The sequence below is a fragment of the Pholcus phalangioides genome, unplaced genomic scaffold (assembly GCF_987345545.1).
Source record: "Pholcus phalangioides strain wild (caught in Gottingen) unplaced genomic scaffold, Ppha-v1.0 ptg000028l_1, whole genome shotgun sequence".
Classification (NCBI taxonomy): Eukaryota; Metazoa; Arthropoda; class Arachnida; order Araneae; family Pholcidae; genus Pholcus; species Pholcus phalangioides.
In genome coordinates this window covers 6,640,496-6,712,584 of record NW_028301618.1, presented here as the reverse complement: position 1 = coordinate 6,712,584, position 72,089 = coordinate 6,640,496, and the positions used below count along the sequence as shown (strand labels likewise).

The window sequence follows — 72,089 nt, the reverse complement described above, 5'->3', positions numbered from 1 at the left end:
TTTTAAAATATCTTAACCCACATGAATTTAGGCAGTTGAATATTAAAAGTCAATACGGAGACATTAATTCTCATGTTTGAGAAGATATAAATAAAAAGTTGAAATCAATGTTATTACACGGATATCCAATTCAAAAGTATATATAGGTCCGGATAATTACTTCATATTTAATCTCCTGGGCTTCGTATATACCTCTAAGCGAACTCAATATTTGAAAAATCGAGAATTCTATACAATTTTTTAAATTATTGATGTGACAGGAAACCCCTACTAAATTTCCGCATTTCTACAGTAAAATCGGCAATTTTAACACCGATTTCTATGAGGATCACCCTTTTCCTGACCCTGAAAGCGATGCTGATGATGATTATGGCGTCATTCAAAAAGCCTCATTACTGAGAGTATATTGAAAATGTGGCAAACCATTATAAAGGCATAAACTATTATACATATACTGACAGCGTTGAAGAAATGGCAAACCATTGTAAAGGCATTATACACGTCTGAAACGCATTGCTAGGGAACCACGGTAACCAAAGTAAACGTTAGGAAAGTGATTGTTGAGGCTCAAAAATCATTGTTGCCCAACCGTTTGGGGCATTTGCCCTGCTCTGACGAAATTTTAAAGTAGCCTATCGTTCAAGCGGGTCCCATTTGTATATATGCAAAATTTGGTGACGATCGATCTAAAATTGTAGATTTGTATAGAGAACATACACACAGACAATCAATTATATATATATATAGATTGAAGTCAAAGATTGAAATTATTTTTCAACTCATAAATTATTTTATGATAATTACAACTATATATGAGAATATTATTATCCCACATTTGCCTTGGAGAACTTTTTTTTTTTCGTGGAGTACATTTTAATCCACTGCAATTTGCAGTAATGCATCATTTCCCACCATTGTGATTTTTTCGTAATTTCAACAATATTTGGCAACTTTGTTTGGTTTTGGCGTCGTTTTTGGCAATAATTGGCGATGCCCCGTATTTGGAATCCAGTTGTCCCGTATTTCTCTCAAGGAAATATGGTCAGCCTATTCGAAACAATTTCGAAGGGAGAGAGTGTGTGGATAAATAAGTGCAGGTTAAGTGTGGAGAAAAAGTCCGTACAAACTTTAAAAACACATAAAAATCGGGAAAATAACCGCAAAATAAAAAAAAAACGGTTTGCAGGGTTAGCATCCCTAGGTCACGGAAATTTTTTTGAGACAGGAAAAAAAAACTCAACAAACAGCCGATAGGTGGCACTGGTACGAGCGACTTCGCTCGTACCTGAGCGACCTGCTGCACTCTGCCGTTGCTGGATTTGTGACTCGCCTGCAATGTGTTATCCCCCCCCTGGAACACATAGTGCTGTAATAAGCGATTTAGAGGCATTCTGTTCGTACGGTTTTTTGTTGTTGTTGTATATGAATACACACACAGTCAAACCTCGTTAACGAGTCACTCTTGGGAGAGCAAAAATATGACTTAGTAAGCGGAGTGACTCGTTAAAGGTAGTAAGCCATAGCTGTGCCAATTCCTACCTGAGGACAATTGGGACTTCCAAAACGTGACCCGGTAAGAAGGAGTGACGTGTTAACCGGGTGACGCACTAACGAGGTTTGACTGTACATGACTAGGGGTCATCTAGATCTCGTTGGAGGAAGGGGTCATGGTGGTGATGTCAATATCAGTCAGCACAATCTTTAACGCTGGGGGGGGGGCAATGCTCCGATGCCTCTCCGCCCATGAGTTTGTCACATAAGCGACAGAGCCTGGTTGTGCTCGGTCCGTTCAGCAATGTCAAAGCAGTGGATTAAATGTTTTCTCTCCCCCCCCCCCCCTCCAAGGACCCTCGAGTGTGTGGAAGATTCACCTTCAAACAATTTACCTAAAGGAAAATTCCCATTTCACCGCCACTTTCAAGTTCACCGACAAACTATTCATCTATAAAGTGATATTAACCCATAGGATCCTATGTTATACCCATAGCTTCTACCGCCCTCCCCGGAACTTTTTATCGCCCCCTTGGGGGCGTTAACGCCCACGTTTGGAATCACTGGTCTAAACCAAACCCTTATCACAATTCCTAATAGAAGTGTTATATGGGTATAGTCCCCACATAGGGCCCAATTGGAAGAGGGGAGCCCCAAAACGGGCCTAAATACACATTTTTGCACAGGCCACAGGAATGGCTAGTTACGGCACTGCTGAGAACGATTGGGGGGGGGGGGCGGTGAGGTCAGCGTGTACATAAATTTTTTCTGAGAACTGCTTACGCACCGAAGCAACAAAATGATCATGTGCGGCCCTTTTTCCAAAATATCACGGTATATACATACACACACAGGGCCGCAACTAGATGCTTGGTCAGCCGGCAAGCACACATTTAAGCTTCCGCTTTCCCCAATATGTTGAAAGATAGAGGTTAAAGGGTGAAATTCGCGCCCCCTGTGGTCCAGTGCCCATTGCACCAGGCCGCCTGCTTTCACTAGTTGCGGCCCTGAACACACACGCACGCACCCACGATCATGGCACACACACAATGATAAACAAAAGTATAACTATTGTTTCAAAAAAACAAATATTTATAAAACAATACGAACATAAATGATAAATGCGTAGCACCGCACAGAAACGAGCACCGAATGACGCGATCGCAGACGACGAATGACAGCAGACGACAGCCACAACGATCAGAAACACACTGACGGCCTTGACCGACGCGTCTTCTGCGCGGGAAAACAACTAGAAACTACTCGGTTGGAAAAACATATAATGCTGTTGGAAATGAGTGTAATACATCTCCTTAGAAGGCAGCACCATGGAACACATGGGGCACGTATAAATGGCGTCTTCGGGTTCCTCCTCGATCTCGATCTTGCACTGGCTCAGGATGTCGAAATGCGACTCCGGAGGACGCGGGGCCCTCCTCGACGTCTGGTGCGACCTGGCGCGTGCGGCTCGGGGCCTCCTGGGACGACCTCCGCCGCGGGCAGCGGAGGCGTTGTTGTTGTTGGCATCTCGTAACGCGACCCGCTCCCCGGTGCACCTCGGGCGGTCGGCGTTGCCGCCCCCGCGGCTCTTCTTGGTGTGGACGGGCATGTGCCGCTCCAGCATGGACTCGCTGCCGAAGAGGCCGCCGCAGATGTCGCACTTGAACGCCTCGCGGGCGTGGTGCTGCCTCGTGTGGCTCTGCAGCTCCAGCGGGTCGTAGAAGGGCCTGCAGCAGAGGTTGCAGTGCTGGGGCCCCTGCTCGAGGTGGGTCGTCTCGTGCTCGGAGGCGTGCTGCTTGCTGCCGAACGTCATCGAGCAGTATCCGCACTTGTGTCGTCTGTTCGCGTCCATGACTTCGGACGCGGTTCTCGCTCGGTATCAGCTACGCCACTGGAACGTTGGCATCGGTTCGCACTATCCTGCAATTAGAGAGAGCAACGTTGTAATCGCATTTCGACCAACTTACCGCAAATACATGCCCGAAAGGGCCGTGAACACACCTCGGGTGATGTAATTTTTAAGAAAGACCAACATCCGAGGCCTGGAGGTTATTCAAGCACAAAAACTACGCATGGGGGGGGGGCAACCAGGAAGCCTCAGTGGCGCGGGGATGATGCGTCACACCTTAATTTTGGACGCTCTCTGCACCCCCTTCCCCACATTCAATTCATAAACATACAAAATTTACCGCTCACTCCCATTCTTTCCTCTCAGTATACACACAGGGGTCTGTTTCTCGCATGGGCAAACAGGGCACTTACCTGAGGGGCCCCACAAAGTTCCGAGGGCTCATGCGGATGCCAAAATTGGCATAGTCGTTCGATATTTCAATTTTTTTTTCACAAAAATATCTACAAATATTTTCTTAATTTTTGATTTTGTTATTGGGGGGGGGGGGGCCTTGGCCCTTCCTGCTTCCCTCCCCCCATCCCTTGCGAACGCGTTTCAAAGAATGCTATACATATAGCATTTGAGCCCCCCCCCCCAAAAAAAAAGGGTGTTTGTACAGGGTCGGCTGGAACTTAGCAGGAACAGGCCCTGGGCACGCTGGAATCCTTGAACGAGCCCCCCCCCCCCACTATGTTTCGTTCATGAATATCCGGTGGCCCTGGGACGAACCTGGAGGAGGGCACGATTTCCCCCCCCCCCCTTGCCCAGCCGGGGCAATGCCTAAAATTGGCGGTTGTTGTTGATACAGCCTGGACGGTGTACGGTTTAAAGCAGTGATTCCCAACATAGGATCCTATGGGTTAGATTGCGTTGGGGGGCGGTGGGAGAAAAAATTTCTGAAGAAGGGGGCGGTGGGACAAAAAAGGTTGGGAAACTATGGTTTAAAGGGAGGAGGGGGGCGACACAGTCATCACCGACGTTAATCAATTTCTCCAGGACCGTCTGAAATTGTTGGACCCAATCGGGCACGGCCTGGGAGCCTCACGTAAACCAGACCGAATGTCCAAAACAACGCTACAAAATTCTAATTGGGGCGGGAGAGGGGGCTCCCAGTCCTGGAGGGGTTGGGGGAGCGAAGTGCTTACGTTGCTTCTTGCGACAGTGCCAGTGTGTCTTGAGTGCCGCCGCCGCCCCCGGAAAAAGTTGAAATGACGGCCCTGAGATCAGCAGTAGCTGTGGGCAGCCTACCCAGGAGCGGATTCACACCCGTGAGGGGGGGGGACGCGTTAATCTTCCTGAATTCGGGTCACCCGAACACCAGACATGACTCCCGCTCTGTGAGCAGGTCACCTTACGGCTGGGCCATGCTGTAAAAACACCTCCAATATCCAGGCCAGGCCAGCCAACCCCGACCTGAGATCCACAGGGCCCATCCATCCCGCGGGGCCTCAGCGCCATTCTGATACACCAACGCCAGACACGATCCACCCTCGGAAACACCTTTAGTGGTTACCCTTTTCTCAGATTTATGAATATCTGAATCTAATCAGCTTAGTTAACTCCCCATCCGCCCTCCCCCCCCAAGCCCGAGGCGTCCACCCCTACCTTGACAAATATTACGTGACAATCCACGTCCCAAATCCACGAATGACTTTTTTTTTTTTCAATGTCCGGTCCTCTTCCCATGGCCGCCACAAGGGTGGGACTAACAAGGTTCCAGCCCGGGGGGCCCCGGAACGATTCTGATCTCTTTTTTTTTTCACACTATAAATTAACTATTAAGGGGACCGTGAAGACCCAGCCTAGGGGGTAACCAGAAATTTCGTTCTGGGGGACCAAAGTGGTAGACAAATAGATTTGGCCATCTTTTTTCCCCCCTTTTCTCACATTTCGGGGGTGACCAGACCCCGACGACCCCCCCCCCCTTCACCCGCTACGCCCCTGCTAGGGCCTCCCCCCCAGAGGCGGATTTATGGTGTTCTCGCCTGAAGACTATACAAAATTTGCCACTCACATGTTTGCACTTTTTTGTTTTGGTCACTCTAGTGGACACTCACTGACACTGTCCCTCAGTCTCTAGGTCACTCTCATGGTCATTCACCGCGACATGGTCCCTCGCTCTGTACATCACGTTGTGGTTGCAAACTCTCCGGGTCACTCGCTGACCCGGGTTTCTCGCTCTTTAAGCCACACTTTCTTTTATTCACATGCTCGCTGGCAGTTTTGACCACTCACATGCTTGCACACGTTCTAGGTGATTCTTTTAGTCACTCACGTGATCACAAACTCTGGTGATTATTTTCTGGTGGTTATTCACATACCTGGTTCCTCGCTCTCTCTCTAGGTCACTCTTTTGATCGCTCACAGGACTGGTCCTTCGCTCTCTGCGCCGCTCTTTGGATTGCTCAACAACCTGGTCCCCCCCCTCTCTCTCTCTGGGTCACTCACTGACGTAGTCCCTCGTTTCATGGTTTAACCGCCCCCCCCACTTCTCCCATTCTAATAATTTCCTTGGTCACTCATTGCTCAAATTTGCCGTCATGGGCCGCTGAGCCCCCCCCCCCCATAAATACACTCCTAGGGGCCCCTGCTGCAGCTTATGGGGGGGGGCATGCCTCTTCCTAGCTGGCATGTCTTGGACCACCTGGAACCAAATATCGTGCGGTGGGGGGAGGAGGCCGGGCACGACGAAGATGCTCGGAAAGGGGGGGGGCAGCTCTTTAACCAAACTAGAAATGACCACGTCAATTTAAGAGGGTTTCCCAAAGTGGGCAATATCGAACCCAGGAGGGTCGTAGCTGGGTCGTAGTATAGCCATGGGTATAGCCAGGACCGGAACTAAAGGGGGGGGGGGCAGTGGAGGGACCAACTGACCCGGGCGGCAAAGTTTAGGGGGGACACGACAGTTTTAAGGTGGGAACCAATAACAATTAACAAAATTATCGAATTTTAAAGTTGTGGGGGCGGCAAAAAACAATCCTAGTTACGGCCCTAGGTATAGCATAGGATCCTAAGATACGTTGCGGGCGATGAAAACAAAAAAAATTTCTGAAGGGGGCAGTAGAAAAGAAAGTTTGGGAACCCCTCCGAATTAGAACCTGGTGAACGTTCGTTCTATGTTTAGACCCATTAACATTGGAGGGGAGTGGGGGGCGAACCATAACGCGGCCGTGAAATTACCCCATCTTTCGCTTCACTGCATACCATTGAGAGAAAGAGAAACTACCCGGCCATGCTTCTTTTCTTATCTAGGATTATCTTAACAATATCCCTACGATCTAGGATGAATCAAGTAGGCCCTCCTAAGCATGACCACAGACAGTGGCGTAACCAGCGGACGATTCCTCACCCGAAAGCTTTATATAAGTGAGCATTTTTCGAACCACCCGTTATCTCGCCCCCAACTCTTCCACCGATCAGAAAAATAAACGTACACTTCGGATCAAAATTTGCGTGATTTTATTTAGATCAATGGGGGCGAAGAGAATCGTTCACTTACCGCTTGTTTTTCTGCTAAAAAAAATAAAGATAAGCTCAATCACACACGACGCGCGAACTCTGGTTCGATGAGGACATTCAAAATCACCACACACATGCGCGTGCGGCTGCGATTCCGCAAGGGCAGAACTTTACGATCCAAATCGCTCATTTACGATCATCGCGTGGGTGTTCTAATCCTACGAACTTCGAACTTGCGATCTCGGTCGCAGTGAATACGATAAAAAAAAATTACAATTCTTTCTTTATTTTTCGAAAGAGCAGACGACATTCATTCTGTACTACTTCGTTTGACCATATTTCGGTGAAAAAATACGGAAAATTGAAAACATATCCAGATACGGGACGGGATATTGCTAATTCTCGCCAAAATAATTGCAAAGCGTGAGCAAACGTTCCTGATTCCTCACGTTAACAATTAAACGCTAATATAAATAAAAATAAATTTCAAATGGGATGGAAATTTCACGCTACTGCAAATCAGAAATACACAAGATGGTGTTGTTTCGAGTTCTCGAACCCCAGGGCCGTCATTTCAACTTTTCCCCGGGGGGGGGGGCGGGCAAAGAATATGTATTCAATGTATTTATAATTATATATAGGCCTATTTGTATATATATATACCATTTTTAGTGTATTTTCAAAAGCCGGGGGGCAGCAACTTCCCCCCCCCCCCAAATTTCGGGCCTTTCTCGAACACCGAAGGAATGTTGAGAAGGGACAGACAAATAGTTCGGCTATTGTCCAACACTGTTTGGCAACTTTCATATAATTTTGATTTTAAAAAATTCAGATTTTTGTTTTCGAAAATGCAACACATAATTCCAAACTGAATTTTCTCGATGGATACTTCATCAGAACATGCCAGGATTTCCTCGTTACCAGACCAGACTCAAAATTTTACGGTGGTGACTGGCCCTTAAGGCGGGCCATTAGCCAGCAAACAGGCTGGGGCCCCTTGGGGACCCCCGGGAAGGGACAGACAAGCGAGTTATGTGTGTGTTATACGTGAGTGAATGTAAGTGAGAGGAAATTTTTGGCAAAATGCTCTTTTTTTTTCTTTTTTTTTTTTAAATTTTCTCTTATAAAAATATAAGAGTGGTCATTGGTCAATGGCAAAATTTTAACAAATTTCGTATTTTTTATGCGACAATGCGACAGGTAAGATGGTGGCACAACCTCACGTGTTAGTTGTTAAAAGCAACCAATACCAATACCATAAGTAGTGGGTGCGGGGTGCCAATTGTCACTGCGGTAGTGACACATACCCCCTTCATTTAACTCCGCCGTCTGCTAGCGTTTTGATGCGTATAGCCATGTTAGTTGTTGTGCAGACTGAATTATAGATTACGCTTCTCTTTCTTGAAGCTATTGCCCTTTCGGGCTTGGCACGGTTCAGATGTTTGATTCTCGATCGCTAGGGAAGCCATTTAGCGTCACTGCGACGTTGTTAAAAGCAAAATGAGAAGGATAGCGAAAAAGAAGCTGTGAAGAAAACATCATTCGTGATGGAGTACAATGCGATTGGTAGAAACCTGGGATTGGTCGATGGTGAAGAGAGATTTCCTCGTTAATGATGGAAGGAACACGCCACCTGTTTCGTCAGCCCGAACAGGCTTTATTAACCTCAGCCGAGACAGAATTTTCGACACTTTGCAACAGATGGCGCCCCGATTCGCATCCAATGACCACTCGGCCTCAGCAAATACAAAGGCGAACTCTCCGTACGACCAAACATAAACATTGCTCCTCCACGACGTCTTGATGACGGCTCCCCCATTGTAGAGCCGAAACGCGTTGACCAATTAAAATTTTATTTGTGTTAAAAACGTGCCAATTTTTTTGTATAAATTAAAACCAGGCAAAGCTCTAATTTTTGTGATAATTATTTTATATTTAATTTTCTGGGCTCCGTATCTCTAAGTGAACTCAATATTTCGAAAATCAAGAATTCAATTTTTAACATTATTGATGTGGCAGAAAAACCCTACGAAATTTCCGCATTTCTACGATTTAAAATCGGCAATTTTAATGGGGGATCATCCTGTGCTTGTCCTTCAGAGTGATGATGATGTCTATTCGAAAAGCCTCGTTATTGTATCTTCACTGAATCGGTCAAAGCCGTTCGTATCAAGAATTTGAATCGCCAGGCCGTCCTCCCGATCAAAAGAGCGAACGTTCACGTTTTCGTGGAAACGCGTGATAACGCTATACTTTATGATGAGCGACTCTGAAAACGTCATCGCGACCATTGATGCCATTAAATCTGAACCAGGTGAGTTGCATACATATTTATTAATCATGAATTTCCCATATTATTATTATGTTATATTGCCACCATGGCTCCCGCAAGAGTAGGGCGGCTGGCAGGGATCCACCTCGGGACGATTTATATCTTTTTTCTTTCCGCACCATATAATCACTACTGATGGCCCCCTTCGTTGATCTCAACCTGGGGGCCCTGCTGCAGGATCCGCCTTTATCCAGAGCCTGGGCACTTCGTGAACTGGAAAATGAGCAAGACCGTCTCGAGAACATCATGTGGGGGGAGGGCCGTTTATAGAGCATCATGGGCTCCCGGGCCAAGTGATTTTTCTGAGATCCACCAGGCAAATTCTCGAAAATTTCAACCGGTTTTCATTTTTGTGAGGCTCCGGGCCGAAGTACCCAGACTTTGAACATTAACCGCAATATAGAGTATGTTATCAAAATTATTAACGTGTTACTCTGCCCAGAGCCCCGGGTTTAGGATTTTTATCAGATCTTTCAGTAATGAATTTTCTGGCAAACTTTCCTACATCAAAAATTAAAAGAATAATGAAGTTTAAACACTAGAAATCAATTGAAAAATTCAACGTTTATTTTCAATTTGGGGCCATTCAAGTATTACGTCGGCATCGAGGGGGGGGGGGGGCTTCGGATTTGCTGACGGGGGGGGGGGGGGGTTGAAGGTTGCTTACGTCATCAACCGACCTTTTTGAAGATATGAAATATTCTAAGCTGATGAAGAAATTTTTGCTGACAAGGGGGGTGGGTGGGGGGGGGGGGGTCAAAAATGGCTAAAAATCTGCTTACGTAATACTTGAATGGCTCCTTTATAATTTTTAGCTGTGGTGCCGGTCGGTTGGTGCGGTTTTGTTATAACGCCCAGTTTCTTTTTAATTTTTGTATTGATATATTCGGATACAGAGACGTAATTACAGGAAGGACGACTGAGCGGGGCTACAGCCCAAGAGACAGCCCCCCCCCCTCCTCACAAGGAAGAGGGGGGGGGGCTGACAGGGTCGGATACATATCTCATCGATTTTTGCTTTTTAAGCTATAAAGTGAATATAGAAGGGCCCCCCGCAAAAGATCCCAGAACAAGGCCCTGCTCCAGGATTTGGTGGCCATGCCAAGAGGTTTCGCATTATGGGAAAACTACAAAATGTTTCATTGGTGCTTAGAATAAAAATACCTGTGACAAAAATGCAGGGTATAGACCAAAAGTGCTTTCAGAAACTCGCAAGAGCCTAAAACGGTGAGAATGTGCGCAAAAATTCATGTCCTGAATTCAAATTTTATTTGCAACAAACAAATTGGATCGAAATTTTGGAAATGAGGGCAAAGCCACGACTGAATGCTCTGTCAAGCTGGGTTCCACCCAGTGATTTTGAATGAGTGGTTAATTTGGCACCCTGCTAGGCAACCACAGAAAATCAACTCTTCAACCGTAGCCACAGTTGGTTTTCTGTGGTTCCCGAGTTCAAGCCGATCGCCCCCGTTGAAAAGTCAGAGTAAGTAGAGAGTAAGAGTGCGAACACACTCCACACTGATTCTGCAAGTCTGCGCCGTTACGGATTGGTTAAAAAAAACCTGAAATTCAAGTTTTTAACCAATCCGTAACGATGCGGATTTGCAGAATCGGAAACCAGCGTGCACTATGTTCGAACCCTAACAGACCTACGATGCTACAAATGTTCTATCATTAAACTTCACTCACAATTCGACATGTAGATGGCAGCAGTAATGTGAATTCTAATTCTTTCAATATGTCTCTAAGACACTCTTTTTGGTTGCTTATATGCTTTCATACGCGCTAGGTCACTCCCATGCTTGCTTTCTAGGTCACTCAATCCAATGTGATGTTTCCTCGTTTTTCAGATCACTCCCCATGCTGGCATATCCCCTTGGTAGCTCTTTCGGTTACTCCCATACTCAACTCTCGAGATCAGTCTTTTAGATGTTCACATGCTTGTGCACTCTTCTGATCACACACACTGGCCTAGTCACTCGTTCTTTAGGTCACACTTTTGATTGCTCCCTGACCTGGTCCCTCACTCTGTCACTCTCTTGGTCACTCCCGTATTTGAATACTCTTTTGGTAGCACACTGGCCTAATCACTTGCTCTATACTTCTCTATTTTGGTCACTTGCTTGCATACAAGAACATGCTTGCATACTCTCTAGGTCACTCTTTTGGTCGCATACTAGAGTAGTCCCTCTTTCTCTGGATCGCTCACGTTTGCAGACTCTCGGTCATTTATTGTAAGGGGCCGTTCAAGTATTAAATCATCATCGATGGGGGTTTCTGATTTGCTGACTTTTGATGACAAGGGGGGAGGGAGGTTTGGATAATGCTTACGTCATCAACCACCCTTTATGAAAATATGAACTATTTCTTAATGGTATCTCTTACTCGGTGCGCCAAAAACGAGAAAAACCTTTCGATAGTTTGTGGGCACTTGAAGTTACATACCCCCCCCCCACTATTGATAAGTGCCCTACCGAGTCACTTTAGTGATCTCTCAATGTTTCGCGGATCCGAGTGATCTGGAAATGTGTCCGGGCCGATTAAATGCTTTGGAACTGTGCCACGCATAACCGAAGTGATCCGTAATTATATGCCGCGCATCACTTAAGTAATCTAAGAATGCGCCGCGGTTAACTTGAGTGATGTAGAACCGCACTGGGGGCCACTTAAGTGCTCTAAAACTACGGCACATGCCACTCAAGGGAATCTCTAAATGTGTCACGGATCGCTTAAGTGTTCTGGAACTGTGTCCCGGGTCATTTGAGTGATCTGAAAATGTGCCACGGGCCGCTTAAATGTTCTGGAATTGTACCACGGGACACCTAAACGATCTGTAAATGTGCCGCCTAGTTCCTTTTTACAAAATTAGGTTTGAGGAGGGCAGGCCGCATCAGATAACCCCCAGGGCCATATTTGGTCAAGGGCCTTTATGCGATTTGGCCTTATCCGTATGGCTTAGGGCGGGGGTCGCAATGAATTTATTAAATATAAATTTTGCGTTAACATAGCCTTCAAATAACATTGAAATTAACAGAAATTGATTATAATAACATATAAAGGTGTTTTCTTCCGAAATTTCAATTAAACAAATACATTTTTTTTGCAATAAAAGTACATAAGCAGAGCTGATGACGAAATTTTGCTGACAAGGGGGGCAGTGCCGTCTTAACGCATGGGCCCACCCGGGCACGGCCCGGGGGCCTCAGGAGAAGAGGGGCCTCACAAAAATGAGAATTAGTTCAAATTTTGGAGAATTTGCCTGATAGGGCCTCAGCAAAATCACTTGGCCCGGGGGCCCATGATGCTCTTAAGACGGCCCTGAAGGAGGGGGGTCAAAAATGGCTAAAGATTTGCTTACGTAATACTTGAACGGCCCTTAAGATATTTCGTGGAGAGAGAAAATTTGACATTACTTTTCTCACTTAAAATAGCGTATCCTTATTTTTTATGTGTTTACAAACAACGTGTACTGTATTTGCTGACGTACCAAAGCTCTTCGACCACAGTCGCGGGGGCTCCCCAATACCTCTTTTCGTCCCATCAATTCAATGTCGGGACCTGATGGTAATGTTGCACTGCATTTCAATGTAAGGTAAATTACGAAAATTGATAGATCTTATTATATCTTGTGCGTTGATTGATGATTCGGAAGGAATGAGCCTGTGATTGAAAAGAGTAGACAACCAGAGTCTTTTTGAGCAGCAAAAGGTAAACTCCGATATCCAGGAGAAATTTACACATTATTCATTGGTATGATAATTATGATTGTGTAGTTCTGATATTTATTTCTTGCACTTTATTTTACCTTTGCAGGGACCGATTTTCATGGAGTTACATTCCAAAGCAAGGTGGAAGTCATTGACACCGATTTCTGCGATTACGGTGTACTCGCTGCATCTTTGAAGAGGGACCCGGAATCGATTAAACGAGATTACTTTCAGACAAATAAAGACAAGATAAGACTATCCAAATACAAGCAGGAGACTCCTTTGGCGGATCGTATTTGCCTCGGAACGGCTTGTGTCAAAACCGAAAAAGACTCTAGTGAGAACTTTCCGTCGTATGGCAAAGCTCCGGAAAGTTTCCAAGTCTCGCCACCAGCAGAAACGAAGCGCTTCAAGTGTGACAAATGCCCGATGAGTTTCCGCATGAAGAGTTACCTAACCAAGCACTACAGGGTTCACAGCGTCGAGAAACCCTACGAATGTAAAATCTGCGACAAGTCGTTCTCGAATGCCGGGAACAGAAACAAACACAGGCTGGTTCACACTGGCGAGAGACCTTTCGAATGCTCGGTCTGCTACAGGCTATTCCGCAACAGATCGGCTTTGGAACAGCACGAGAGAATACACACCGGAGAAAGGCCCTACAGATGCGGCACCTGCAAGGCAACATTCAGGGCTAAATTCTCGCTCACGGTACACGAGAGACTGCACACCGGCGACAGACCTTACAAGTGCTCGTCGTGCACGAAGTCTTACTGCGACCGCAGTACACTGAATAAGCACGAGAGCGTGCATTTCCAAGAAAAACCACACAAGTGTGAATTCTGCGAGGCCACTTTCAGGATCAGTTCCTTTTTGGCAAAGCACATAAAATCGATTCACGAATTCAGGAGCAAGACCTATCAGTGCGGAAGCTGCCAGAAATCTTTCAAGAGCAAGGCCGGCCTGCGGAAACACGAGGAAACGCACGACAACTCTAAAAAAACGCGCGAGTGCGAGTACTGCCACAAGCTTTTCCACAATATGGGTAACTTGCAGATACACTTGACGACGCACAGTACAGAAAAGCCGTTCAGATGCGAAATTTGTCCGAAAACTTTCGCAAATAACGCGTATCTGGCGAAGCATCGGGCAGTGCACACCATGGAGAAGCCCCACCAGTGCGAAACGTGTCGGAAATCGTTCAGTAGGAAGAGCCATTTGACACAGCACCAGCGATCGCACACCGGTGAGAAACCGTTCAAGTGTCTCAAGTGCTCGAAATCTTTCGTCTGCAAGTATAATCTAGGCAAGCATGAAAAGAAACTGCACGACACGTGACCAGAAAGACACGATAAACTGTACAGTCCCATATAAGGGCCATTCCATCATAACGATCGGTGGGATAAGTTCCTAACTATTTCATATACTAATGACTATATCCTGTGTTTCCCCTTTCGATATAACGACCACCTCTTCCGATATAACGATGTAATTGATAATGATCAATTTCCGACGCGACGATGCAGGTCATTATAACTCACGCCGACACTATTTCTTCCCTCCACACCGCAAACTAAGAGGGTTTTCGGAAACTCGCCTACATCCTCGTCTAAGGACGGGAATTTACTTTGATATGTAATATGTCATGTGACACCAAGTTAGAGCATTTTTTAGGTAGAACAATCGCAATCACTAATTTAATCCCCTGTACGATCACGGACGAGATATTTCGTCCAAACACCAGTGCAAGAAACTCAATCCAGTTTTCTCTCCTCACTATTGCAAATATTTATCGTAACCCAATAAACAGGAAGTTGTTTTTTTTTCTATGCTCTTGTTTTAATGATTTTTTTCCCTCCCACGTATAATATCTCTGTCTACTATACGCATGTACGAGCGAAAGAGAACTCGTAGGGTGAGGGTGAAAAGAGAAATACTCTGTATACTTATCAATTACTTATGCTTTGTTGTTTTCCCTTTTGTATTTGTTGATTTTTTCTTCCCCCTCCCCCTTTCTTTTTATAATGTGAGGTCAAGTAGGGCGTGAGACTGGCTTTATCTCAGGCTACCGATGTTGCAAATTTTACTTTGTTAAACAACAAAAAAGAGTCGGATTCATCCAGGAGCCCCAAAATGAAACCCGTAAACATGGGGCCCCCGACTTGCAAGCTTGTCGGTCATCCCCAAAGCCGCTTGTAAGTTAAGCGTACCCACTTAATGTTAAAGAAAGGCCGCGGAATTGATAGCAGCGCCATCTGAAGTTTGATGTGTCAAACTTGCCGATTGATCACGTGGCCCCCCACGCTTCTCTTCCCCCTTCCCTTGATCGCGTTATCCCGATTTCAACCTTGATTTATTTTTCATTCTATTGCTACGGAACCTAAAAATCTTAATTCCCACTAAAGCGTACATTTTTTACTTCTTTATAGGAGACGTACTTGTGCATAAAAATATAAATCACTCAGTAACAATAACAATGTTATCGACACTTCAACAGCTAAATCTATACTTGTGAACACCCGTCTTCGTGTTCATTTTACACCCATCAAATGCACGCTGACTTATTCAATAAATATAATTTTAGTTGGCCCTCAGAAAGTCTGTGTTTATAATTTTAAAGATGAACAATTTGCCAAAATAACCACGAGCAATAGCTAACCAACCTAACCAAGAGTCTTCACGTGAGTAAGTAAACAAAATGGCGCTTCGATGGGGAAATGCATTATGGGAAATGACGGTTTCCCACCCTATGCTAGCAGCCAATCACAGGCCAGCAGGCACATATCTAAACAGAGAGGGCGCTGATAACGTTTGGATGCCAGTTTAACGATAGGACTGTTTACGCTTATATGACATGAATGTCGCTCTCCAGTTGTTAATACAAGATATACAGAAGACTGGATGTTGTGAAGATATTTATTATTTGAGATGTTAATTTTTTAAGGAAGGAAAAAACTCATCTCTGCCTCTACCGGGAGTCGAACCCGGGTCCCTTGATTGCCGGACGAGTGCTCTGACCACTAAGCTACAGAGGAGATAGAGACTTTCCTTCGCTAGAGCGTATATATGCCGAACGGAACCTCTGTATCTATCTCCTCTGTAGCTTAGTGGTCAGAGCACTCGTCCGGCAATCGAGGGACCCGGGTTCGACTCCCAGTAGAGGCAGAGATGAGTTTTTTCCTTAAAAAAAATTAACATCTCACATAATAAATATCCTCACAACATCCAGTCTTCCGTATATCTTGTTTACGCTTACTCTTAATGCAGCTTTGGTCATCCCCCGCTGCGAGTGCCATGAAAAATTTTCATTTGTATTCGTTTTACCAACGAATAAAATCCAGGCCCCCAACCAATTACCCGGGACACCAATTCGCATAATTTAGTGGGGCCCCACTCTGGCTTTATCTCGGGCTTTCGTTGTTGCAAATTCTACAACAGAAAAGAATGAGATTCATCCACTGCCCCCAAAATGAAGCCTCTAAACATGGGGCCTCCGACTTGAAAGCTTGTCGGTCATCCGATTGTCTTTGTAATTTTGAATGAAAAATTTTGATTTGTATTCATTTTACCATAATAATGTCCAGGCGAATAAAATCCAGGCCCCCAAATAATTATCCGGGACACCAATTCGCATACTTTTAGTGGGGCACACAGACACTGGATTTATCTCGGCTTCCGCTGTTGCAAATTCTACAATGTCAAACAGAAAAGAATGAGATTCATCCAGGGTCCCCAAAATGAAACCTATAAACGCGGTGCCCCCGACTTGGAAGTTTGTCGGTCATCCCCTACTGCTAGTGCCATGAAAAATTTTCATTTGTATTCATTTTACCAACGAATAAAATCCAGGGGCCCCCAAGCAATTACCCGGGACAACAATTCGCATACTTTTAGTGGGGCCCCAGATTTTCTTTATTTCGGGATACCGATGTTGCAAATTTTACAATGTTTAAATATAAAAATCCAGGACCCCCAAAATGAAACGGATCCCTGACCCGGCAACGTCAGAGAACAGTGTAACCATCAAGACCAGTCTCACGAATCGGGAGTACATATTTTCATCAGCTTACTCGTCCCCATACGATAAACTAAAAGACACGACAAATGAACTCCACACAGTAATAAGAAGAGCTGGCACCACACCGACCATCATCTGTGTAGATCTCAATGGACCCCACACGGTGTTTGGATACAAAAAAACTAAACCCAGGGGCTCAAAACTCCTGGGTTTTATAAGATCCTCTAACCTAACGATTCTCGATGACGGAGGAATCACATACAGCCACGATGGGAAAACAGGGTCCCCTGACGTCACCCTTATAAACGAACATACCACACTGGACCGCATCGAGTGGCAAATTCACGAAGAAGCAAGCCCAGGTCTACACAAATACATAGTCATTCAGGTACACAATAGCCCCAAAACAGAATCAATAACAAAATTCTCAAACTCAAGAAGGCGGATCGAAAACTTTCTCAAAAAGCTAAAACCAAAGGTGAAGGGGCTGACACATAAATTCAATAGGGCCAATAACGAAAATGAACTCGAGCAAACAGTAGAGGAAACCTTCGAAATTCTCCAGAACATCGGGGACGAGACACTAAAGGTCTCCAGAGAGACAGAAAAAGATCACACCCCATGGTGGAGCCAAGACACCGAGATAATGAGGAAACGATATCGGGCCAGCAAAAAACGATACAACAAAGCCAAGGACGAGGAAAAAATCAGGGCCAAGGAAACATTCCACAGAACTAGAGCAGCTTACACAAAAGCGATTAAAAAAGCCAAACGAGACCAATGGAGAAAGTTTTGCACGGAAGCATCGGACCCATATGGTGCAACATATAAAGGCACAGTAAAAAGAAGAGCAAGACCAGCCCAACTTATGATGGAGGAGGGAGAAAATCTCACGATAATGGACGCAGCAAAACGCCAACTGGAGAGGATGTTTCCTGCTTGCAACACATCCAGGGAACTCGATCTCGAACAACTTTTAAGTGCCCCCAGGAACAATAAAATCAGAGAAAGGCCGATTACGAAACCAGAAATATCTAGAGTTATTAATCGTTTCAATGACAAGAAAGCACCGGGCCACGACCACATCAATAATAAACTTCTCAAATCCATTAACCGAACGTTCCCCGGATTCCTACCCGCTATGTTTAATAAATGTTTTCAATTGAGTGTATTCCCTCAGCACTTCAAGTTGGGGAAGATTTTCCTTATCCTCAAGAAAGATAAGGATCCAAGGGACATACACTCGTTCCGTGCAATACATCTTCTTCCAACTATCGGAAAAACGCTGGAGAAGATCATAACCCAACGTATCATATACCACACCGAGAAAGAGAACTGGTGGAGCGACAAACAATTTGGATTCCGCCAGGGACGCTCAACTGAGCACGCATTGCTTGAAATAAAAGAAGAAATCGGCAAACGAAAAAATGCTATGCTCGACACAGTGCTTATCTCATTAGATATCAAAGACGCGTTCAACTCGATCAAACACAGTACAATCATAGAAAAACTCAACAATATGCCAATCTCAAACCAACTCTTCAAAATCGCATGCAACACGTTGAAAGGAAGAAAAGTTGCGATACAGACGCAAGACGGACTAGCCACTCACGACCTTTCCAAGGGCTGCCCGCAAGGCTCTTGCTCCGGGCCAACACTTTGGAACGCAGTCATAGACAGCCTACTTAAAACAAAGTGGCCAAACAACACCAGAATACAAGCGTTCGCTGATGATATTGCAGTGTTGGTATCGGATCATACCAAAGAAAAGACAAGGAAAAGGGCTATGGGGGTCCTCGACACAATACATAACTGGATGGAGGCACATGGATTAGAGGTGGCAACGGAAAAATCCAAATTTTTATGGATCTCCTCCAAAAACCCCATATCGCTCCGAATGAATGGCTCACTAATAAAGAGAACCAAGGTACTTAAATACCTCGGAGTACACATTGATGGAAAGATGTCGTTTGTGGACCACATTCAGCAACAAGGAGACAAGGCCAATAGAATTCTCCCCACTCTACTCAGCTGTGCGGGCAGAAACTGGGGAATAAACAGCAGAATGCGGCGAATATTATACATCACAGTCATCCAAAGAATTCTCACATACGCGGCACCAGTCTGGGGGAAAAAACTGTCCCAACAAGCCAAAAAGAAGCTGGATTCTACGCAAAGGGGCTTCTTGCTATACATCACGAAAGCATATTCGACGACCCCGACCAACGCCCTTCAGACGATCACGGGTCTCCCCCCACTAAGTCTCTGGACAGAGTTTGAAGCCAAGATAGGACTGCTGACCAGGCTTAAAAGACCCGCCAGACCGGAGAGAAGCTGCGGGATAGTCACGCCCTCACAAATAGACCAAAAGGCTACAGGATGGTCGGCCCACCCAGCCACCAGCACCAAGCAGGGACAAATCTGTCTGAAAGAGGAGCAACCAACAACAGAGACAGAGATTTACACAGACGGGTCTAGAATGGATGAAGCCACGGCGGCAGCTCTCGTCATCATCGAAAAACAGAAAATTACACACAAATGGGCCCATAAACTAAATAACGAGACCTCGGTCTTCCAAGCAGAGATGTATGCCATTCTGGAGGCAGTCAAAAAGGCCCAAGTGATGAATCGACCAGTCAGAATAATAACGGATTCTCTCTCATCACTTCAATCGATTGCTGACCCGCTATCCAAAACGGAAGCAGCCAGAATTATCAGAGGAATTCTTATTAATAGCTCAAACATCTCGCTCTCCTGGGTGAAGGCGCACGAAGGCAACTGGGGAAACGAGGAGGCAGACACACTGGCTAAACAGGCCACCAAGAAGGAAACCGTGGATCACCACCTCCCGTTCCCCAGAGCATGGGTTAAAAACAAGTTTAAGCAAACCATGCTTCGAAAATGGCAACAACAGTGGGAAACCAACACCAAAACAGGAAGAAAGATCTATCAGATCCTTCCGAAGGTCAAGATTGGTGACAATGGCTGGTCAAGGGGAATGACCCTGTACCTTACAGAGCACGGGCCCTTTCCCGCCTACCTCAAAAGATTTCATGTTCGATCAACCGACAGCTGCAAGTGCGGGGAAAGAGGCACCCCCATGCACTACTCCACAAAATGCCCCCTCACAAAGGAGTTACATTTTGGTGCGCCTTCAGAAGAAAACATATCTTTATGGAGAGCGGAACTTCTGAAAAGGGCAGACCGCACGGAGAAAATAGGAAAACTTATACGCCTTCTTGAACATAACCAAAACGACTACATGCCTATAGAAGCTCGTCCACAAAGTAACAGAAAACCCTCGATGGCTGCTTCGTCAGAGGAAGACTCAGACGAGGTGGAGGAATAAAGTGATAAAAGGACGCTCAACATCGCCAGTGAACCGCCCTCCAACACATCCGAAGATACGTTTTCAACTCTCAGCTTAGATACGAAAGCAAACGACAAGCACCGACAACATCATCTGCCCCCGAAGTGGCACAATGTCGCGAGGCAGAAGATGAACTGCACACAGGAAACGCTGCGCCCCGAGGAGCCGAATGCTCGCGAAGCAGTTCCTGACATTTTTGTAATTAATTGTTAAATATGATATTTGATGATGAAGAAATTCTGGAGAGGTAGGGCTTCGCTGGGTGGTGCGCATGTGCAACATCGGGAGCCACAGCTTGGTAAGGAGCCAGATGGCAGGATTGCATCAAATCAGGTCGGAACGAGCGGCCCACAGGGACACCACTAATGCTAGGCTGCTTGATGGGAGGGGACTGGATAGTGCCCTCATCATGGATAAAAAGAGGAAAGGGGGCTGGATGTGCCGGACCGGATGGCCTTCGAATGTATCTCGAGGGCTTCCCGGTCGGACACCTTCAGCACTCTCCAGCACGGACCAACTCTGCCGAGTAAATGGCTAATATCCCTAGCGGGACAGAGCCAGGTCCCTGCCTGGTAAGAAGAAGAAGAAGTGTTGGTATCGGATCATACCAAAGAAAAGACAAGGAAAAGGGCTATGGGGGTCCTCGACACAATACGTAACTGGATGGAAGCACATGGATTAGAGGTGGCAACGGAAAAATCCAAATTTTTATGGATCTCCTCCAAAAACCCCATATCGCTCCGAATGAATGGCTCATTAATAAAGAGAACCAAGGTACTTAAATACCTCGGAGTACACATTGATGGAAAGATGTCGTTTGTGGACCACATTCATCAACAAGGAGACAAGGCTAATAGAATTCTCCCCACTCTACTCAGCTGTGCGGGCAGCTGTACTGGGGAATAAACAGCAGAATGCGGCGAATATTATACATCACAGTCATCCAAAGAATTCTCACATACGCGGCACCAGTCTGGGGGAAAAACTGTCCCAACAAGCCAAAAAGAAGCTGGATTCTACGCAAAGAGGCTTCTTGCTATACATCACGAAAGCATATTCGACGACCCCGACCAACGCCCTTCTGACGATCACGGGTCTCCCTCCACTAAGTCTCTGGACAGAGTTTGAAGCCAAGATGGGAAGAGAAGCTGCGGGATAGTCACGCCCTCACAAATAGACCAAAAGGCTACAGGATGGTCGGCCCACCCAGCCACCAGCACCAAGCAGGGACAAATCTGTCTGAAAGAGGAGCAACCAACAACAGAGACAGAGATTTACACAGACGGGTCTAGAATGGATGAAGCCACGGCGGCAGCTCTCGTCATCATCGAAAAACAGAAAATTACACACAAATGGGCCCATAAACTAAATAACGAGACCTCAGTCTTCCAAGCAGAGATGCATGCTATTCTGGAGGCAGTCAAAAAGGCCCAAGTGATGAATCGACCAGTCAGAATAATAACGGATTCTCTCTCATCACTTCAATCGATTGATGACCCGCTATCCAAAACGGAAGCAGCCAGAATTATCAGAGGAATTCTTATTAATAGCCCAAACATCTCGCTCTCCTGGGTGAAGGCACACGAAGGCAACTGGGGAAACGAGGAGGCAGACACACTGGCTAAACAGGCCACCAAGAAGGAAACCGTGGATCACCACCTCCCGTTCCCCAGAGCATGGGTTAAAAACAAGTTTAAGCAAACCATGCTTCGAAAATGGCAACAACAGTGGGAAACCAACACCAAAACAGGAAGAAAGATCTATCAGATCCTTCCGAAGGTCAAGATTGATGACAATGGCTGGTCAAGGGGAATGACCCTGTATCCTACAGAGCACGGGCCCTTTCCCGCCTACCTCAAAAGATTTCATGTTCGATCAACCGACAGCTGCAAGTGCGGGGAAAGAGGCACCCCCATGCAACTACTCCACAAAATGCCCCCTCACAAAGGAGTTACATTTTGGTGCGCCTTCAGAAGAAAACATATCTTGATGGAGAGCGGAACTTCTGAAAAGGGCAGACCGCACGGAGAAAATTGGAAAACTTATACGCCTTCTTGAACATAACAAAACGACTACATGCCTATAGAAGCTCGTCCACAAAGTAACAGAAAACCCTCGATGGCTGCTTCGTCAGAGGAAGACTCAGACGAGGTGGAGGAATAAAGTGATAAAAGGACGCTCAACATCGCCAGTGAACCACCCTCCAACACATCCGAAGATACGTTTTCAACTCTCAGCTTAGATACGAAAGCAAACGACAAGTACCGACAACATCATCTGCCCCCGAAGTGGCACAATGTCGCGAGGCAGAAGATGAACTGCATACAGGAAACACCGCGCCCCGAGGAGGCGAATGCTCGCGAAGCAGTTTCTGACATTTTTGTAAATAATTGTTAAATATGATATTTGATGATGAAGAAATTCTGGAGAGGTAGGGCTTCGCTGGGTGATGCACATGTGCAACATCGGGAGCCACAGCTTGGTAAGGAGCCAGATGGCAGAATTGCATCAAATTAGGTCGGAACGAGCGGCCCACAGGGACACGACTAATGCTAGGCTGCTTGATGGGAGGGGGGGGGGGGATGGGACTGGATAGTGCCCTCGTCATGGATAAAAAGAGGAAAGAGGGCTGGATGTGCCGGACCTGATGGCCTTCGAATGTATCTCGAGGGCTTCCCGGTCGGACACCTCCAGCACGGACCCACTCAGCCGACTAAATGGCTAATATCCCTAGCGGGACAGAGCCAGGTCCCTGCCAGGTAAGAAGAAGAAGAGGAGGTTCCCTGACCCGGAAGCTCGTCGGACATCCCCCTGTGAGCGCCACGGCAAATGTTCATTTGTATTCATTTTATCAACGCAAAAAATCCAGGAGCCTCCCAATAACTCGTGACCGCGTTCGCAAATTTTGTGGGGCCCCCCCCCCCAGACTGGATATATCTTGGGCTTCAAGGGCCCCTTGGAAATGAAACCTTTTAACTTCCCCATGAAGGTATACGTGCAATCCCCCGGGTACCTCGACCCTGTGTGTTGGAAATGTAAGCACATCACCCGTAGGGGTTAGGTCACACTGGAGAGAATCAGGTGCGGAGGGCCCGAAGACCAAGCCCCCCGGCCCGGCGCCCCCAGTCCTTGATCCCTACGGTTGGGGCTCAAGACTCAGAATCTTTAAAGAGTCTGGGCACCCTACCACCACCGGTCCGGGTAACCAGCGGGTCCCTCAGCCTGAATCCAATCCAGAAGGGACCCACGAACCCAAAGACAAGAAATTATATCACGACTACAAACAAGAAAAATAATCTCGCATTTTTTTTCATGTTTTTTTATTTTAATTTACTGCAATTTGAAGTCTAGCATCAATTTTGGCGATATTCCGTATTTCTGAGCCTAATTTACCATATTTTTCTGGAGCTAATATGGTCAGTCTACTAATGACAACGCTTCAGCATATAAAAACTCAATACATGTCACTACAAATAGTTTGTCTGTCACAAATATAAGCAAACAAATCCGATCTTCTCTCTCTCTGCCTAAAACGTAGTAAAAGGCGAATATATAAGTACTTCTCTCAGCTTATGTTGACGATAGCATATAAAGACTCAACAGGTTTCACTGCAATCAGTTGTCTGTAACAAATGTAAGTAAACAAATCAACTTTGCACCAATATGTAAAGACTCAACAGGTGGCACTGCAATCAGTTGTCTGTAACAAATGTAAGTAAACAAATCGACTTTGCACCAATATATATATAAAGACTCAACAGGTGTCACTGCAATCAGTTGTCTGCAACAAATGTAAGTAAACAAATCGACTTTGCACCAATGCCTAAAATGTAATAAAGGCCCAACTTCTCTCAGCTTATGTTGACGACAGCATATAAAGACTCAATAGATGTCACTGCACACAGTTGTCTGTAACAAATATAAGTAGACAAATCTGAGCTTCTGCCAAAAAGAGCTTTTCATAGCTTATATCATAGTTTTCCAACCTTTTTTTGGGCCATCGCCGCCACCTTCAGAAATTTTTCCTTCCCATCGGCCCCCCCCCAGCTCAATCTAACCTATAGGATCCTAGTTAAACCCGTAGCTTCTACCGCCCCCCCAGGGGGCGTTAACGCCCACGAATTGTAGTGCGTTGGGTATATTGTTATGCATTATACATAATAGTGGTGCATCGCGTGCTGTATTTCTCATTGCAATGCAGTGCTTATTTGGTGTATTGCTTATTGTGGTGCATCGCTTTCCTATCGTATTTCAGTGGTTAGGGCGTATTGTAGTACTTATTGCGATGTATAGTGCTACATACCATGGAGGAAAGAATAACAGGAGGTGACGCGACCAGCGCACCTAAAGCACGAGGAATCTGGGTTGCCAGATGAAGCCAGCGATCGCTCTATTAAAGGGACCAAGTAAGCCCAAACAAACCGTGGCTTCCCACGCTTTCCTATGAGAAACATCCCCGTTTTTAAAAATCATTTAAAAATTTACTATTCACTTTAGGAACTCGATTTTTTTTTCTCAAATTCTTTGGATATATTTATACAATTGAACGAGAGCTTTTACAATTTTAGTTGTTATTTGTTTTCGAATATTAACTTCAACAACATGGAACCTATTACAAAAATAACCAAAATTTACCCATATCTTGTGCCACAAAATTTCTTCTCGGCATTTTAATTTTAAAAAAATTATGCCAAAGTATGTAACACCTCAGTGCCGAGAGAAAGACAATGTTTAAAGACACTTGAACAAGCGGTGTTTCAAAAAATCTGACTTTTTTTGCGAAAAACATTATATATGCAAAACATCAGCATATATAATGCCTTTCAGCTGTTTATATTAAAATATTGTAGAAATATTTCTCCATTCCAGGTAAAAACTTGAACACAGACACAATTTTAGATTTCAAATTCAATTCGAAACTTTTTTGTCAAATTTTCGTACACATGTCACTTTAAAAGCAAAGTAATTGGTACACAATGAAGAGGGGGAAAAAAAACAGCCCAGATTATTTTTCTAAATACTATAGGCCAGAGAGAGATGACTAATCGCGGCTCGTAAAAAAGGTTTTTTATTTTTTAATATTTTTTTCTCAATACATCTACATAGCGGAAAGTTCGGATGGGCGGCATATATTTCCAGTAATACGTATTCAAGAATATGAGAGTGGAACGGAAGAAGGGTGGTGAAATTTGTAAAGCCTACAGGCAGCCAAACCATAAATACACAGTGGCGGAGGACACTCGAGCACTTCCAGTACTTTGAGGCACGGGGGCGGCAAAATGCTGTTTGCCCCGGACGGCTGAATCATGTTTGCCCCGGGTGGCAAAAATCCTAGCTACGGCTCTGTCAGAAGGTGTTCGAGCACCTCAGAACTGATTCAGAAATCAAAATTCCTCATGTAAAGCTTAAGACGAGCGCCCACGGGCCTGAAACACTTTCGAAATGTCCCGGATCTATCATAATAATGATGAACGAAACAAAAAAAGCAAGATAAACAGTTAAAAGAAAAAAATTATGAAATTGCATTTTATTGCAGCTTCATATTATTTTAATTAATCATATTCCCATAGACATTAATGTGAGGCATGAAATTTTTAAAATAAATTGAAGCACTGAACTAAAAAGTGATCTTCCCCTTTCAAAAATAAATTAAAAATATAAAAACCCCTTATACGAGGATAAACTTTTATCTTTCCCCATCATTGGATCATGTAGATTACCTGAAGACGCATTAAACAGTCATGGTGCTTAAATTTATTTAGATATTAATATTTTAAGAGAATTCGATCCGGCAAAACACGTGTTAAGTATAGGGAAAAGAGCGGTTTGTTTGGGCTTACTCGTCAGCCCATAGGGTTGCCACAACGGCTTCAATTTTCGTTCCTGATGTCACCTCCTGTTATTCTTTCCTCCATGGCTACATACGCTATTAGCTGTATTGCTTATTGTGTTGCGTATTGTTATGCATTACGTGTTGTAGTGCATCGCGTGCTTTATTGCTCATTATAATGCAGTACATATTGCGGATTGTGGTGCATCATGTATTGTAGAACGTCGTGTGCCTACTGCTTATTGTGGTGCATTGCGTATTGTTATGCATGAATGCAGTATGTATTGCATTTCATCTTTGGAGCCGTTCAAGTATTACGTAAGCAAATTTTAAGCGATTTTAGACCCTCCTCCCCCGTCAGCAAAATTTCGTCATCAGCTCTGCCCCTCTGAATCCTAACTCATATTTTCATAAAGGGTGTTGATGACGTAAGCATTATCCAACCCCCTCTCCCCCCCCCCCATCGTAGATGACGTAATACTTGAACCGCCCTTTGTCATTTCCATTTAAGCGTGTGCCTGATGCGTCCACTAAAATCTGCCTCTAATCGCCAGTAAAGGTTATAAATAAAGTGAAACTTACTACATATTTGTATACATTATCGCACATATATATTTCTGTAGTTTGATCGTAATGAAGAAAAATAAGTATTCAAATACGAATTTTCTCAAATTAAAAATCTTATTATGCGTCGACCTTTGTTATAAATTGCCTATTCTAGGCCAGAGGTTTCCAACACGCTGAACCAACCGAACAAGCATGGATGCTCCTCATAATAATAAAAACAGACGTGCCAACTTTTGAAATCCGGAGATTCTCCCGAGGGGGGTACTCCTCCCCCCCCCCCCCAAGGCAGGTTCTGCATTGCCCCTGAGAATAATATAATTCATGTCAGTCTTTCCATGCAGAATAGAGAAATCACATCTACATAATGTATAAGTTTCCTTTTGTGGATGCTATCAGTGATTGATAATCATCTTGAGTATATGAATTCTTAAAAGCTTTATATTTAGCTGTACATAGCTTAAAGTTTTATATTTTCTTTCTGAAGATGTTTAATCGGAAGAAACGATTTTAAAAATATTCAAATTACAAAGCTGCGGACGAATAAACGTGTTTACCGCACGGCTGTTAATGGAATACAATAACGATTATACAGGAATTTCGGCAACCAAGGTCATGCCCCTGATAAATGATTGCCGATAAACGCTACGAAAACGAAGTCGCGTCTTTGCTTAAATGCGGTCACAGAGACTTTTTTTTTTTACGGCTGTCCTCTATGGGTGCTTTCCCTAACGACGACGGTAATCATTGACGCCACCACAACGTGATAGCTCGCGTAAAATCTAATTTTCTGCCAAAAAAGACATTTTAACAAATCCGGAGAGCAGGAGGAAGGATGAAAAATCCGGAGTCTGTAAAAATGAAAAATTGCACGTTTTTAATGCAGCATACCCCCCCCCCCTCCCCTGTTCTGTGATATTCCGAAACTTTGCCTCTCCAAGCGTACCTTAATGTATATATTTTTGCAAATATTTATACACTCCTTACGAGCTATGGAATATTCCATCATCAATACAATGAGCGATCTTAAGTACGTCTCGTGTTTGTGAGTGTCTACTCAACACCATTTATAGCAGAAGGTCTCAGCGCGAAGCTCGTCACTGAAGGCCATCTCCCCTATAGCCATTGGATATACTGTACTACAAAAAAAGGATAAAGATGGCGCATGCGTCGGCCTGCGATATCCAGTGTATATAAGTGAGATGACCACCTTCTTCAGTGATGTCATGAACTTGTTTGCATTGAGCATTGCTCAACACTTGTTCGATTATTTTATGCAAACAACATTCTCTTCCCCCCCCCCCCATATTTCGTATCCAGTGCATAACCATGTGCGCCATCATTATGATTCCCATAGATATGGATCGAGGATTGGGGGAGGAAATGTGCGCATGATCATAACCCCACAAGAAGAATGTATGGTATGATCTTACAAATCTACACAAGGCTGCAATATTGATTGTTTTAGTTTTCTATGATTTAGTTTCCAGTGCGTGGAAACAATTTTTTTTCTCTTATTCAAGTAAAATTTTCGGCATAGAATGGACGCGACATCTTGAGTCTTCCTCACTTTGCTCTTATAATTTGTAATTCTTGTCTTCTCTAACTTGAATACACAACAAAATGGAGTAGTCGATAGGATTCCTCGGAGAAGTTGCATAATGCACATTTATACGCCCAAATCCCAACAAAGATGCTCGTCCAAATCAACCATGTTGATGAGAAAAAAAAGGAAACTGAGATGATCACCTTCACATCATGACACCGCCTTTTAGATTGTAAACCGACCATCGTTATACGATGATGCATAGAGCAAGAACCAACTGCGGCATTTTGTTGCATATTTGATGGTAGAGAAGAATTTGAAGACAAACTATAAGAATAAAGTGAGGAAGACTCAAGACCTGGCGTCCATTCCAAACATTTTACCTGACAAATGTACTGTTAAACTTTATACGTTATTACTGAAAAAAAAAAAACATTTCCATACTACATACACTGGAAACAGTGGCGTATTCACAGGGGGGCTTGGCCAACACCACGTATAGAAGAAATTGTCCCTCACAAAGCTTGTGATGTCACTAAAGAAGGCTATTAGATATATAGCAGGCTGATGCATGTATCATCTCCACCCTATATTGTAGTATATCCAATGGCTATTGTTGAGATCACCTCCTTCAGCAACACCACGAGCTCCATGCGGGGACCTTCTGCTATAGCCTGTTAAGCCAACACCACCTATAGCACAGGGTGACAAATTTGAGGAATGAGTGGCTGAGAAAACGGAATTTTCTAGGAAAATGAAAAACTAGAATGCGAGAAAAGCTGCAAAATTTGTATAACCCTTGATAAACCCGCCTCTGCCCAGCAGTGGAGTCTTAACACATGGGCCTACTCACAAAAATGAGATCCGAGAGCAAGCTTGTGAATAGGTAAAGACAAGCATTTCTAGCCAGGTAGAAATATAATTTTCCCCAGGGGCACAATTTATGCTCTTAAAATGCTCCCCCCCCCCCGAGACAGTAATGGCAGTGGTGGCCAAAAGTGTGACCTAGAAAAATCGCAAGCATGTGAGTGGGCAAAAGAGGGAGCATGAGCAAGCGAGTGACCTACAGAGTGAGGGATCAGGTGAGTGAATGATCTAGAGCACGTGCAAGTATGTGAATGACCTAGAGCAGCAGTTCTCACCTTTATTGACTCGCAGAGCCCTTTTTAATATATAATTTCTATGACGGAGCTCCCGAAGGCCTCTCTCGTTTTTATCAAAACAAGATAAACTGAAAAATATCAAAATCGACAAAATTTATTTTAACTATATCAAATTTACAGATTTATATTATTTCCCTCAGGCTGCCATGGAGCCCCTGGGAAGTGCATACGGAGCACCGGTTGAGAACCACTGACCTAGAGCATGTGTAAATGATCAAAGGAGTGACCTATAAAGCAAAGAACCATGTCTCATTGAGAGACAAAAAGAATGGCCTACAGCGTGTGCAAGTATGCGAGTGACCAAAAGAGTGACTCAGAGACACAGGTGTACATGCAGGAGTGGGGCAGGTGGGTTATAATGCAGGGTGGCAAATTTGAGGAAAGAGTAGTCAAGAAAATTAGAATTAGAGTGAGAGAAGGGTGGCAAAATTCATGTAGCCCATAGGCGGAAAAACTATAGTTGCGCCTCTTGACTGGAAACTAAATCAGAACTCAGAAGGAAACCGAAGACTCCACATTCTGAAATCTAGAATTTGGTTGCAATCCTGATTATGGAATGAATTGTAAGCCGAACATAATGTTACGACAGACGAGGAAAGGCTGAAGATCAGAAATTTCATAACTACGTCACTTAGTTTCTGTAATTACGAATTTACTCTGGTTTAATTTCAAACTATAGTAGATAAGAAAGCGGGAACATAAGCCACCTTCAGTTAGTTTTTGGCTTCTCTGTGCTGGCTACACGCTCGATCGCTGATCGTTCTATGCATTCCTTCGTCTTCCCGTGAGCGTTCAACAAACTGACAGAAGGGAATGTTTTCTTGCATGCCTTGCAGCCATAAAGTTTCTTTTTCGCATGCTGCGTCCTCCTGTGCGCTACAAGCGTGCGGTTGGTCGTGAAGACGTCTCCGCAGTACTCGCACGGATGAGGCTTCTCTGCTGTGGTGTGTTTGGATCTGAAATGGCATGTGAGGTTCCCTCTATGCGAGAACGACTTGTTGCATATCTCACAGGTGAATTCGCTCGTTGACTGGCGTCTCCCCTTGAAAGTAGTTTTGAATGTCTTTTCTTCCACATTTACTTCTTCGGCCCTTTCTCCATTACACTGTTTTTTGTGCGTGCTCAGGACAGCTCGCAGCGTGAAACTTTTGCCACACTTAATGCAAGTGTAGGGCCGTTCGCCAGAATGGGCTCTCTTGTGTTCGAGCATGTAATAGTAATTGGACAGTCTTTTGTTACAGATGTCACACTCATATGGCTTCTCCCCAGTGTGGACTACCATATGCCTCCCGAGATCGGTTCCAAACGCAAACGCTTTGTTGCAAACCTCGCAGATGAATTTTTTCACCGTAACCTTCTTTCTCTTCCTCTTCTTCTTCACCGGAGCCTCTTCCGCAATGGAGAGTGCCTCCTCACTAACTTTGTCACCAGAATCATTCCCATCGTCATCATCATCAGTGCCTTCGTCTTCGACTTTGACGATGATATCACTGAAATAATAGGTCATTGCTGAAAGGCGGATTCACGCTCTTCCGGAACTAGGCCACGCTAACCAGGAGAATGCTTGGCACTGATGCACGTCTGGCGATTCTCTTTGGGTCGAGATGATTACAAAACCTGGGGAAATAAAACAAGAATCGATCAATGTAATTCAAATTGCGGTTATAATTTTTATTTTTCAGTTTGAGCATGCAACCATAAAAGCAAGGAACTAGGCTTAGGGGTCATTCAAGTATTACTTCAGCATCGAGGGGGTTTTTGGATTTGATGACAAGGGGGGAGGGGGGTTTGAAGGTTGCTTACGTCATCAACCACCCCTTTTTGAAGATATGAAATATACTAAGCTGCTGACAAAATTTTGCTGATTGGGGGAGGGGGGTCAAAGATGGCTGAAAATCTGCTTACGTAATACTTGAATGGTCCCTTAGGTATCAATCTCTGATCTCGAATGTGACCACCCCATGACTTATAGATGATCCACGCTGACTGTGTTGAGACCTCTGACAACTGGACTCGGAACAGGACAGAAAATGTTTTTAAAAACCGAGTTTATGATTGAGAGTTTCTTAAGATCATCGCTCAAAATAAACCTAAGAAATACAATACCATAGCTGCCAACTTTGGAGAATTAGATTTACAAATACAAATACAAATACAACGCCACAACAGGCAAATTGCCCAACGAGGTGGCTGACTTAAGAACATCATGGATCCCCGAGCCCCTACCTACTACTGCTACACCCCACATGCACCCCCCCCCCCGCGGAACCCCCCAACGAATCGGTAAATGCGGGAATGTGCGTGTACGTGTAGTGCAACCTGACGTATAGTTTGTTTCTGTGTAATGCTTGTTATGTGTAGTGCTGTCATCTGTCCCCAGTTTTACTAACTATGAGTGAAGTGTTATGGTTGAATGATTTACCGTTGTAGGACTGTTGCTCTCTGTGGCGAGACTTTTTAACGGGGAGATCGGCTCGCATTTGCGCCTTGAAGTTGGGAACCACAGAAAACCAACTTCAGCCGACCACTACTGTGGGGTTCGAACCCGGATCCTCGCATCACGAGTCCGGCACTATAACCACCACAGCGGCCTATATACGTCTCCGCAATTCTGTATGAAAGTAAATGTAAAAAGGATTTTGGAAAAACATTGTGGGGATTTTCTATTAGCAAAAGTAAAAATAAAGGGATTGTTAGTGTAAATAACAATAGTGAAATATGTTAGTGTAAATAATGTCTGATAGGCAGCACTTGTAATGCACTTGTTATACCCTGATAGGTGTACTGTTTATGTTCCCATTCCTCTTGTAACTCTCGTCATGTGTGTTGTGTAGTTTGTAGTAATGTTTCTGTAATAAATATATCTTAATAGATCCATGGAATCATTGTAACAGGTTATGGAGCTTAAGGGTTAAGTTTGTTTTTGTGACTACAAACCCGAGAGTTCCGATGTTTCTCGCGCTGATTAGCTTTTCCCCAACACTGCGACAGCTGAAGAATACGAAGCCTTGAGGCGGGAATTGGAAACTGAGAGTTCCGATGTCAACGACTTCCAGAACTGTGAACACCAGTTTCGCTGTAGGCACGTTGCTGGAATCGAAACATCTCGAAGGTCCGAAAAATTTCACTGATTGGAAATTCACCATGAAACATTTCCTCATTGATTGTGGTTTGTGGAATTGTATTGTGGTGGGAACCGAACCAGTCGACAATGCATTGAATTGCGGAGCTCTAGCGAAAATCAACTTGTCTCTCAAGCCAGCGACTGCAACGATCATGCGGAAATGTGAAACTGCCAAAGAAGCATGGGACTTGCTCAATGACACCTTCGAAGATAAAGGCATTGTTCGTGTGGTAGGCCTATATCAGTCTTCTGGATATTCGTTTTCATGATTGCCGTACAGCAGACGAATACCTGAATAAGATTTCAAAACGTTCGAGATGAAAGACCTTGGTGAAGTGAACCATTGTTTGGGTATGAAGATCACTCGTGATCGACAGAACAGAAAAATTTTCATTGATCAAGAAAAATATCTGAAGGATGTTTTTGTTTGTTTTGGCATGTTTGATTGTCATAGTGTTGCCACTCCTCTTGGTCTTAGTCTATCCAAGAATGATGAACCCGAAGACCGAATCTGAAGAGATGTCAAGTGTACCTTACAGAGAATTGGTTGGCTCTCTCATCTTTGCTGCATATTCAACGAGGCCTGATATAGCTTTTGCCGTCGGATTGGATTGGATTTTAAATTTGTTGGCGCAAAGACCAATTTGGTCAAACTGCGCCAGCACAAATGATAATATAAAAATTGTTCCTTGGTCATGTCAAAAAATGAAATCTGTTCATGATAAAAAGTGGCGTGAAATGTTAAACAATGACATGAATTGTTAAAAACTATAATTTGTCATATAAATCAATGGCCTTGATGAATTTAAGAATGCGAGATGCATTGCTATGATCAGATAAAATGTCATGAAGTGAGAGATGACTCTGACCAAAAGCGGTCGTAAAATGATGCCGATGATGTGAACAAGTAAAAGCATGAGCAATGGTCAATGGACTTTGACAATGTGGGCACTGTGGCTGACTCTCTCGTAGTAAAAGATATGATTGTGTGATACGACTGTGTCCTATGCGTAACCGGGCAAGCAGAACTTCCTCCTTTCGGTTAGTCCTGCAGCTCGAACGCCAATGGCCAAGTGTGGGCTTGATGGCATGTAATTTGTTATTAATTTGATTGTTCCAATGATCCTGCCAGCGGCGATGCATCACTTCACGGAGGATTGAGAAGTGGTCACTGCAGGAACCAAAAGGCTATTATCAATGTTGGTGGTTGTTCGAGCTGCGTTGTCTGCTTTTTCGTTGCCCGGTATTCCTACATGACCTGGCACCCAGTAAAATTTTACTGTGGTACCGTGATGAATGAGGTGATGCGGTTCATGAAAAATGGCATGAATGAATGGATGAGTGTGAAAAGTGAAGGAACGCAGTGCTTGCAATGCGCCGAATAAATAGAAAATATATCGGGAAGTTTGAAAGATGTCTCCTCACAGCAGATGTAGGCACAACCGACATGCCCAGGGCTCTTGGAGCCATCGGTATATATGGGGAAGTACCTATTGTACCTACCCCTGTGCCTGAAGAATATCTGTCGATATATGACATCTGCTGTGGTGGCTCTAGGATATAATGATAATGAAAGAGAGACATCTGGCAGAGACTGCTCCCATGGTGCCAGTTGCCAAGCAACTGGGGCCACACGACTGATGTCTATCTGTATTTCTTCTACAAGTGCCCTCATACGAAGACCGTAAGATGGAACACATGAAGGTCGAGCAGCAAAAAGTCTATGAAATGACGGATTGAAAATGACATTATGAAGTGGATGACCTGGTAAAGACTTCATCTTGATATAATATTTCAAAGAAAGTTGTTGGCGTCTTGATGTCAGTGATGGCTCGTTGCATTCGACATACAGGCTCTCCATTGGAGACGTCCGGAAAGCTCCAGAACAAATCCGCAGAGCGAGATGGTGGACTGGGTCGAGCACACTCAGATAGCTCCGAGGTTCCGACCCGTATACAATGGAGCCGTAGTCGAGCTTCGATCTTATTAAAGCTTTATATAAGTGAAGGACCGACTTACGGTCAGCTCCCCACGATGTAGAAGAGATTACCTTCAAGAGGTTCATCGTCTTCATGCAACGAGCTCTTAACTCTGCAATATGAGGTTTAAAAATGAGTTTCTTGTCGAATATGATGCAGAGGAATTTAGTGTTTTCTACAATAGGTATTAGATTGTTATTGAGAAACAACTGTGGGTCATTGTGTAGGTCTCGACGCCGACAAATGTGCATAGCGACAGTCTTGTCGGCGGAGAAAGAGAAGCCATTATCATGAGCCCACTTGCTGATCTTATTGAGAGCGGTTTGCAATTGTCTCTCGGCTGACCTCATATTCACTGATTGATACGATATCAACAGATCATCCACGTAAAGTGCGCCAGTGACAGACAACGGGAGTTGGTTCAACACCCCGTTGAGTCTTAAAATGGAAAGTGTAACACTTAAAATGCTACCTTGAGGTACACCTTGTTCTTGAATTTGGGGAGCCGATAATGTGCTTCCGATCCGTACCTAGAAGATGCGGCAAGCAAGAAAGTTCTTAATGAAAATGGGCAAGTTGCCCTCGCAAGAAGCAATTATAGAGGTCGGAAAGAATTCCGTGCCTCCAAGTACGGTCGTAGGTCTTTTCTATGTCCAAAAATATGGCTAGCATATGCTCCCTCTTCACAAATGCTTGTCTTATTGATGTCTCAAGGCGTAACAGATTGCATGTTGTGGACCTGAACCGTCTAAAGCCGCTTTGATGTTTAGATAAAATATTGTTAACCTCAAGGTAGTGCATAAGGCGATAGTTGACCATACGTTCCATGAGCTTACACAAACAACTGGTCAAAGCAATAGGTCGGTAACTGTTAGGTTGCTGAGGATTTTTGCCAGGCTTCGGGAATGCAAGAACAATGGCTGCTCGCCAGGTGTCAGGAAATGAATGGCTGACCCAGATCCGATTAAATAATATGAGTAAATGTGAGAGTGACTGGGGTGAGAGATGCCGAATCATGGAATAATGAATGGCATCGGGCCCTACAGCTGAGTCAGGACTTCGCTGCAAGGCCGTCGTCAGTTCATGAAGGGTGAACAATGAATTGTACCCTTCCGGTGTAAAAGGCCGGAAGGTGTACGATGTACGTTCGGCTGATGATTTAATGGGGTGAAACGATGGGGGATAATTTGCATCTCTGGAAACAGCGGCGAAATGTGCGGCGATGGTGTCCGCAATATCCCTCACATCGCTGATGATAGTGCCATTGGTGTTTAAAATGGTGATCGGATGAGACTGATAATGACCATTGATTTTTCAGATCCGGTCCCAAATGATTTTGGATGAAGTTGATGAATTGATTCCCGTGGTAAACTTTTGCCAGGACTCGCGTTGAGCCTGGCGCCTGGTTCTTCTCGCTATCGCCTTTGCTTTCAAAAATGCCAACTTCTTATCATGGGTAAGATACCGCCGGAACCTACTCCATGCTTTCTTTTGTGCTTTAATCGTGAGACTACATTCGTGGTTCCACCAAGGTTTAGGAAGTTTCGAGGAGACTTTGGGTATTGTTTCATTTGCTGCAGAGATGATACAACTGGTCACAATGGTCGACGTCGGGTTGCGAAACCATATCCTCCGTGATTTCTGCCTTGACCGTGAAGTCAGCCCATCGGGCGGCCACAAGCTTCCACCGAGGAGGTCCCTCAGGTATGCTATGGCGTCGGTCAAGGCACTTAACCACTAGAGGAAAATGATTGCTCCCGTGGAGGTACGGATCGACCGACCAGGACAGTTGGGCAAGAGTGTGGGTGAACATAACGATAGATCTATTGCAGTGAAACTATTGTTTGGGGCATGAAAATGAGTGAAACTGCCATCATTCATGATAGCGAGGTCCATGTCGTCTAACAGCCGTTCAACCATTTCCCCACGAGGGGTGTTGCTGTTAGAACCCCATATCATGTTATGTGCATTGAAGTCTCCAAGAAGAAAAAATGGTGGTGGTAATTGATCAATCAGATCTTCTAGATCTCTCTGTAAGATGGTGTCATTTGGTGGCAAATAAATGGAACAGATGGTAATTCTTAGACCTGTAGAGATTTCCACTGCGATGGCTTGCAGGTTCATGCGCAGCGTTAAAACGCGCGACGACACATGATGTGGAACCAGCAGAGCTACACTGCGGCAAGCTCTACTCCCGTATGACGACTCTAACAATGAGAATATAAATGGCTCAATAATACAAGTTTGTCTTTTTTTTGCATCAATAGCGCCCGAACATTCTACTAGCGCTTAGAAATTCTTTGGACCCCACGCTATCAGCCAATCAGAATCCAGCCACTGTGACGTCATATAAACATCATCTTGTAAGCGGTGCAAGCTTGATCGCGATTAACATTGTTTACATTCGTGACGATTTTTTTACGCACTGGTTTATTTCAATATAATAAGCGTAAAATGGATAAAATCAAAACATTTAAGAGTGAGTTCTGTTGCAAAGAATTCACTCATCGTGACAGTTTGAAACGCCACGTAAAAACTCTTTATCCTTTCATTAGAAATTCTAGGGAAGCAACTACATCTTTTCAAGCTACTAATTTGTGTGATATATGTCAGAAGACATTCCCCACACGACATCAAGTTCTTCGGCATAAAGCTAATGTGCACAAAATTCACACAGAAAGTAAATATGCTTGCAAGCTTTGTGAAAAGAAATTTACTTTGCTCAAAAATCACAGACGCCATGAGAAGACCCAGCACAAAATTTACTTTGATCAAAAAATACCTTACAAATGTTCGAAATGCTCAAGTACATTTTCTGTGCAATCTGCTTTAATTAATCATTTTGAGCAGCAGCAGCAGCATTCAAACATTATTCAGACCCAAAACATCACTTTTCGGAATCATAATGATTTTATTAAATGGAAATCACCTATGGAAAAGAAAACAGCTACCTCTTATATGCTTCAGAATAAATACAAAACAAAACGAGGTATCATGCACAGCTACGAATGTAATCGTAGTAGTGTGTTCCGTTCTGAAAGCGACACTTCAAAATAAAAGGGTCAATTAAAATTGGTGCTTTTTGTCCTGCAAGAATCCTATACGAGGGAGCCTTCAGATGAAGGAGAAATAAAAGTCCATTTCGCATCAACACATGTGGGGCATCAATGCATATTTGAGAAACTGAGGCTTCCAGAAGAGGATAAGTAAAATATCGCTGGTCAGCTACACACCGGTGTTCCAATGAGAAAAATCCTCTTAGACATCTCGGAAAATGTTTCTGAACATTGTAGATTGGCCTTAACCATTGCCACCGTGACTCAAGGCCAGAGCGCTGAGTTGAAAATTCCTTGTGACGTCATCAGCATAGGGCGAACGTAGCGTGTCTACGGCCATCTTGAGTATCAGCACTTACTGGTTTCTTCCCGATCAAGGGAATGTCGGTTCGCTCGTGCACGTGCTAAATTTTTTAATATTTTACTGCTGAATTTTATCAATTTTAGGAACAGCTGCAGAATTTTATTATTTCTATGCAGGAAATGAAGAAATAATGGAAATTTATTGACGAATAGAGAAAGTGAGTGTTCGAATACTTTTAAAGATTTGTAAATTTCAGTTTTTTTTAAAATGAATATAGGAAATAAATTTATACGATTCATTTGTTAATTTATATTTGTTAAACTGAACAGGCTAAGTATTGATAAACGATGTTGCTAATCACATATTTTCGTGCATGATATTATATTGTTGTGTGCTTCCGTCATTAAAGTACTATTATGAGCAGGGCCGTCATTTCAACTTTTTCCAGAAGGGGGCGGGGCAACGAACATGTACTCAATGTATGTATGTTTTTATGTATTTAGTACCATTTTTAGTGTATTTTCAAAAGCCCCTGACCCCCCCCCCCAAATGATGGGCCTGATTATGAGCATTTAATTCCAATTAGACAAAGATTATTGTGTCCTGATTATTGATACTCTCAATAATTAATACTCTCAATAATTAATACTCTAATAACTGATACTCTCAAATTAAAATTGCTAGAAATAAATATTGAACGAATGTTTTACGTTTAATAAGATCAGATAATTTTGCTATAGTGTCGTTCTTTGGCAATCGTTGCTATCAGAAATGACAAAAAAAATTCCGTCACATAATTCTGAGCAATCTGCTTTTTTTAATTGTTAAACATTCCAAGAAACAGCTCACAATCAAATGCATTTTTCACTGAATAGAAAATTTAATATTTAAAAGCTTTTCAATGGTTTATGAAATGAATGTATTCAGCATAAATTAGTATAGGCTACAGCAGTTGCTATGCTAACTTATTGCAATTTAAATAATGAATTAAATACAAAACTATTTTTGTTACATTTGTTATACTGGAAAGTAACATTTTTTTTCCTTTTTTATGCCAGTATGCCCAGCAAATGCTCAGTGCCTCGCTGTAGAAGCAAATACGACAAAGGGGACCGTATAAGTGTGTTTAAATTTCCAAGAGATGCAAAGCTCAGGGGTGCAAGTGCCCCTCATCCATTTCAGAGCAGCAAATTTCATTTTTGGAGCAGAAATTTTGAAAATGGAGCAGAACTAAACACGAACTATATCTGCAATATAAGGAGTAATTTTTCTGTGAAATGTGAAAAGTTTTGCCACAAATGGTTGAAACAAATAATTCTAAATAAATTCCATTCACAAATTAAAAGCCATTTAAATTTTTTCTGAATTATCTTATCTGTCATTAATAAAACGTGTATTACTGAAATGACGAATACAAATTATTACTCTTTTCAAATTAAGCAACATGCATACTGAAAACCTAGGCAGCAAGAATTTCTGCTGCTTGAACACCAAAATCTTATTCCTCCTGATATAGCAAAAAAAGTGCGTGCAGAATATAATAAGAGTTTCCGTGAAAAAAAAAAAAAAATTGGCTTCTCACAGAATTTAAAGGAATTATTAAATTTAAAAACAAAATGCAAAAAATGAGAAAAATATAAATACCTTATTTACTTAAAGAATTTCTCAACCTAATAGCATGTTAATAGATTACAAATCACGATTCGCTTTCAGAAGTACAGCATCTCAATGAATATTTTTTTCCAATTTTTTATGCCCTTGAACATAAGATTTTGTATGTCTTATTCCATTAAACATTAAAGCATTGCATGGACAGATTTTTCAATGTTCGAACAGACTTTTATTTATTTGTTAACAATGAACTCTTTTTCACTGTCTGTGTTACCATGTGCTGAAGATAAAAAAGTCTTCACCAAAACTGGCAAAATTTTGAACTTTGGGCAGCTTTCAAAGTTACAAAGTTTGAATATGTCTGCCCAATATCTATCTATTCTCTGAACTGATTTCACTTCTTGTAATTGTTTGGATTGTAGTGCAACCCATTCATCACACATAATCAATAGTTCTGTTGGTGATACAATGTTAAACAACATCCCAGCAATACGTGAGGGAGTAATGTACCATCCCAGCAATACGTGAGGGAGTAATGTACCATCCCAGCAATGCACGAGAGGGAGTGCGAAAAACAAGAAAGGGTGCAAATATTTCATTCTCTCCAACAACATGTTTTGGAAAAGTAGGACATTAATATATATTAGGTATCTCACAGAAGTTATGTAAAATGAGCATGCTCCTAATACAAACTCCTTCCTCTGACTATTGTTAAGAGCATGCCCCTCCCCCACCAATGCAATGGCGGACCGTGCGGCCATATTGGGCGCCGCTCAAGGAGGGGTGCCAAATGGAGTTGAAAGGGTGAAAAAGGTTTGTCGACCAAAAAAAACGTGGTCAGTAGCGCCAAAAAAAAAGGTTCTGCATGGGTAGAGATTTTTTTCCCTCGAGCCGGCCCCGTTCGCCAAATCCGGATTTTCACAATGTGAAATTGTTACGATCGGCAACCGCCGACGATAACCACATGACCGCATAGTGGCTAGATGACAAAACTATGAATATTTTAGATGGAGTTTTTACAGATTCTATTTTTTCCCAACGATCTCCGAAAAATTTCGGTAATTTAAACGAGTAAACCAATCCTCTTTTCGATGCATGCCGTCTTAGAACGCAGGTTGGCAGCCGCGAAATTACCGTTATTTTCAGTATATAACCTATAACCAGCAGGAGAAAAAACGGTCTCCGAAATCGGAAAATTCGGCATATTTATTCAGGGACTTTGATAGCCCACCAGTTATACCAATAACAGTACAGGACTTTATACTTCAAGGTAGTATAACTACTTTCCAAGGTCACGAGATAACGCGATTGTGGTAGATGGTGGGAAGTGAAAATAAAATTGAAGTTTCCCCCCCCCCCCGTATCTTTTTCCGTGTCTCGGAAAGAACGCGTCCCGTGAACAACATTTTCATGCGAATTTTTGCTGAATTAAGGGTATTTGACGTACTACAGTGCATTAGCGGTACCTCCGCGAACCACAAACAAGAATTGGCGCAAATGCGCAGGGATTCGGCGCCTTGGCGCACCATGTAGCAAGAGAACCGTTTCGGCGCAGTCTGGCGCTGATCTTGCACCCCTGAAAGCTGAAAAACACTTGGTTGAAACATATATCTAGGAAAAACTTCAAGCCTACAAAAAATTCCAGGGAAAGTTAATATGCATTTTTGCATTAATTATGTTATTGTAAATTGAATTTTTGTTAAAGCCATGAAATATTTACAGACAAAAAAAAAATGTTTGCTCGTTCTTGTCGGACACGAACATATTTCTTTGCTGTGAAACTCAACCACAAATGTCTATTTTGTTCAACAATCGAAACAGTAACAAATAATTTTAATACTACAATATAGTAATGAAGCATAGCTTTTAAAACACATCTCAGATGTCAGATGCTTGAATTAAAATTACTTTAAGTAACTGTGATAAGCAATATAAAATCTGGTGTTTTGGGACTGATTTCATTCTTTTCAATTCAATTACAATGTTCAAGTTTCCTTTCACATGTATGTGTGTATTATAGCTTTGTCCTCCTTTTTTTTTTTAAAGATAGCCCTATATATATTGAAATGTTGATACAACAATAGTGGAAATAATACATTCCTCTGGAACATAATTTTTTCTTGGCCTGCAGAGAATCTTTATATAAAGATTTCATTGTATATTGCAGTCAGACCCAGACAACGGTCTCCTATCCAACTAATTTTTTCAGAAAATCCTGCAGATATATGCATTAATTGCAATCATGATATAAACAATTTTCATCAATGAATAAAAATATCAGGTTTTACTGATTGTTTAAATCAGGGTTTGACTGCATATTATGTTCAAAATAAGTAATGAATCATTGAACTGTAAATGCTGTCATGATATTTACTACTCCTTCTATTTCAGGTATGTGCCAGACATTCTGAAAAATCCTGTTTCGAGACTTATAGGCCTACAGAAGCCTTTGACGAAAAGGTAGGCAGCATAATCCGAGTTCCATTGAAGAGGCCGAGATTGAGGAAAGATGCTGTTCCGACACTATTTTTTGATTATCCTTCCTATTTAACTGCAATTAACTATGGAACAACAAGATCGTGTTCAGAAAAGAAGCTTATGGCGGCGGAAGAAAAAAATTTTCAGGAAGCCATCAAACAGAGTATGGTATCAAAAACAAGTTATGATTCACAAAGGACATTTTGCAATATTGGTGAACTGAGAAAATTTAAGCCATCACCATTTTGGAGTGTTGTGCATCATGATAGTTCCATTATGTTTCTTAATTTAGAAGATACTTCTGGAGTAACACTCAATTATGCATTTACCATAAACGATGCTCTTCAAATGAAAATGTCATATAGCGGTGAGTTCATTAATAATTTTGATGAATACCACTTCCCTATGAATGTGTCAAACATTAACAATATCTACATAATTCTTGAAAAGATTGAGAAACTGGAAAATTGTGAAAGAGGAAAATTTCAATGCCTTATTGAGATAATACAACACTTATTAGATAAAGTGACAGAATTATTAAGCGATAAAAAAAAAAGTAATTAATTTTTTCAAAGAACAAATTTCATTGTTAGTTACCAAACCTGAAAAGTACAAATACTCTCCTGAATCTCTAATTTTTGCATCCATGTTTTTTATGTTATTCCCCCTCATGCGTATAAATTTGTGAGAGAGTCAGGAGAGTTAATTTTACCACATCCCTCAACCATTCAAAAAATTAGTGCAAAATTAAACTTAAAACCCCCTTGATGAAATTAAAAATGACAATTTTCTCATGTATGCAAAACAAAGATCTCAATCACTCGAGAATAAAGAATTGTATGTCTCATTAATGATTGATGAAATTCATTTAAGAGTGTGTTATGATTTCAAAGGTGGAAATATTGTTGGTTTTGCAACACAAGATTTTGCTAACAGTGCTCACGTATTTATGTTACAAAAGTTTGTTTTCGAAATTCAAAAGATGTTATTTATATATTACCGGCGAAGAAAATTACATCTGACTCCATGCTTCAAATTGTGAAAAAAATTATTGTAAAATTGGAAGAATGGAACTATAAAGTTGTTGTAATTGTTAGTGACAACAATAGTATCAATCGAAAGTGTGTCAGAGGTTTTAATAATCCTCTGGCAGAGTATGTATATCCTCATCCCTGTGATCAGAACAGACCTTTATTTTACTGTGTTGACACCAGGGTTGGTAAAAAAACCAAAAAACCGGGTTTTTTTGGTTTAAACCGGGTTTTTTTGGTTTAAATAGTATTAACATTAAAAACAATGAAATTTTTAAAAAATCATTCAAACTTCTAATAATTAACTAAAATAAAATGGTTATTAATGTAATTAACACTATTCCCATGCTAATTAATCAATAAATATTTATTACATTTTAACAAAAACCAACTTTTGCAATTTAATTATTTTTTGCTTAACTCAATGGATTACTGTGTGTTTGAAAATTCTTTCAATGTTATTATTAATCATATAGTATATAAAGGTTTTACTCCAGTTACTTTCAGTATGCTTAATTAGGAAGCTATTTTGCAAAAAGTAATAAAAATTAGGCGAATATAATGTATAAATATAATGAAGCATAAATAATGCAGATTAATTAACGATGATTTACAATATACAGGGTGATTTTAACTAAGGTTCTGATTTCAAAACACTGTAAAAAAAGAACGATTGTCAAAATGACTTCAAAATTGACATGAATATTCCTGAAAAAATGCAATTTTAATTGGTAAAGGGAAAAAATACTTAAAAATGTAAAATTAATGACATCATTCAACATGTGGGAAATTTGCTCGCAGAATGGAAACGATAGCCAGTCATGGCAAAATGATACCTTAATTATAGCATTCCACGATTTCATAATTCATGGAAACATCATAAAAAACAAAGTAATTGAACAAATAACTACAACTTACTTAAGAAATGTTAAATATGTTGTCCAACCTGAGGTTGAAAGCACAAAAATTGTTGTTCAACAACAGAATCGGAGTACGCCATGGTCATGATGTGGATGTGCTTGCAATTCAGCTTTATTAAACCAAACGCGCCCCCATGTTAATATTCCTGAGGAACTTCTAACATATAGGGGATGTGCTGGAGATTGCATGACATTTTGAGGTACCCCCCACAGCCAGAAGTTAAAACAGTTAAGGTGCATCCTGTCAAAATGGGTTTTCAGCAGCTGCTTTGCTGGTATTGCAATGTGCATCTTGATAGAAGTTCTATCCACACACTGATGCTGTGGAAGTGCCAAAATGATGTGGTTGCACAAAATAGATTATACTGCTGGCCAAGTACAGCATCATCTACTTGCACATTTTTCACTTTTTTCTTTTGCGAAAGAAACATCCATTGCTTCAGGAGTATCCATGCAAATTTTCAAGTCATTCTGACCAGTAGTTCTTATTGAATAGTTATGGAATCAAAACTTCAAATTATAATCACCCTGTATATAGCTGATTATTTTTCATAAATCTTATTATTATTCAGTAGTACCCTGATTAACTGGGCTTAACAGTGTGAAAGTATAAAAAAAACTACTATTGAATATTAAGACTGGGAGATATACAGTAGGAGATGTGCAACTTCTTATGGGAAAGAAAATGAAAATGTATGTGAGGTAATGTAACTACTAGTACACTGGTCTTTGTCCTTTAAGGACAGCTGGTGTCTTTATTGGATTATAGGACCACCTGCCCCTAGCATGATGGTGTCACTACTATTGCTGCTTCTTTGTGAAGGGAAAAAGAAACCCTGTGAGATATGTAATACATCACTACATTTAGATGTGTGATGCAATCCTTATTCATGAATTTGCTAAAGATAGAGCATCAGAATGTAGCCAAAGGTTAGAAAATGTTGTAAGAATGAGAAATTTTGGCTTTTGTATATAACTTTAAATAACTAAGATACTTCATATGAAAAATATATATATATATATATATATTCTGGCCACTTTTATGAGACTTTTTGAAAAAAACCGCTTATAAAATCTTATGTAATTTAAAGATATACCATCAGAATGTACCCCAATGATATAAAATGTGGTAAAAATGAAACATTTTGGCTAATAATGAACCAATATGATATTTTTCAAGGAAAAAATCTATATTGAGGCAACTTTTATTTGATTTTTTGAAAAAAACCAAACTGGTTTTTTAAAAAAAACCACTTGGTTAAAACCAAACAACCCTGGTTGACACTGTTCATTTAATTAAAAGTGTCAGAAATAATTGGGTTAATCAGAAAAATGGTGAGCAAGCTATGTATTTCCCAAGTTTTGATTTATCTTCTGATTATATTTTAACAGCTTCTTTACAATCAGTTAAAAAGTTATATGAAATTGAGTCTGGGAACCTTGTTAAGCATGGCTATAAGCTAACGCAGAAGGCTTTATGGCCATCTAGCCTTGAAAAACAAAATGTTAGTCTTGCACTGCAACTGTTTAACACATCTGTGAGTAAGAGCATATTGAGTCTTGGTGAAGAAAAGGGTATTTTAAACTCTTTTGGAACATCAGAGTACATCAGAATATTTAACTCATGGTTTTCCATAATGAATGTGAAATCTCCTGGAAAGGGGCTGCGGTTGAGAGATGACTTTTGCAGTCCTCTCACAGTTGATGAAAATGACGATAAGCTAGTATTTCTATGCAGTTTCATCAATTGGTTGAACAAATGGGAAAACTTAGATGTTGATACTGGTAGGCTGACGAGAGAAACACATTCAGCTCTCCTTATTTCCACTAACAGCATCATAGAGTTGACAAGATATGTCGTACCTGAACTTGGAATGGCATACCTATTGCCAGGAAAAATACAAACTGACGAGTTAGAGTACAGATTCAGCTTGTATAGGCGAATGGCTGGCACTCATTATCACATATCTATTAGGCAAGTTCTTGAAGTAGAAAAAAAATTAAGAACCTGCAATGTTCTTAAATTAAAAATTTGATCGAAATCTAAAGGAGATTTCTTGGTTAATGAACTAAGCAGCGACATATTTGAAGATGATGAAAATGTTGTTCTCAATCAAAACTTCTCAGAGCTTGTGGTCACAGATATTAAGAAAGCAGAAGATGACTTGCCCCTCATAACATTTCTTGCAGGTTATTGTCTCCACTCTGTGCTTCACAGAAAACTAAAGTGTGAAGTTTCTAGAAGCAACTTAACAGTTGATAGGCGGCTGACCATTGACGAGAGATTCAAGCTGATTAGTGATTTCGACAGTGGTGGCTTGAAATACCCTACAATAGATGTGGTAGAAACAATTATCCACAATAATATCATCATCAAAAAATTAGTTTCTGACTTTGAAGAGCATTTTTTGGGAGAGACAAACAGCCACTCAACTTACTTTGAGGGTTCTCGAGACAAAAGATATTTTCTTAGACACCTGCGAAAATCACTCATCTTGTAAAATTATGACTGATAATCAGAGCATCAACAAATATTTTGCTGAAGAATTACTGTAAGAACAAAAATTATTCTATTCCAGAAAAACAAAAGAAAATTAAGCACATTATCGAAAAATTAATGTTTTCATCCATTTGTGCTTTGTTATTATGTGCCTGTTTTATTTATGACGTTAAATTTATTATGTTATTACATTAATTATTTGTGCTGTATTATTGATAATTTGTATGTGAATGAATGATTGTGTAGCGAATCAGAGTTTATATTATTTCCTATGTGAAAGTGTGATTCGATTTACGTATTCTAAATTGCCACTTGTTTGTCGCCTTGCAATTTTTGAAGCCACGAAAAAGAAAATTGATCAAGCTTTAGAAAAGTTCATTTTCCTTGTATTAGCTGGATTCTTTGTTTCACATATTTGTATAGTATATTTTGTATTTGTTTTTCTTTTCATGTAACCTATATATGTATTTGAGCTTTGTAAATCGAGAAGCTTGATCCATTCTTAGAATAAGACAAGCATAAGTATTCTTTATGGGCATTGTATAATATTTTATCATTTGTGTTAATTGCATTTTTAATGGGGTTGCTGTTTTTTTTTTTTTTTTGAAATATATGACATCCATATTTTTATGGGCATCTTTTTATCAGCCACCTCGTTGGGCATTTTGCCTGTTGTGGCGTTGTATTTGTATTTGCTCTGAGCATCCATAAAAATTTTGAAAATATCAAGATTTTTCAAATGAGAAAATTAAGCCTATCAAATTATTTTTTTTATTTCCTGATAGTTTCAGGTAAATTTAGTGTTTGATAGTCTCAATCAAATAACCTGTATGAGCAAAAAATTTTGTCCATTTACTTTTTCCTTGTGATATTTAAGAATGAACGAAAAATGAATTATAATGGTTGAGTTTTAATGATGCAATTAATTTCTTCATTTCAGAAATATTTTTGATCAATTAAACAGTAATGTGGACGAGAAAAGTGAGATTAAATTGAAAAAATGCATTGCATACAAGTTTAAGATAATAGAGATATATCACTTATAAAAAACCTTATATGGCAAAATATAGGCCAGGCCGGGTTGGATTGGATTTTGGGTTTATTGGCGCAAGGACCAATTTGGTCAAACTGCGCCAAAACAAATATAAAAATAAGAAAAATGTCCTTTTGTCATGTCAAAAACTAAAACTGTGCATGATAAAAAAGCAACATGAAACATAAAACAATGACATGAATTGTAAAAACTATAATTTCTCATAAAAACCAATGGCTTTGATGAATTTAAAAATGCGAGATGCATCGCAATGGTCAGATAAAATGTCACGAAGTGAAAGATGATTCTGACCAAAAGCGGTCGTAAAATGATGACGATGATATGAACAAGTAAAAGCATGGGCAATGGTAAATGGACTTTGACAATGAGGGCACTGCGGTTGACTCTCTCGTAGTAAAAGATATGATTGTGTGATGCGACTGTGTCCTATGCGTAACCGGGCAAGCAGAACTTCCTCCTTTCGGTTAGTTCTGCAGCTCGAAAGCCAGTGGCCAAGTGTGGGCTTGATGGCATGAAGTTTATTATTAGTTTGAGCCAGGCCGGGTTAAGTAACTCGTATCACACAAGACGTTCCATCATTGAAATGATGAAAATGAAAATATTTTTGAAAGAAAAAAAACATGGTAAGTCAATTTAAATCAGTTGATTTTTTTTCTGAATTCCTTCATTTAAACCCTTTTTTATATACATTAATTAATATTAAATACATTTTTTTGGAAGTGTACATTCGTTTGATTCGCTGGTTTTGTTTTTTTAGTTCCTTCATATAAATCTTTTTTTCTGAAAAAATCATTCAAATCACTTGTTTTTTTTGGGGGGGGGGGAACATCCATTCAAATCATTAGATGTATTAATCATTATTTTGAATCACTTATCGGTTCGCAAATTCTTTCATTTAAATTATTTTAGAAAAAAATCATTTGAAAAAATCTTTCGTTTATTTAATTGCTTCAAAATAATCCAGCTCAAATATACACTATATTTCAAGTGAACTTTTTTTTTTTCATATCTTGGGTTAAGAAATTGCTTTTGGGCTAATTTATGATTTGATGTAGATTTCCTGCCGTTATTTCGCGTGAAGATCAAGCGAATGGGGGAAAAAACCTGATTAAAAGTGGTGGTTCAAAAATTAGCGAATTCGTACCAGCCGAAATTTCAGAACGGTCAAAGATTTTTAAAATAACAAATAGGGGGGAAAAAATGTTTTCACTGCGCACCGTCAGTTCAATCGCCCCCTAACAGTGACGTCACGAGAGAGCGCCACGGCTTTGAGTCACGGTGGCAATGCCTTAACTCGAATACAGGACATTCGTAATGTTGCTGCCACCTATGGTCTCAATTCGTTGGAGCAACGGAATGTCAATGATCTTCTGTCAGTTGGGTATAAGAAATGAAATCAAGTAATTCTTCCCCTATTTTGTTGTATAAGTTACCTCAGGAATTGCATTCAGAGTATGGGGCTCTTCGAGAGAATGCATCGTTCATAAAACCCAATGCAAAATCACAGGCTCAGATTTTTCAAACATATGGTCCCGAGGTTGTGTCTATAGACTCAACACATGGCACCAACATGTATGACATAGCTTACAGCTCACAAGCATTGTTGTCAAAGATAGTAATTGGGAAGGATTAACCCAGTTGCTTTTCTTTGGTCAAATAGACAATCTGAGGATGTTTACAGATATTTCTTTTCGGCAATAAAAGAACGCCTTGGATGTATGCAAGTTCATACTTTCATGTCTGATGACTTTCCTGCATTCTATAATGCATGGGTATCTGTGTTTGGACCTTCCAAATTTCATCTCATTTGTAACTGGCATGTGAAGCGTGCGTTGGCAAAAAAATTTGTCTGTTGGTTCGCGTAGCGTACCTTTTGAAAAGGCAGAAGTCGTTGAACATTTTGTATATGATCATCAACGAAACAGATGCTGTCACTTTTAGTTGGCTGCTTGATAAAGCAAAAGAAGAATTTTGTGATGATGAAGACACAAGAAACTATTAGCACTACTTTTCAAAGAATTATTTGAACAGAGTCAAAGAATGAGCTGCATATGAAAGGGTCCGAGCATATGTCAACACAAACATGTCGGTTGAAAGATGGCATAAAGACTTGAAATACGATTTAGACCTCAAGGGAAAATGTGGCAACCGATTGGATAAGGCGATCCATAGTTTGATGAAGTCTTTGAGGATCAAACTCATGGATCGTTTATCCTCTTTCACCAGAGGAAAGTTGACCAACAGAATAATAACCATGCTAAGAAAATCTCAGAAAATTGCACTAGAAAAATGTAATGAAATTTAAATTCTCCAAGAGAAAGAAGGTGTTTGAATTGTGCCGTCATTCACTACTATTTGGTATGACATATAAGGTAAAGTTTCTGAAAACTGAGGCGTCACATGATTGTTCGATAGTTTGTACTCTGTGCAACAAATGCTTCCATCAAATCCGGTGCAGTTGCCCAGAATCTGCAATCCGTTACAAATTCTGCAAGCATATGGTTTGTTTGAAAAATTACAGTGAGAATGTGGAACAACCGGCTATGGAAGATGATGATAATTTGGAAACTATTTCAAATTTGGAAGCAGAAAATAAAGAAAAGGCAGCTATTGAATCTCGGCTCCAGAAGGTAATGTCTGGTTCATTGAAAGTTGAAGCCAAGCAGAAAGCTTTAGGTCTTGTGGGTCGAATTGAAAACTCCAAAATATAATAAATAAATATTATAACCGAGAGTCTTAGAAAATAATTTGAAAGTTTTAGATATGAAGAAATCCTTGCTTGCCACCAGTTGTTCAGAGAAATCCTCCAAACAAAAACATACAACAGCAACGTATATTTCCGAGTAAGAAGAAAAAACCCAAAAATAAGGGGAATACGAGGGCCGAGTACATTGAAAAAGATATGCTTTCATAAGCGATTTGTCGAAGAAATAGATCAGGTTTGCTTTAAGATGTTAATTATGTGGTGAGTTTAAACCTGTTTTAATTTTGTGGGTGTGTGAATAATTAAATATTGCTCAGTATCAAAATCAAGTACTTGGTGAAATTTTATTTTTGTATGTGGGAAAACATTGCCATATACAACCAAATTTCCTTGCTTTTAACCGAAAAAAACATGGGTGTTGCCTTGAGCATTGCATCTTGTTATATTTATTTGTCAAATGTTTTACAACATGCAGCAACATAAGCTTATTGCCACTCTGCCAGTCGCAGTAATTTGTTTGTGTCATCTTGTACAGTATATCTAATCTATTTATCGCATTTGTTGTACCTTATTGCTACACTGCCAGTATATCTCTCGTACAGTGTATAGGAGTTACTCTCTTGCATAGTAAGTTTAGAGTTTGTGAACATCGACATTGTGATTTTGAATGAATTCATGTGAATGCATTTAAAATGAATAGTAAATGACAACAAATCTACACCAGCCATCCCAACACCATGGCAATGCTGTTTCAAAAGAGCAATCTTCAAAGCGTTTGAATTGACAAAACCAGCTAACTAATATTGGAGTTGCTATCACCAAGTATATACAAAGACAGTCAAGCAGCGAACGGAAAATCATGAGTAGGCGACACAAGTGCAACCACAGGCTTAACTTTCATTTCAACCTCAGCATCTGACAACAATGTATTTCTTGATGTGATAAAAAAAACCACATTGCTGTGCTGTCAGCAAGTTTTGGCTGATGGTAAGGAAAAGGTTTCGGAACAGATGCAGTATGGTCCGCCACGACTTTGGCGACTTTTTCCTCGCGATAAGTTGCCAAGACCGTCATAATGCTTCTCTGGGTTGCCGTATTTTTTAACACCTTTCCGGTTTCGTTGGGTGATATTAGATGGCGCTGGCTTTGCCAAACAGGATTTTTCTTTTGTTCACTGCGTTTTTTCAAAAATTCAAAGCAGCCGTTGTTCCATTTCCAGCGCGTCTCTCTCTCTTGAATTATTATTCCTCCCTTCTGTAGCTCAAGTCATTTGGATTATTATCTGGTCAGGTTGTATCATACCATTTTATTAATTCGTTCTATTTATTACTTATTCATCCATTGCCATGCCTTCTGTCTAATCGGTTTATTATTTAAAATGAACCTACAGAATTTTTCATGCCCGGATCTGTTTATTATTAAAAAAATGGTCCAGATGTAATTTTTTTTAACTGATAGGCCAATTTTTTTCTATTTTTATGCTTGGTGGTTTCTATTACGTTTCGCATGCTGATGTTTTTTTTCGGCGTCCGTAGTGTCTGACAGCCTTGGCGACTCTTCCTCGGGCCATCAGACATGTGTGGCGCCAAAAAATCACCAAGTGGCGGACCATACGACAGCTGTTCCAAGGTTCGAAGAAAAAGCTTCATCAGGACTCCCACTTGTTTGAAATTTTCCAGGAAAATTTTCTTCATAACGAATTTACAATCTCTCACGTTTGAGGAAAAAACACACATGTTCGGAACACGTAATGAAGGGGCGGGTAAAATTACAACCAACAGAGAAAAAGGTTGTGGAGCGATATCAAAAATTGGTACAGCGGTTTATTTACATCAGGACCCATGTTAGAATAAACAGTATTATAGTAACCATCGTTGCGTAGTTTGTGGCGATGTTTCTGTAATAAATATATCTTAATAGATCCACGGACTAGTCGTAACTGGAGGGGGACCCCCACCTCATCCCAGCCTAAGGGCCTTGCTACATGATGTAGGGCTCTGGGATGCTACCCTCACGCAGCCCCATAAGTAGGCTGGCTTCGAGCTGAATGGGGCTCCAGATCCCCTTTTTCTTAGAATAGCCCTTTCAGTGGGGCCCGCTATGGGCCCTGCCCTCACGTAATATATAAAGGCTGACAGGGCTAGTTTCTTTTTGTTTCTTCTAACACTGTAAAATAACTATGGGGCACCCGGAGATTTACTCATCCAAGAATAAACTTCGAACGTTTTCAATTGTCATTTGAAACACTGGCGAAGTTGTTTACAATACAATAATAATTATACAGGGCGAAAGTTGTTTTGTTTACGAAAAAAAAACTTAGCGCCACTTTTACGTTCACTTTATACAGAGCTCTTGGTGAAATGGTTCATCTAGGTTCATTGTTAAATTGATTGAAGCAACATTTGAAATGAACGAGTAAAAACAAAAGAGGTAACAATACATACCATTTGTCATTCAACTTCAAACTACGCACCAATATGACGACTCTAACAATGAGAATATAAATGGCTCAATAATGCAAGTTTGTTTTTTTTTGCATCAATAACGCCCGAACAATTATAATGAATTCTTTCAAGGAAGGAATGAAGAAAAATTGTTGCCACCGCGGGATTCTGAATAGCGTGGGGACAGTTGGGACTTGTTCCTGGAATTCGACCAATAAGAGAAGACTTTGTTAATTAACTGCAACATAATGTCGATCCTGATTGGTCGAAGTGTGAAAAGTTTTAGGCCTGGATATTTTGTATGGGGGTAAGGCGACTTGGTAAGGATTAGGCAATTATATTCTAGTGGCTATAGGTAGATGTAGAGACAGCTCTTCTACGACATTTTTATTAGATTAATTCCAGGGAAAGCATAAATATCAATTTCGGACTCCTGAAATGCTTCAAGGCTATGCTGACCATATTTGTTCTAGAAAAATACGAAGAATAGGTCTTCGAAATACGTGAAAATACAGGACATAACCAATTATTGCCAAAAGTGAGAAAAGTTGCCAAATCATGCGAAAATGACAGAAAGGTCGCCAACCGGGGCAAATGAATCTCCACTTGAAATTGTCGTGAACTGAAATAAAAAGCATGACAAATATGCGAGATGAATATTCTAATTTGTTGTCGTAATTGTCATAATGTATTTTGTGAGTTGGGAAGATAATTTTATCAGCTGATTTGATGGATAAAATGAAGAATAAAAAGCCAAGTTGCTTTCGTTGAAAATACGTGAAAAACCGGGACATTTCTTCTACAAAAATCGGTACAGCGAGGGAAAAAGAAAAAACCGGGACCGTCCCAGTAAATATGAGACGTATGGTCGTAACCAAGACATTTATTTGGGGGAAATAGGAATAAAAATGAAATAACTATATTATTCGAATTATTTTGATTCAACTTAGCTCCTTGTATGAATATACTACAAACTGAACTGGATAAAAAAAGTTCAGTTCTTTTATTCTGTACATGAGGAGACTTCTAAACCAAAGAGCCTGAGAGGAAGCAGACGACAGGTAGAGCAAGTGATTCGACTATTTGAAAAAATTTCTTTCTGTCGATTAAAAATATATATTTTTGGATTAGTTAATTGTTACGAATTTTTATTTAAAAAAAAAAAAACTTTGTCATCACCCCATGAGTCATCTTTAATTTCAAGATTAGATGGCAGCACTAACAGTATGAAATCGAACTACTGAATCTTGTGTTTTGCTCGTCGTCTGCTTCTCGTTTTGAATGCCTTATGTACCGAAAAAATAAATGAGCTTTTCATTCAATTCAGAGTTCATCGGCTTTTCTTGCAAAGAGCCAAATCGAATGAGGCTTTTCACACAGACGTCATAACAGGGCCGCTCTTATCAGACGCGGGGCCAGGTGTGAAAATATTTTCGGGGCTCCTTAGCTCCGATTTTACATATTTTATGGAGGAGGAGAATTGGGAATCTCTCCAAAGGTTTATGCATTATTATATACAGGAATGCTGAAAAATATCTACTCACGAATGAAAATTCAGAATTAATGCAAGTAAAAATCCCAGAATTGATGAGCTCAATATGTCCACCTTGGGATGCACGTCATGTCTATACGGGAGTCAAATTCGTCCCAAACTTTTGCGAGCATGTTTGCATCCACTGCGAGTATATTTCTGTGGAATAAGTGCGAAACTCTGTCGGATGCGTTCCACATTTTCGTCTGACATGCGGGGACGGCCAGGGGATTGCCCTTTACACAGACAACCCGTGTCTCGGAATTTTTTATATCATCACCTAATGCTCTGAGCGGAAGGAATTTCAACACCAGGGTATTGTCGACGAAAAGCACGATTAACAGTTGTTACGGACTCACGCTTCGCGAAGCTTAGAACACAAAACGATTTCTGTTGTGTAGTCATGGGGGGGGGGGGGCTGACAGGGCTCCAGCCCTGGGGCCCGGAAGTCAGGGGGGCCCGTGGCTTGGCCTTTCCCACATTATTTTTTTTCAGATATGTCCAATCTGTTCAGAAAAATAGCCAGAACATTTTAACATCAATCTTATCAATTTGTATCCAACTATTTGATCCAAAAGTGGATTTCTTGAACTGAGCCAACACCTACTAGAGAATTGTTTTCTAGTGGGTGTTGACTGAGCGCATCTTCTCTTCTTTTACTATTATTTTTTTCACAATACACATATACAATATGCTGTATATGCTGTACAAGACAACAGCTCTCGGGTGCCAGTCTTTTCCCCGACGAAGAAAAGAAAAGGCATTGAGATGTTTGTTCAATGAAGGCTACCGACAACCAGTATTGCCCTAAGGACACCAGCATGGGGTGGTGACCTGCTGTTTCTAGTTGTGTCTGGCTGAAATGAAAACTAGAGGGGAAGGCACAAACAGATGTCCCATCCCACAGTAAATGGCTTTATGGGCGCCGATAAAGCGACAACTCGGCTGTAAGCTTTGTATACCATATACCATAGCTATCGGCAAAACAGAAACAGGGAGAGAAAAAAAAAATGGTATAAGTACACTAACTGGAATAAATCTAGTTAAGCACTCATTTACGATTTTCTTTCCCATTAGTTTAAATGATATGTTAAGTTAGTCTATTCAGCACAGCATCCATTTGCAATCTATGATTGAACCATACCATATGACAAGATGATTGACGTGCGTACTGAATCACGTGATTTCGCTCATTGACACCCCCCCCCCCCATCAGTTCGAAAAGAATCAAGGGTTTCTTTTCCTCGGTTCTGCAAAAAAGAGGTACGAATACAATTTCGAGTATAACAATATAGTTCCCGTCTGACAAATTACAGTTATCGGGTTGTTGCAAATCAAAATCGTTTCGTAAGTTAGTTGAACTTGAAGAGTGTGCATATAGGATTATTATTATTTTTTTTTTTTCATGTTGATGAACCTGTGAGATGCTTTCTTCTATCTCAAAAGAAAGGTAAGCAATGCTAAAAACATACATTTTTAATAATTTTTTGTTTTGAGCATCTCGATTTAACTATAACTTACGGCCGAAGAGTCAATGCCCGACACTGAGACCAGTTGCGACGATTGTTTAATTGTGTTATAAAAATGTGTGCAAAATGTGTGTGTGTGTGTAATAGGACATATCTATAAATTAACAGAATTGCCAAGCTAGTGCTAAATTGAGTAGCTAAGGTGAACATAAATGTTTGAATTAATTCAATTTCGTTTTGTCAAGACCGATGAAAATTGTTACTCTACCGCAGTCGTTCCAAAGGAGGGCTGAGAGGCACTCGCCCCAGGCGGTAAAATTTAGGGGGGGGGTGGCAATTTTATGTGGAAACGGGGAAAACCATCGTAAAATTGTAGAGGGTCGGCAAAAATCCTTGTTACGACCCTGGGCAGGGCCCAGTGGAAAAATATTTTCGGGTTTTTTTGTACAAAGAATAATTGTAGTTGATTTATATTATTTGAATATTCATAACATTTTCATTGTTACGGGAGGCCACCCTTGCTTTTTTTATCCAAAATTATTTTGCAACTATAGCAGGCAGTATTTTCTATTATACAGAGTACCCGGTAATTATCCTCTTAATAATTTTAAATCCCCGCCTTCCCTCTTTCGATATTTTTAATCTCTCTCCCCCACTATTTTCAATTATTCAATTCCTTCCATAAAAGAGCTCCATAAACGATGCACTAGCGTTATTAATTGTTCATAATATTTAAAAAATGTAGACATTTTCCTTATACATTCACATATGGCCAGTGCCGCCTTAAAGCATGGGCCCACCCGGGCACGGCCCGGGGGCCTCAAGAGAAAAGGGGCCTCACAAAAATGAAATCTGGTTGAAATTTCCGAGAATTTGCCTGGTAGGTCCTCAGAAAGATCACTTGGCCCGAGGGCCCATGATGCTGTTAAGATGGTCCTGCATATGGCTCATCTCATCGCTCTGTGTTTTTAATTTTGAAAAATATTTTAAAATCGGTTGATTCCTTAGGAACCCCCCTTCCCCGTAAAAGTATTGACTTGATCCATTTTTGCGTATAGAGTTCGATAAAATTACACTATATGATTTATGTAAAATGGTAAATAGCTGTTTAGCTGAGTTGAGGCATTATGTATTTTGGTTTGACATATTTTTACTTACGTTGCGCAAAATCTATCGCGTCCCTCCCCCCATCTACTAAACGTGACCACCAAGTGGTCGCGACCCACACTTTGGGAACCACTGCTCTACTGTAATTTCGTACAGTGTAGTATGAGTATAACTGGCTTGATGAGTAACGAAACTACAGTGATGTCTGAGAGAAACTAAGGATGAATTGGTGATAAAAAACTAGTGGAGTGTTGATATGCTATTATGCGGAATAAGAAAATATATCGATGTAGAGGTATTATCATTAAATCGGGAGACTTTGGCATTAAATACTGACTGTGGACCACGATCAGAACTTGCGATCCATAAGTTTCCGAGTGGAAACCGTGGGCGGAAATCACGTGGACCCATGCCCGCCTCCCCTCAGCGTCAAAAGCGGCACCTGCTGATCTAATGTATATGCGTATATATATGAATTTACATCATAACCACCATGCCCCTCCCCAGCAATTATCATTGTGCTTCCCAAATTGACTTTCAAATCTATCTCCGCCTATGGTGAAAACTATACATCAAAATTACATGCAAATCGCATAATTTTATAAAAATTTAACGTTATAAAATGTACTGTGTGACGTAAAATGAATAAATATCATATGCGATGTAATTTTCAGAGACAGTAGCGTACGTAGGATTTTCTCGGAGGGGGTGGTGTGTGTGTGTGATTCAGCATTTTTTTTTCCTTGGTGAAAAGCGTTCTAAAATTGTCGATTTGTATAGAACAGACAAACACAGAAAACTAAGCAAATAAACCCGGTATGAAAAAAGTCCTGGGTTTGATTCCCGGCGGAGAGAAATAACACTTTTTTTTCTTGTTCATCTCGGCATAATATCCAGAAAGCCTATTGATTTCATGTACGTTAGCCGAGCAAAAAAATCATCATCCAGCAGAAAACCAATTTTATGCAGATTGATGAATGAACTTATTTATGATTTTCAAGAGAGAAACATTTCTTTTCACATTTGATTACTGGAAAATAATTGTAATCGAGTATTTATAATAATATGATGAAGAAATTTCAATGCGTTACGGAATTTTTATATCTTAAGAAAAAACCGCTTTGTCATCTGGTCTTTTACATATAGTGAAATCTCGCTACAACGATACGCATATAACGATAAAATTAATCGTTATAATATCGAGATTTCAGATAAATTATTCTGCAACGATATTTTTTCACATCTTGTTAGTAATTGTCTGTAGTCTAATTTTAAACTCCTTTCGATACAACGATATCATTTACTGCGATAAAATTCCACCCTTACAGAGGTCTTCCACACCCCGTGAGCCGTGAGTTTGACTGAAAGAGCAATGTACTAATTGTTTTTACATTGCTGTATAGAGAATGTTATTTTGTAAAGGGATACGTGAACTTCATGTCAAGGTCGTAACGAGAAGGGGTGGGAAGGTTACCAGGTAACTGGACCCATCAAAATGACTGATGTATATGGAATAAATAAAATAAAATAGAATGAAATAAAAAATCATTCTTATATACAATAATTGGCTAGAAACAAAACAAAATAGAACCTCATCTAGATTGAATAACATATATCAAGTGCCGAAAACAAATAAATAAATAAATAAATAAATAAATAAATATATATATATATATATACATACAGGGTGATTATAAAAAACTATCCCGACATATGGGCCCCTAACTATCATACCATTCAAAGAAACTGAATGAAATTTTGGCATAAGGTATTTTGATGCATGCGCTCAAGAATGATATGGAAAACAGCAATGTCACTAACAGTTACGGTTACAGTGAGAAAATTTCGAAAATATCAAATGGCAACACCAAGTTTTTTGTATTGGAATGCGATCTCCATACTGAAAAACACTTTTCAGTTCACGAACCTTTTGTACCAATAACATGAAGCAGGTCCGTAGGCAAAAGCGCATTTATGGTTTTGCTGCCCTTCTCCCATTCTAGTCTGATTTTCTTGACTACTCTTTCTTCGAATTCGCCACCCTGTGCTATTAGCCACTTGGTCCCTTCCCCCTCCTGCAAAGTATATCTATGTCTCTAAATCACTCTTTTAGCCATTCACATGCTTGCACACTTTTTTGGATACTCATGTGCCTGAACACTGTTTTGGTCACTCACTGTCATGATTCTTTGCTTTATAGGTCACTCTTTCGATCACACTCACGTTTATAACACGTTCTTGGTCACTCATTCACATGCTTGCAAACTCTCTAGGCCCTTTTGGTAAGTCACTGGCCTAGTTCCTAATTCTCACATCAGAGGTGGACTTATTTCGGGTTCAGCAAATGTTTCCGCCCTTCTCCAATCCTACTAATTTTCGTATCCACTCATTCCTCGAATTTGCCGCCCTGTGCTACTACCCGCAACCTCCCCTCCCCCAGTAAACACGCAACTGTCCGTAGCCAGAAACTTTGATTGGAAGGAGACAACTAGCATTTCGGGGGAGGGGGTAGGGAGTGGCACAAGGTTAAGGAACTATAGACTTTATTTTGTTTCCATTTATTTATTTTTTTTTTTTATTGGACTAAGCACAACACATAACAATCGAAACAACCGATAAAGACAAAAAAAAAAAAAAAATGGCATTACAGTGACACAGACACTCTGTGACCCCAAGGGACTACAAGTCCTTCCAGTGGGTCAATATAAATTAGATTAAAGAGTTAATTGGATTATGCAACAGCCTTTTTAATGTACTGATTGGTTAAATATTTTATAAAGCCGTATATATTATTTATTTATTTAATTTTTATTTTTTGCTTTTGTTTGACAAAGAAAAAACATATATATATACGGGGTGATTATAAAAAAACTATCCCGACATATGGGCCCCTAACTATCATACCATTCACAGAAACTGAATGAAATTTTGGCATAAGGTATTTTGAGGTACGCGCTCACGAATGAGATGGAAAACAACAGTGTCACTCTAACAGTTACGGTTACAGTGAGAAAATTTCGAAAATATCAAATGGCAACACCAAGTTTATTGTATTGTAATGTGATCTCCATACTGAAAAACACTAAATAGCGTTCGAACGGCAACTGTAGCATGAAAATCACCGGCGGTAGATAGGCTAAAAGTGAGGACAACCAATAAGGACAGAGAAGCAGCATAAAATAAAGCATTTTATTGTGTTTTCCACGTGACCTTGTGGAGGACTAATCAGGCTGGGATCTCAAACGGTGTGACGAATGCAACGAACATTAATGCTCTGGTGCACGGCAAAGTCCTTTTTACTTGCCTAGCTCCGGGGATTTTCGTGCTACAGGTGCCATTCCAACGCTATTTAGTGTTTTTCAGTATGGAGATCACATTACAATACAATAAACTTGGTGTTGCCATTTGATATTTTCGAAATTTTCTCACTGTAACCGTAACTGTTAGAGTGACACTGTTGTTTTCCATCTCATTCGTGAGCGCGTACCTCAAAATACCTTATGCCAAAATTTCATTCAGTTTCTGTGAATGGTATGATAGTTAGGGGCCCATATGTCGGGATAGTTTTTTTATAATCACCCCGTATATATATATGTTTTTTCTTTGTCAAACAAAAGCAAAAAATAAAAATTAAATAAATAAATAATATATACGGCTTTATAAAATATTTAACCAATCAGTACATTAACAAGGCTGTTGCATAATCCAATTAACTCTTTAATCTAATTTATATTGACCCACTGGAAGGACTTGTAGTCCCTTGGGGTCACAGAGTGTCTGTGTCACTGTAATGCCATTTTTTTTTTTTTTTGTCTTTATCGGTTGTTTCGATTGTTATGTGTTGTGCTTAGTCCAATAAAAAAAAAAATAAATAAATGGAAACAAAATAAAGTCTATAGTTCCTTAACCTTGTGCCACTCCCTACCCCCCCCCCCCCGAAATGCTAGTTGTCTCCTTCCAATCAAAGTTTCTGGCTACGGACAGTTGCGTGTTTACTGGGGGAGGGGAGGTTGCGGGTAGTAGCACAGGGCGGCAAATTCGAGGAATGAGTGGATACGAAAATTAGTAGAATTGGAGAAGGGCGGAAACATTTGCTGAACCCGAAATAAGTCCACCTCTGATGTGAGAATTAGGAACTAGGCCAGTGACTTACCAAAAGGGCCTAGAGAGTTTGCAAGCATGTGAATGAGTGACCAAGAACGTGTTATAAACGTGAGTGTGATCGAAAGAGTGACCTATAAAGCAAAGAATCATGACAGTGAGTGACCAAAACAGTGTTCAGGCACATGAGTATCCAAAAAAGTGTGCAAGCATGTGAATGGCTAAAAGAGTGATTTAGAGACATAGATATACTTTGCAGGAGGGGGAAGGGACCAAGTGGCTAATAGCACAGGGTGGCGAATTCGAAGAAAGAGTAGTCAAGAAAATCAGACTAGAATGGGAGAAGGGCAGCAAAACCATAAATGCGCTTTTGCCTACGGACCTGCTTCATGTTATTGGTACAAAAGGTTCGTGAACTAAAAATGGTCAAGAAGCCATGTTCTATATGTTTTAGAGATTTTGAGAACAGTACAACGAAATTTTTTACACCTCGCTCAAATCACCTTTTAGTATATTTTTGAACACAGCTGGTTTTTTTTCTGCCGAGAGTATCTAGTGGCATGTTAATTTCGCTTCATCTGCTTTAGAAAAGACTTAGGCGTCAGCCAAATTTCTTAAGAGCCAATCATGATTTTACTCTAAGAAAAATATAAATACAAATACAAGGCCATAACAGGCAAAATGCCCAATGAATATGGATGTTATGGTCCTATAAATAATGTTTTTCCAACTTTTTCTCGGACTTCATAACCCCCTTCTCATGTTAGGAGGGACACGTCATGAAATCAGAAAATTTTGTGTTACTTATAGACTTCCACTTATCAATGAGATATAGAAATTTTAGGCACCAATATCAATCTTCTAGTCAGGGTGGTGCAGGCGGGTCTGGTGCCCCGGGCGCCGTACTAGAGGGGGCCCAAATTTCACTCTTTAAACATTATGAGGGGCCGCCAAAATGCATGCTTTCCCCGGCTGACCAAGCATCTAGTTGCGGCCCTGCTTCTAGTCGCCGTGGTGACCAGGCACCTTGGATTTGCCAAGCCCATCTTTACAGGGGGAGATACACGCCTAACCTGATTAATTATTCGGTTAATTAAGAAAGTTAAGGTAAACTTTCGCCAAAAGTTTACCTTAAATGCTTTAAAGTTTAAAATGTTTACCTTAAATGCTTTAAAGTTTAAAATGTTTACCTTAAAAGTTTACCAAAATAAATGCTCATATTCAATTTTCTAGTAGTGCCTACAACACTGAAAATTATATATTTTTTAACCTTAAGTGGAAAGTTCATTTTACATTTAATTCAATGCACGATTCGGTTTCAATTTATTAATGTGCCGAATTTTTTGAGTATCGTAATAATCGTGATCCGCATCACAAGATACTATACGTATATTATTGCCGCACAAATTCTATATTTTATATTACGGAAAATTAATTTTGATCATGTTAAACTCAATTTGCATAATTTTTTTGTCAGGGGAAAAATTGCTAAAAAAAAGGCGGGTCGTGTCTGATTCGAATTACAAACATAAGTCTGGTGCTCAGAAGAGAAAACTCCAGGCTGAAAGAGAGTCAAAAATATCACGAGGTCGTCAATCCATTACCAAGTTTTTTAGATCCGGAAATCATATCACTTCTACTAGTGCTTATTGTGAAGGTCATGATGATAGTTGTGACTTTCAAGATGATGCAAACAAAGAGCCACAAAATGATTCATTTGTTCAAAAACAAGTCAAAGAAGAGTTGATTGCTGCGGTTGGTTGAACCAGTTTCAATTGAGGAAATAGCAGAAGAAAAAATCCCTGAGGAAAGAGAGGCAGCTAATCGTAATCACGATACAGTTGAAGTTAGCAGTTAGTGTTGGAGAGTCTACGGATAGCTGTGCGCTAAAATATGATGATCCTGGTACTTGGCCTCCAGTGATCTCTGATTTACAACGGCGGGAAATAGTGCGAACCATCGGGTTTCAAGAATTTCAAGAGATATATAAAGAATTGCCTCTTGATGTGAATGGCAGAGAATTTCAAGATTCCATGCTCTACACCAAAATGAAGGACATAAGACAGAAAGAACTTTTTCCACGGGAATGGTTAGCATGGAGTGCTCCAAAAGAATCTCTGTACTGTCTACCATGCATGCCGTATATTCAATGACTCGAGAAATAAAAAGCTGAGCAATTTAGCCCAAGAAGGATTTTTACCCAGAAACAAACCTTGGAAGAAGTTGTATGACATTTTACCTCAGCACGAAAAAAGTGGCGAACATAAGAAACAATTTCTAGCCTGGAAATCTCTTTTGCACTCACTAAATGGACACGGAATCGATAAAAATATTCAGAGTGAAATAACAAAGTGGAGAGCATTTCTACAACGAATTTTAGACGTGACAATTTTTTTATCATCTAGAGGTCTCGCTTTTCAAGGAGAGAACACCAAGATTGGAGATGTTCATAATGGGAATTTATAGGAAAATATGATGAAGTGACACGAGAACATCTTGCTAAAGTTAAAAAAAATCAGATGGAAGGTAAAAATATGAAAGGACATGCGCATTATTTGTCATGGTATTCGCAAAATGAGTTTATTGGCCTTTGTGCGGAAAAGGTTGCTCCAAACGATACTAAATCAAAGACGACATGCTATTTTCTATGGAATAATAGTGGATTCAACTCCAGATATCTCTCGCAATGAACAGAATGTTCTAATTCTGAGATATATATATTCCAAAACCCTGTTTCAAAAGAATTCGAAGTAAATGAACGTTTTATACAATTTATGAACTTCAGTGCGGCAAGTGGAGAAAAAATAACAGAAAAAATTCTTAAAACTCTAGAAATGCACAATATACCCCTGGAGGATTGCCGTTCATGGGGTTACGACAATGGCGCAAATATGCGCGGCGAAATAAAGGGTGTCAAGTCTCGTATCTTAAAAATGAACAAATATGCCTTGTTCTCTCCATGCGGAGCACATTCATTGAATCGCGTAGCAGTGAATGCTGCAAAAATCAATCCAGATATTCTAACATTTTTTGGAAATGTTGAAAGCTTGTACACATTGTTTGCTCACAGACCTGCACGCTGGGAAGCACTAAAAAAGCATGTGCCGTTGTCTCTTCAAAGTCTGTCGGAAACAAGGTGGAGTGAGAGGATTCAAGCTGTGCGTCCAATTGTTAAGCATTATCCCGGCATTCTTAATGCGTTATGCGTTCTTTTAGGGGAGATGGCAACGAGTTTAACACCTTCTGCACTCAATATAGCTAAAGGTGTGAATAAGTATTTCAAATATTTTAAAGGTTTGCTGATGACTGTTTTTTGGCACAAAATACTAGCCAGTATTGACCAAAAAAACGTAGTTATGCAAAGCGAAGGAATATCTCTTGATGTTGAGATTTTGCTCATAAGAGATTTGGTGCAAGAGATGCAGCATTTACGAGATTCGTGGGCGAATATACTCCAAGAAGCAAAAACAGCTGCTGAGGCTGTAGGATTGAAAACTAAATTTCCCGACAGTCGAAAAGCTAACACTGAGCAAGACTTTAGAGTTTCGGTTGTATTTCCAGTACTGGACTTCATTGTCAATGATTTGATAACCGGATTCGAAACAGCTGAGATTGTATACGACATATTTTCACCAAACTGGACTATTTTCACCAGCTCTCCACCAAAGTGGCAAGACTGATTAACACATTCGGAAAAGATCTCTCAGAAGATCTATTAAATGAAATTCTACAATGCAGTTTTTGGCACGCATGAAAAAAGCTCAATTAATTTATTGAATTCAATATACGATAAAAAAAACTGCAAGGCATTTTTCCTCATATCTGCCTTGCAATTAAACTGTTTTGCACAGTGCCAGTTACTGTTTCTTCAGCTGAAAGGTCATTCAGCAAGTTGGGAAATGCATTGAAAACGTGGCAAAGAAACACAACAAGTCAAGAACGACTCAACAACTTGGCGATAATGTGCATCGAAAATGAATTTGCTAGGCATATAGATTTTTCTGATGTGATCGATAAGTTTGCAACCGCAAAAGTTAGAAAGCACAATATATGATATGAATTTAATTTATATGTGCATAAATACTGTATATATTTTTCGTATTACTTGTTGCATTATTTATAATCTTTAAATTTTGATTAGGATATGAATTTAATAATTATGCTATAAATACTGTGTATATATTTTATATTACTCTTGTGTTACATCATTTATAATCTTGAAAACGTCGCATTATTCATAATTTTGAAACAGTATCGCATTATTTATAATTTTGAAATCATTGCGCACACATTCTAGTTCTTAAAAACCTTTATTGGCATCGTCACGAAAAATGTGCCTTAATGGAATATAGCAATGAATAATCGTAATAAAATATGTCACTTATCATATATTTCGTTTCGTAAGTAAACCTAAACATATTTAAACCAGGACTTGACGAATCCCAGGTGGCAGATTACCATGGTGACTAGAAAATCGGAACTGGCACCTGAAATTTTATGCGTGTGATTGTTGAATTGGAGTCAAAGGATAACACAAAAAGTTTTCTGATTTCATTCCAGTGTTTTCAACATATGAAGAGGCCATAAAGTGCCTGAAATGTAAAAAGTATTTAGGAATTTTTTTCACGAGTAAAAATCATGCTTAGCTCCTAAGAAATTCCACTGGTGTCTAAATATTTTCTCGATTTGTCAAGCCTTGATGTACACTATTTTTTTAAAAATTTTATTTCACTATATTATCTTCTCCTGGAAAAGAATAAAGGATGGAGAGTAGGGATGGGGGGGGGGGGTAGTGGTATCCTGATGTGCAGGGGGCCAGCAAAAAATCCTGGTCTGGGGGATCGGCACTAACATGGGGGGGGGGTGCATGGCCGTATCGTATGCAGGATGTTTTCATGGGGGGGCATTCAACATTTTCTTCTTCCCGAAAAAGGATTTTTTTTTTTTTACTGAAAAAATACACCATAATCTTTTTTCAAGGAAGGTGCACAAAAAATTTCGGGGGGGGGGCGGCACTAGCATGTGGGGGCCATGTGTGTAGTCGCCATCTTGACAAACACTGAAGTGGCGGCCGAAGGAAGAACGTTTGCGCAACCTGTCGGCAACTGCGTGAAACTCAAAATTTCCGTCTTTCTACCTATACATTATTCGATCAAAACGAATTAAAAGCTGAATAGTTATGATTTTAATCGGATGATTCGTTTTGAAACACCCTGTATATCTAATAGTAACGCTGTTTGCCTACCGGTTCTTGCCGCAGTCGGTAAAGCGATGGATTGGAAATTCGTATTTCCACATTAAATTCATTCATTATTCACATTCAAACATTCTCCTTTGAAATGCCATGACAGCTGCATATTTGTGCTTGTCAGTTATTACTTATATATGGAACTCTTAACTTGTTATTTCTCTGGGTTTTTATGTATAAATATATTCAGTTTTGCCTCATGTACTGAATAACGTTTATAAATTAAGTGTTTTTCTTTTTTAAAAAATCATCAACTTCGTTTATGTTTGAAAAGATTTTTATAATGTGTACTTAGAAAAGTCTTTTTTTCTCGACCTTTAGGGTCTGTGAGGAACCTCAAGATATTAAAATATTTTCATAGATTTTGGTATAACTTCTTAAAACCTTGAAAGGCATTTTTTGAATACTAACGCAACATCAATTTCCAAAAAACAGTGAAAAAACACCCTTTTTCATTCCACCCTAATGTGTATGCCTTTACAATGGTTTGCCACTTCTTTAACGCTGCCAAGTGTGTATGTTTGTACCAAAGCGGCTCGCGATATTTATACAGCTTTGGTTTGTACCTTTACAATGGTTTGCCACTTTTTTCAATCCTCCCAGTAATGAGAGCTTTTTTGAATAGACGCCATCATCAACATCACTTTGAGAGTAAGGCAAAGGATGATCCCCATAGAAATCAGTGCTAAAATTGCCGATTTTACTGTAGAAATGCAGAAATTTAGTGGGATTTGCAGCCACATCAATAATTTTAATAATTGAATTCTCGATTTTTGAAATATTGAGCTGACAGAGATACGAAGCCCAGAAAATTAAATATGAAGTAATTAGCCGGACCCACTTTTGAGTTGGATATCCATGCAATAACATTGATTTCAACTTTAATTTTCCTGCTTGAGAAGATGTAAATAAAATGTCTCCGTGTTGTCTTTAATTTATTCAACTGCATTAATTCATATAGTTTAGGATGTTTTAAAATTAATTATGGGCCCGTAAAGTACTTCGAAGGAGTTCCACAGCTTTAGGATTGGATTTTGAATTTTTTGGCGCAAGGACCAATTTGGCCAAACTGCGCCAGAACATGACACAAAAATAAGAAAAATGTCCTTTTGTCGTGTCAAAAAACTAAAACATAAAAAGGAAAACAAACGTAAAACAATGACATGAATTGTAAAACTATAATTTGTTATAAAAACCAATGGCTTTGATGAATTTAAAAATGCGAGATGCATCGCTATTGTCATTTAAAATGTCATGATGTGAAAGATGACTCTGACCAAAAGCGGTCGTGAAATGATGACGATGATGTGAACAAGTAAAAGCATGAGCAATGGTCAATGGACTTTGACAATGAGGGCACTGTGGCCGACTCTCTCGTAATAAAAAATATGATTGTGTGAGGCGACTGTGTCCTATGCGTAACCGGGCAAGCAGAACTTCCTCCTTTCGGTTAGTTCTGCAGCTCGAACGCCAATGGCCAAGTGTGGGCTTGATGGCATGCAGTTTATTATTTACTTGATTGTTCCAGTGCTCCTGCCAGCGGCGATGCATCACTTCCCGGAGGATTGAGAAGTGGTCACTGGCAGGTACCAAAAGGCTATTATCAATGTTGGTTGTTGTTCGAGCTGTTGTCTGCTTTTTCGTTGCCCGGTATTCCTACATGACTTGGTACCCAGTAAAGTTTTACTGTGGTACCGTGATGAATGAGGTGATGCAGTTCATCAAAAATGGCATGGATGAGTGTGAAAAGTGAAGGAACACAGTGCTTGCAATGCGCATGAGAGAGTCGCTATAAATGATGCATCGTCGGTGGCGTTTGCGTCGTATATGACGTAGAGCCTGAAGGACTGCGTACAGCTCTGCCGAATAAATAGGGAATGTGTCGTGAAGTTTGAAAGATGTCTCCTCACAGCAGATGTAGGCACAACCGACATGCCCAGGGCTCTTAGAGCCGTCGGTATATATGGGGAAGTACCTGTTGTACCTACCCCTGTGCCTAAAGAATATCTGTCGATATATGACATCTGCTGTGGTGGCTCTAGGGTATAATGATAATGAAAGAGAGACATCTGGCAGAGACTGCTCCCATGGTGCCAGTTGCCAAGCAACTGGGGCCACACAACTGATGTCTAATTGTAGTTCTTCCACAAGTGCCCTCATACGAAGACCGTAAGATGGAACACATGAAGGGCGATCTATGAAATGAGGGATTAAAAATGACACGATGAAGTGGATGACCTGGTAAAGACTTCATTTTGATATAATATTTCAAAGAAAGTTGTTGGCGTCTTGATGTCAGTGATGGCTCGTTGCATTCGACATACAGGCTCTCCATTGGAGACGTCCGGAATGCTCCAGAACAAATCCGCAGGGCGAGATGGTGGACTGGGTCGAGCACACTCAGATAGCTCCGAGGTGCCGACCCGTATACAATGGAGCCGTAGTCGAGCTTCGATCTTATTAAAGCTGTATATAAGTGAAGGAGCGACTTACGGTCAGCTCCCCACGATGTAGAAGAGATGACCTTCAAGAGGTTCATCGTCTTCATGCAACGAGCTCTTAATTGCGCAATTTGAGGTTTAAATGTAAGTTTCTTGTCAAATAAAATGCCGAGGAATTTAGTATTTTCTACAATAGGTATTTGACTATTATTTAAAAATAATTGTGGGTCATCATGAAGCTCACGACGCCGGCAAAAATGCACAGCGACGGTTTTGCCGTTATTATGAGCCCACTTGCTGATCTTGTTGAGTGCGGTTTGTAATTGTCTCTCGGCTGACCTCATATTCACTGATTGATATGATATCAACAGATCATCCACGTATAGTGCGCCAGTGACTGACAACGGGAGTTGGTTCAACACACCGTTGAGTCTTAAAATAAACAGTGTAACACTTAAAATACTACCTTGAGGTACACCTTGTTCTTGGATTTGGGGAGCTGATAATGTACTTCCGATCCGTACCTGGAAGATGCGTCGAGCGAGAAAGCTCTTAATAAAAATGGGCAAGTTGCCTCGCAAGCCGCTATTATAGCGGTCGGAAAGAATTCCGTGCCTCCAAGTACGGTCGTAGGCCTTTTCTATGTCGAAAAATACGGCTAGCATATGCTCCCTCTTCACAAATGCTTGTCTTATTGATGTCTCAACGCGTAACATATTGCATGTTGTGGACCTGAACCGTCTAAAGCCGCTTTGATGTTTCGATAAAATATTGTTAACCTCAAGGTTAACAATATAGGTTAACAACCATAAGGCGATAGTTGACCATGCGTTCCATGAGCTTACATAAACAACTGGTCAAAGCAATAGGTCTAACTGTTCGGTTGTTGAGGATTTTTGCCAGGCTTCGGGAATGCAAGAACTATGGCTGCTCGCCAGGTATCAGGAAATGAATGACTGACCCAGATCCGATTAAATAATATGAGTAAATGTGAGAGTGATTCTGGTGAGAGATGCCGAATCATGGAATAATGAATGGCATCGGGCCCTACAGCTGAGTCAGGACTTCGCTGCAAGGCCGTCGTCAGTTCATGAAGGGTGAACAATAAATTGGATTGGATTTTGGGTTTATTGGCGCAAGGACCAGTTTGGTCAAACTGCGCCAAACAAATATAAAAATAAGAAAAATGTCCTTTTGTCATGTAAAAAACTAAAACTGTGCATGACAAAAAGCAATATGAAACAATGACATGAATTGTAAAAACTATAATTTGTCATAAAAACCAATGGCTTTGATGAATTTAAAAATGCGAGATGCATCGCAATGGTCTGATAAAATGTTACGAAGTGAAAGATGATTCTGACCAAAAGCGGTCGTAAAATGATGACGATGGTGCGAACAAGTAAAAGCATGGGCAATGGTCAATGGACTTTGACAATGAGGGCACTGCGGTTGACTCTCTCGTAGTAAAAGATATGATTGTGTGATGCGACTGTGTCCTATGCGTAACCGGGCAAGCAGAACTTCTTCCTTTCGGTTGGTCCTGCAGCTCGAATGCCAATGACCAAGTGTGGGCTTGATGGCATGAAGTTTATTATTAGTTTGATTGTTCCAATGATCCTGCCAGCGGCGATGCATCACTTCCCGGAGGATTGAGAAGTGGTCACTGGCAGGTACCAAAAGGCTATTATCAATGTTAGTTGTTGTTCGAGCTGCGTTGTCTGCTTTTTCGTTGCCCGGTATTCCTACATGACTTGGTACCCAGTAAAATTTTACTGTGGTACCGTGATGAATGAGGTGATGCAGTTCATGAAAAATGGCATGAATGAATGGATGAGTGTGAAAAGTGAAGGAACACAGTGCTTGCAATGCGCTGAGAGAGTCACTATAAATGATGCATCGTCGGTGGCGTTTGCGTCGTATATGACGTAGAGCCTGAAGGATTGCGTACAGTTTTGCCGAATAAATAGAGAACGTGTCGTTAAGTTTGAAAGATGTCTCCTCACAGCAGATGTAGGCACAACCGACATGCCCAGGGCTTTTGGAGCCATCGGTATATATGGGGAAGTACCTATTGTACCTACCCCTGTGCCTGAAGAATATCTGTCGATATATGACATCTGCTGTGGTGGCTCTAGGGTATAATGATAACGAAAGAGAGACATCTGGCAGAGACTGCTCCCATGGTGCCAGTTGCCAAGCAACTGGGGCCACACGACTCATGTCTAATTCTAGTTCTTCCACAAGTGCCCTCATACGAAGACCGTAAGACGGAACACATGAAGGTCGAGCAGCAAAAAGTCTATGAAATGAGGGATTAAAAATGACACGATGAAGTGGATGACCTGGTAAAGACTTCATTTTGATATGATATTTCAAAGAAAGTTGTTGGCGTCTTGATGTCAGTGATGGCTCGTTGCATTCGACATAGAGGCTTTCCATGGGAGAAGTTCGGAAAGCTCCAGAGCAAATGCGGAGAGCGAGATGATGGATTGGGTCGAGTACACTCAGATAGCTCCGAGGTGCTGACCCGTATACAATGGAACCGTAGTCGAGCTTTGATCTTATTAGAGCTTTATATAAGTGAAGGAGCGACTTACGGTCAGCTCCCCACGATGTAGAAGAGATGACCTTCAAGAGGTTCATCGTCTTCATGCAACGAGCTCTCAACTGTGAAATATGAGGTTTAAATGTAAGTTTCTTGTCAAATGTAATGCCGAGGAATTTTGTATTCTCTACAATAGGTATTTGACTATTATTTAAAAATAATTGTGGGTCATCATGAAGCTCACGACGCCGGCAAAAATGCACAGCGACGGTTTTGTCAGCGGAGAAAGAGAAACCGTTATCATGAGCCCTCTTGTTGAGAGCAGTTTGTAATTGTCTCTCGGCTGACCTCATATTCACTGATTGATATGATATTAACAGATCATCCACGTAAAGTGCGCCAGTGACTGACAACGGGAGTTGGTTCAACAACCCGTTGAGTCTCAAAATAAAAAGTGTCACACTTAAAATACTACCTTGAGGTACACCTTGTTCTTGAATTTGGGGAGCTGATAATGTGCTTCCGATCCGTACCTGGAAGATGCGGCGAGCGAGAAAGTTCTTAATGAAAATGGGCAAGTTGCCCCGCAAGCCGCAATTATAGAGGTCGGAGAGAATTCCGTGCCTCCAAGTACGATCGTAGGCCTTTTCTATATCGAAAAATATGGCTAGCATATGCTCCCTTTTCACAAATGCTTGTCTTATTGATGTCTCAAGGCGTAACATATTGCAAGTTGTGGACCTGAACCGTCTAAAGCCGCTTTGATGTTTAGATAAAATATTGTTAACCTCAAGGTAGTGCATAAGGCGATAGTTGACCATGCGTTCCATGAGCTTACATAGACAACTGGTCAAAGCAATAGGTCGGTAACTATTAGGTTGCTGAGGATTTTTGCCAGGCTTCGGGAATGCAAGAACAATGGCTGCTCGCCAGGTGTCAGGAAATGAATGACTGACCCAGATCCGATTGAATAAAATGAGTAAATGTGACAGTGATTCTGGTGATAGATGCCGAATCATGGAATAATGAATAGCATCGGGCCCTACAGCTGAGTCAGGACTTCGCTGC

At 40.9% G+C, this 72,089-nt stretch overlaps 3 protein-coding genes across 4 annotated transcripts; 2 read left to right on the top strand and 1 right to left on the bottom strand.

Moving 5' to 3' along the window:
• The first annotated feature begins 8,990 nt into the window (after window positions 1–8,990).
• Window positions 8,991–14,354, top strand: LOC149067855 (uncharacterized). The gene is made up of 2 exons (XM_089252090.1): window positions 8,991–9,155; window positions 12,987–14,354. Exons 1-2 carry the CDS (start codon window positions 9,098–9,100, stop codon window positions 14,216–14,218), a joined length of 1,290 nt encoding a protein of 429 aa, XP_089108216.1. The 5' UTR covers window positions 8,991–9,097; the 3' UTR covers window positions 14,219–14,354.
• Window positions 14,355–30,002: 15,648 nt separating this feature from the next.
• On the bottom strand, window positions 30,003–52,728 carry LOC149067854 (uncharacterized). 2 transcript variants are annotated; one of them, XM_089252170.1, is made up of 2 exons: window positions 52,577–52,728; window positions 30,003–30,988 (listed from the first exon to the last, which is right to left on the bottom strand). In XM_089252170.1, the coding sequence occupies exon 2, from the start codon at window positions 30,876–30,878 to the stop codon at window positions 30,081–30,083; it is 798 nt and encodes a 265-aa protein (XP_089108296.1). In that variant the 5' UTR covers window positions 30,879–30,988; window positions 52,577–52,728; the 3' UTR covers window positions 30,003–30,080. The 2 variants fall into 2 exon arrangements, with proteins under 2 accessions (XP_089108296.1, XP_089108297.1); XM_089252171.1 differs by lacking the exon at window positions 52,577–52,728 and adding an exon at window positions 32,309–33,135.
• A 10,890-nt stretch (window positions 52,729–63,618) lies between these two features.
• Window positions 63,619–64,464, top strand: LOC149067853 (uncharacterized). The gene has a single exon (XM_089252385.1). It carries the CDS (start codon window positions 63,619–63,621, stop codon window positions 64,462–64,464), a length of 846 nt encoding a protein of 281 aa, XP_089108511.1.
• The last annotated feature ends 7,625 nt before the right edge of the window (window positions 64,465–72,089 follow it).

Excerpts from the sequence above, each read along its gene's own strand:
- LOC149067855 (XM_089252090.1), top strand. The coding sequence starts at position 9,098 with ATGATGAGCGACTCTGAAAACGTCATCGCGACCATTGATGCCATTAAA. Across the intron at positions 9,156-12,986 it reads TGCCATTAAATCTGAACCAG|GGACCGATTTTCATGGAGTT; the intron begins GTGAGTTGCATA and ends TTACCTTTGCAG.
- LOC149067854 (XM_089252170.1), bottom strand. The coding sequence starts at position 30,878 with ATGACCTATTATTTCAGTGATATCATCGTCAAAGTCGAAGACGAAGGC.
- LOC149067853 (XM_089252385.1), top strand. The coding sequence starts at position 63,619 with ATGCACAATATACCCCTGGAGGATTGCCGTTCATGGGGTTACGACAAT.